The 72,089-nt window shown below is 36.5% G+C and overlaps 1 protein-coding gene and 1 long non-coding RNA gene across 10 annotated transcripts; both read right to left on the minus strand.

Annotated features, from left to right (window-relative positions):
- Window positions 1-18,057: 18,057 nt before the first annotated feature.
- On the minus strand, window positions 18,058-30,356 carry LOC132605816 (uncharacterized). 2 transcript variants are annotated; one of them, XR_009569470.1, is made up of 5 exons: window positions 29,495-30,356; window positions 28,561-28,745; window positions 27,752-27,824; window positions 18,989-19,268; window positions 18,058-18,659 (listed from the first exon to the last, which is right to left on the minus strand). It is a non-coding gene; the product is annotated as an uncharacterized LOC132605816 (long non-coding RNA). The 2 variants fall into 2 exon arrangements; XR_009569483.1 differs by lacking the exon at window positions 28,561-28,745.
- A 7,091-nt stretch (window positions 30,357-37,447) lies between these two features.
- LOC132638813 (uncharacterized) lies at window positions 37,448-47,026 on the minus strand. Of its 8 annotated transcripts, none has more exons than XM_060355588.1 (7): window positions 46,872-47,026; window positions 45,689-45,844; window positions 45,264-45,561; window positions 45,068-45,158; window positions 44,834-44,961; window positions 42,668-43,768; window positions 41,804-41,969 (listed from the first exon to the last, which is right to left on the minus strand). In XM_060355588.1, the coding sequence occupies exons 2-6, from the start codon at window positions 45,830-45,832 to the stop codon at window positions 43,743-43,745; spliced, it is 687 nt and encodes a 228-aa protein (XP_060211571.1). In that variant the 5' UTR covers window positions 45,833-45,844; window positions 46,872-47,026; the 3' UTR covers window positions 41,804-41,969; window positions 42,668-43,742. The 8 variants fall into 8 exon arrangements, with proteins under 8 accessions (XP_060211565.1, XP_060211561.1, XP_060211571.1 ...); XM_060355597.1 differs by lacking the exon at window positions 46,872-47,026 and adding an exon at window positions 45,938-46,838; XM_060355599.1 differs by lacking the exon at window positions 46,872-47,026 and having other exon boundaries at window positions 42,668-43,277; window positions 43,686-43,768; window positions 45,689-46,838.
- Window positions 47,027-72,089: the final 25,063 nt, after the last annotated feature.

Consider the following 72,089-nt stretch of genomic DNA (forward strand, 5'->3'; position numbering starts at 1 on the left):
TTCACAATGAGGAACCTGCGTGTAATGTATCAATGAACAATATGTACTTAAAATTCACTTATGATAAAAGAACATTAAAAGACAAGGAGAAGAAAGAGCAATGACTGTCAAAAAATCATTACAAGTTACGGTGGAGTGGTTAGTATGCTTTCAATCTTAACCATAAGTTTTACATTTAAACTTTTGGCATGAAATCACATTTAGCAAAAACCGCTTTAACTCTTAAAGTGAAACTTTTTTGCATGAATAAGAATTGAACGGGACTCAAAGTCGGTATCGAAGATCAAGTGAGAAAATCCAAAAAAAAAATGAGTGTCAAAATTGTTGGATCCGTGCTATCCACGAGCAAACCTCATATAGTGTGTGTATATTACTCTGTTTCAATTTATGTGAACCTATTTATTTTTAGTCGGTATAAAAAGGAATGACCTCTTCCTAAACTTGAAAACAATTGTTTTTTGAAATGATTTATAGTCACAGGCGGAGCCAGGATTTGAAGCTTATGAGTTCGAAGTTCTAATTCTTTAAAATTATTGGGTTCTAAATTAATAATTTTACATATTTGACAACAAATATAATACAAATATATGATTCGGACCAAACTACTGGGTTCGGCTGAACCCGCTCCCGAAGGGCTAACTCCGCCGCTATTTATAGTCACGTAAATATCTATAACATGTTTTTAACCACGAATTTCAATTTTTTTTCTTTTTTTTTATTTTTTAAACTTTGTGGCCAGACAAATAGGTTCACGTACACTTAAAACGGATGGAACATAAAGGTTCAAAACTTCAAATTAAAGGTTCAATTTCATAGAAGGTTCATGGAAAGTGCCAGAGACTTTGCTGATTATGAATATTTATTTATGGCCCACTCCGATCTCCGAAGACAAAAAACACGGAGTATATGTATAAATCAGGCTGCTGGAACTTGGACGTTTCTTATTACGAATGCATCCTCGGCCTCACAAGTGGGTTTCCCGGTTTTATTCACACAAGCAGATATCCTTTGTCAATTTTCTGTGCTAATCAATTTTGCCAACGGTGGTCCAACTTTAATTGGCAGTGGTAACTGTCATGATAGCAATGGGTGTTCCTGATTTGGTTAAACTGAAACCAATTGACTAAACGGAAAAGGCTCAAATATTTCATCGAATTATAAGAAATGACTTATTTATACCACTCATTAATAGTTTAGCTCATTTATGCCATCGAACTATCGGAAATGATTCATTTATGCCGCTCATCAACAGTTTGGCTCATTTATGTCATCACCCGTTACCAAAATGACTCATCCATGCCATTTTTCATTAACACCGGTTTTATAATACCATATATGACACGTGGCCTCCAATTAGAGGTCTACGTCGTTTAATTAAGCAACCCAATTTTAAATCCCAAATTAATAAAACATCCGACCCATACACTCCATCCACCCACAACCATAATCTAGTTGGAGGCCACGTGTCATATCTGGTATTGTAAAAAGCGGCGTTAATGAAAAATAGCGTGGATGAGTCATTTTGGTAACGGGCGATGGCATAAATGAGTCATTTTCTATAGTTCGATGGAATAAATGAGCCAAACTATTGACGAGTGGCATAAATAAGTCATTTCCGATAATTCGATGGCATGTTTGAACCTTTTCCATTGACTAAATGGAGTATGAATGGACATGGAGAGATGTTTTATATTCTCAAGGACCTTCCTGCAGATACAATAGGGTCATACATTACATATATGTATAAAGTGTTTCTAAGTTCATGGGAGCTTAAACTTCAGTTCTGTGTTTCTTTCTTTGTTAATGAAATAAAAGGTCCGCATTTCCTCAAGGTGTACAAAAATAATTTAATTTTAATTTTTTTAAAACTGATAATATTTGATTTCATTTTATTTTCACTTAAAAAAAAACAAAAAATAATCGAACCAAACTAATAGATTATATACACAATTTTATAATCTATATATATATATATATATATATATATATATATATATATATATATATATATATATATATAATGCTAAGAAGTGAGAATCAGTGATTGCTTTGATTTTTTTGAAGTAGATATGACTTATTTATGCCAGTGGCTGTTCCAATTTTCTTGAACCAGTGCAAAGTTGGCCCCGACTTATCTTTAGCTTTTTAAAGTAGATATATATAATGCTAAGAAGTGAGAATCAGTGATTGCTTTGATTTTCTTGAAGTAGATATGACTTATTTATGCCAGTGGCTGTTCCAATTTTCTTGAACCAGTGCAAAGTTTTGGGCCCCGACTTATCTTTAGCTTTTTAAAGTAGATCGAATTATTACTATGAAATTCACAAAGTGTTATATCTTTTTCTTCCACAAGGATTAGTCAAAAACTTTTTGTGCCATAAGAAATATAAGGTTTTAAGAATTTTTGGCTTTTGAGTTTTCTAAATAACAAAGAGAGTGTGTGTGTCTATATATATATATATATATATATATATATATATATATATATATATATATTAGAAGCCTTCAATTCTAATTAAGACAATATTTTTTTAAAAATGATTTTACATTTACCTAATAAAAGTTTTATTACTTAATTTATTTGTATAATTTCAAGAAATAATAGTATAAAAAAAAGGGAAAAGAATATATATCTATGTATGGTTAAAAATCGAATAATTAAATCAAACCGAACTAAAATCGATAACAACTAAATTGATAAATATAAAATATATTTAATTTGATTTCAATACTTAAAACCCAGATGAAATTAATTTGATTTTATTTTAATTAAAAATCGATCCAAACAAAACCGTCAACACCCCTAAGCGAGACATTGCCTTCTGTCCCCTACCAATGTTGTGAGGCCATGTACGAGAAACTTACTCCACGTGACACAGAACTGACAACTGGAGAAGAGCTTTAGATTCTGTTTTTAACGTTAATAGAGCAGAGCTGCTGGGTTTAAAGACATAAGGTGAGGAAGTGACGTGATGAAGATGGTTGGGGTTCTATTATAGTAAGGATATTTCAGGAATTACGAAATAATATTAGGGATAGAATAATAAAAGTCATAGTCAAACTAAAAAAGATAATAAGTTGTGGGGACAAACGTATGCCTTATGGCTTATTTTTTACTTATAAGCATTTTTATTTTTACCAAACACAAAAATAAGCCGACAAAATGCTTACGAGCTGATTTGACTACTTATAAGCTTAGGCAAACACTCTCATAGTTGTCCAAGTTTTACATTATTTTCTTTCTAAGGCCCCGTTTGTCCATAGAAACAAAAACAAAATCACTTTTTTTGAAATTTTGGAGTTGGAGTTGTGTTTGGCTATAATTTTTAAAATTGTAGTTTTTGGTGAAATGTTGTTGTAAAAAAGTGAAAAAAATGAATTCTTTTGAAAAATAAGTTTTTGAAATTTTGAAATATAACTTCAAGTTGTATTCAAAATTCTTATAGCCAAATGCTGAAAAGTGGAAAAAGTAAAAAACAATTCGAAATAAAGTGAAAAATTCTTATGGCCAAACGCCTACTAAGTTGGAAGATTTAACTAAAGGTGACCTTTTAGTTGTGAAATTAGTATAGGTGACTTGTGGGGACCACATCAAATCAAAACCCAATTAAATTTGGGATTAAAAAGATTGGCTCCAAAATGTATTTTTTTCAAACTTCTTAATCTTTTATAAAATATAAAATGATCCCAACTTAATCCAAAAAAAACCCACCAGTCTCCCTTCTCCTCCCTCCCACCCCTCCGCAGCCCCACCCTCGCCGCCCCCCTCCCCCCTCCCACCTAAATTTTTTTTTTTTAAAGAAAAGTTTTGATATTTTTTAATTGCTTTTTCACCAGCACCCCCTCCTCCTCCTCCACCCCCCACCCCCCCCCCCCCCCCACCACCCCGGCCCAATTTAAAAAAAAAATTTATTTTAATTTTTTTTTTAATTTCTTTATTTGTTTTTTCACCCCCCCCCCCCTCCTCCTCCCAACCCTCGCCCCGCGCAATCACCCCCCTCCCCCTCCCCACCCCCAATTTTTTTTTTACCAGTCCCCATTCTTCTTCCTTCCACCCCTCGCCCCCCCCCCCCCCCCCCTCCCCCCAAATATTTTTTTTAAAGTATTGATTTTCTTTATTTGTTTTTTCAGCCCCCCCCCCCCCACACCCACACCCCCACACCCAAAAAAATTTTGATTTTTTTACTGGTCTCCACTCCTCCTCCTCCCACCCCCACTCACCCCCCCCCCCCCCAAAAAACATTTTTTTGAAAAGTTTTTCTTTTTATTTTTTTGCACCCCTCACCCTTCCAAAAAAAAATTGTTTTAAAAAAAAAAAAAGAATTGAAATTGTTTTGTTTTTTTGCACCACCAACCGCCCCCCCCCCCCCAACCCCCCCAAAAAAATGTTTTTTCTTGAAAAGAAGTTTTGAATTATGTTTTTTGGTTTCTTACTTCCCCCACCCACAACAAAATGAAGTTTTGATTTTTTTTTATTTTTTTTTTGGTTTCTTACTTCCCCCACCCACCAAAAAAAAAATTAATTTCGTTTTAAAGAAAAGTATTGGAAAGTTTTTATTTTTGGTTTTTTGCCCCCCGCCTTCCCCCCCCCCCCCCCCCCCCCATCCTCCTCCAAAAAAATCTTGAAAGGAAGTTTTGAATTTTTTTTTTTTTTTGTTTTGGGTTTAGGAAAAGTTTGTAGTGAATAGATGGTTTTTCTGTTGTTGTCTGGTATGGTTCAGGGTTTAGGAAAATATATCCAACAGATAGTTTTTTTGTTCTTGTCCTGGTATTTATCTAATTCTATTTGTAGAAGATAACCAACAGATTTGTAGTTATTGCAACAAGTTCTACACCTTTTACAACAAGTAGACAATCTGTTGCAACGACTCACTAATCTGTTGGACATAGCTTCAGTTATTTGCTTCTGTTTGTAAAAGTTATCTACCAGATTTGTAGTTGTTGCAACAACTACAAATCTGTTGGACATAGCTTCAGTTATTATTTTTTTTTTTTTTTTTGTAGAAGATATCCTATAGATTTGTAGTTGTTGCAACAAGTTCTACACTTGTTGCAACAAGTAGACAATCTGTTGCAACAACTACAAATCTGTTGGACATAGTTTCAGTTATTTAGTTTTTTTGTAGAAGATATCCTACAGATTTGTAGTTGTTGCAACAAGCTCTACACTTGTTGCAACAAGTAGACAATCTGTTATAACAACTACAAATCTGTTGGACATAGCTTCAGTTATTTGGTTCTGTTGGTAGAAGATATCCAACAGATTTGTATTTATTGCAACAAGTTCTACACTTGTTGCAACAAGTAGACAATCTGTTGGACATAGCTTCAGTTATTTGGTTCTGTTTGTAGAAGATATCCAACAAATTTGTAGTTGTTGCAACAATTTCTACACGTGTTGCAACAAGTAGACAATTTATTTATGAATCAGCAAATGTTGAGCAAAGATATAGTCAAATTGAACAGCCAAACTGACAATCAATCCTTAGAAAAAGATGAAGAACAAAGCAAAGAAGCAGTAGATACAAATGAAGAAAGTAAAAAAGAACTAGAAGATGAAGAAACTGATGATAGAAATAAAGGAGATGGAGTAGATCAAGAAAATCTGCTACACCTTAGAAGGCAGTTGCCGAACAAATTATTACTTAAGTTGTGGTTTTTGGAGCCAATGTTGTTGTTGAACAATTTCTGTGTTTTTTTTTTTTTTTTTTTGTCCTTTATGTTATTTGTGAATGATGTTTATGAAATTATTTATTTTGATTAGTTGTGGTATTTGCAACCAAGGTGGCTATTGAACAATTTCTGTTTATGAACTTATTTATTTTGCTTACTAATTATTACAACAGATGCATGCAGTTGTTGAAGAAGTTGCAATAAGTTACTAATTTGTTTTGACAAGTTACTAATATTTTTAAACAAGTTAATTAGTTGTTGCAACAAATTATTCATCTTGTTGGAAAAAATCAAACAATGGCTTAAATTATTGCAAAAACTAAAAAATTTGTCGCAGCATATGAGTTAATTGTTGCAGCAAATCATACACTTGTTGAAGAAGTTGCAACAAGTTATTAATCTGTTTCAACAGATGGATCAGATGTTTAAGCAAGCTGCTTAGTTGTTGCAATAGATTTGAATTATTGCAACAACCTACTTATATGTTGCAGCAGGTATCTCATATGTTGCAACAATCTACTCATATGTTGCAGCATGTATCTCATATGTTGTAACAACTTACTTATATGTTGCAGCAGGTATCTCATATGTTGCAACAACTCCTCTATTGTTGCAACATATTCACGATATTGATCACATTGAACTTCTTTGTTTATACTGAATAACATTGAATTCATTTGTTTATCACTAAATATGGTTGAATTAAGTACTTCATATCAAAACACTCTAATGATCACTCGATTTAGAAAGAATACACTTAGAATTGCCCATCTAATCCATGAAATTACTATCTAATCCATTAAGGATATTAGTAGATATATATATATATATATATATATATATATATATATATATATATATATATATATATATATATATATATATATATATATATATTCATCACTAAATACCATTTATTTCCTTTGTTTAACACTAAATATGGGTGAATCAAGTAGTTTGCATCAAATTACTCTAATGATCACTCGATTTAGTGCATACTGACTTAGTAGATCATCTTTCCTGACTCAAAATACATCAAATTGATTAAGTATTATACGTTGATCACTAGATATCATTGATTTCCTTTGTTTATCACTAAATATGTGTGAATTAAGTAGTTCACATTAATTCACTCTAATGATAACTCGATTTAGTGCATACTAACTTAGTATATCATATTTCTTGACTCAAAATACATCAATTTGATTAAGTATATACACTGATCACTAAATATCGTTGATTTCCTTTGTTTATCATTAACTATGGGTGAATCAAGTAGTTCACAGTGCATACTGACTTAGTAGATCATCTTTCCTGACTCAAAATACCATCAAATTGATTAAGTATTATATATTAATCACTAAATATCATTGATTTTATTTGTTTATCACTAAATATGGGTGAGTCAAGTATTTGATATCAATTCACTCTAATGATCATTGGATTCGGTGCATACTGACTTAGTAGATCATCTTTCCTAACTCAAAATACCATCAAATTTATTAAGTATTATAAATTGATCACTACATATCGTTGATTTCCTTTGTTTATCACTAAATATCATTGATTTCCCTTTGTTGATCACTAAATATGGGTGAATCAAGTAGTATATGTTGCAACTACTGTAATATCTGTTGCAGCAAGTGTAGTATCTGTTGCAGCAAAGTGACATAGTTGTTGAACAAGTCCTTACTCTTGTTGGATAAACACAACAAGTTACCCAGTTTCTGCAACAAGTCACTCCACTTATTGGAAAAACCCCAAAATGCAACTTAGTTGCTGCAACAAGGCCTGTCAGTTGTTGCAACAAATTGCTTACTTGTTGAAAATCTTTTAGCAGTTGGATAAAACCCAACAAGATACTAGTTGTTGCAATAAGTCCTATTACTTGTTGGATAAAACACAACAAGTTACAGATCGGTTGCAACAGATTCATTAGTTGTTGGAAATTGTTCAGCAATTTATTAACAAGAATACACACATTTGTGATTGAACATGATCAACATATCATATAAATCAAGTTCACAAACACCAAGAACAGAAAATATCATTCTAAAAAAGAACAACATTAAAATGTCATAAAGTTCCAACAAATAACTATTATTACAACACAGTGCAATTAACAACTATGGAGCATTTCGGTTTGGACATGTTATTTTTTGTGCCAACTGTTTTGCATAAGGAGCATTTGTTTTTTCTCGTTCACAATGATTCCCAGATTCCACGCCTCCTCTTTGTCCACCTTTTTCTGGGTTTGCTAGGATCAACATATGGAGGAGGTATCTCTCTCTCTAATTCAAAACTTCTTTTCAAGATTTTGTTTTGGTGGGGTGGTGCAGAAAACAAAAAACAAAAAAATTTCAAAACTTTTTTTTAAAACAATTTTTTTTGGGGTGGGTGGGTGGAGTAAGAAACCAAAGAAAAAAAAATTCTTTTCAATTTTTTCCCGGGGGGGGGGGGGGGGGGGGGAGGGGGGGTGGGTGCAAAACTTTTCAATTTTTTTTTTTTAAAATAAACTTAATTTTTTTTGGGAGGTAGGGGGTGGGGGTGAGGGGGAGGGGGATGGTGCCAAAAACCAAAAATAAAAACTTTTCAAAACTTTTTTTTAAAAAAATAAAATTAATTTTTTTTGGGAGGGTGGGGGCATGGGTGGTGCAAAAAAAACAAAAAAAAAAAAACTTTTAAGAATATTTTTTTAATTTTTTTTTTTGATGGGGGTGGGGTGGTGCCAAAAAAAAAAGAAAAAAAATACTTTTAAAAATCTTTTTTAATTTTTTTTTGGTAGGGGTAGGGGTGGGGGCCATGGAGGGGGCGTGGTGGGGGGCTGAGGCAGGGGGCAGGGACCGGGGGGTGGGGATTGTGCAAAAAAAAAAAACTTTTAAAAATCCTTTTAAATTTTTTTTTTGGTGGGGCGTGGGGGTGGGGGTGGGGGGCAAGGGAGGGGGCGTGGTCGGGGCTGGGGGCAGGGGTGGGGGTGGTGCGAAAAAACAAAAAAAAAACTTTTAAAAATCTTTTTTAAAAAATCATTTTTTTGGTGGGGGTAGGGGGCAAGGGAGGGGGCATGGTCGGGGGCTAGGGGCAGGGTGGGGTTGGTGCAAAAAAACAAAAAAACAAAAAAAAACTTTTCAAAATCATTTTCGAAAAAACATTTTTTTGGTGGGGGTGGGGGCGAAGGGTAGGGGGTGGGGTAGGGGTGAGGGCAGGGAGGGGGTGGGGGCAGGGAGGGACAAAGTGTTAAAAACAAAATTTGAGGGCAAAGTATTAAAAATAAAGTTGAGGATCAAAGTGTCAAAAACAAAATTATTGGGCAAGCTCAAAATCCCTTAATCATTAATAAAATATTATCACCTCTACTCAATAATTAAAACTTGAATCACCTTCCCTCAATTTTAAAACTTAAAGGTCACTTATATTTAAATGCCCCTACTAAGTTTTATGTGCAATTTGAAAATTATACGCTTTCTCACTTTAGTAGCAAGAGTCCCACTTGTCCAATATTTTGCCAAGGGTCCCACTTTTGTTTGCTAGCAATAATTGGTCAAACTTACGTGTCCAATTAATTGCTAAGGGTCCACCTTCTTTTGACCAAATAAAAAAAAAAGATTTTGTCAAACTTACACATTTTATCCTTCTGTCGTTGCCAAATGTAAACCCGTCAACCCGTTCGATTAAAATCGATAATCGAACTAGTAAAATCGGAATCGGAACCGAAACCGGAACCGATTAACCATTTTCGGTTAATCGTTTAAAAGGTTACCGGTCCGATTTCGATATTTTTGAAACCGGTGAAATTAAAAAAGAAAAAATAGCCGTTGGGCGGTTGGGCCTGTCCGTTAATGGACCGTTAGCAACAGTCCATTTGCAAAATTGGCCGTTGCCAAACGGTCATAAAATGATTTTTTGGCCCCCCAACCCCCTAAACTTTTTTTTTAACACTTTAACCCATCCCCCACCCCTATATAAACTCTTCTTCATTTTCATTTTAATTCACACCAATTCACTCTTCTTCATCTTTCTCTCAAATCTCAAATTCTCAATCTCTCAATTATAGTACTTTGCAATAATTAGCCACATAGTTTTATTATAGTTTCAACTTTCAATTATTAATTTTGCAATTATAATATTATTGGTGGAGTTGGTGATTTTGCAACAATCCGAAGTAGCTTTGGTGGATTTGCAATTCTAGCCTCCTTCACTTTGTTGGAAATTAATCCGGCAATTTGGTATCTTTGTTCCAACTCTATCTTTATTTTTCGCAATTTAATTCTAGCAATTTAATTTACGCAATTTAATTCTAGCAATTTAATTTGTTAAAATTTATTTTCTTGTGATTTATTTGGTTGTGATTTAAATTAATTCTATTTAATAATGTCAAAGAGATTAAGACGTGGTGCCGGTAGTAGTAGTGGTATTGTTAGGGGTAGGCTTAATGAGGAAACATTTGTGGAAGAAACATCTAATTTAGGTATTGATGTTGGTGGAAATAATCCACTTTTAGGTCATGAGGCAATGCAACAACATTTTACCGACACTTTTAATGAAGACTTAGATGATGATGATGAAACACAACCCCCCGAAAATCCCATAGGAGATACATGTCCTGCACAATCACATACACAAGACAAACCGCCTAGAACTCGTAAGCCAACAACTAAAGTTTGGAAATTTATGACTAAGAATAAGGAAAATCAATCAGCTACATGTACCATATGTGGACAAGTATTTAGTTTTAAGCAAGGAACCGGTAAGGATGGTGGAACGGGTACACTAAATGCTCATATGAGAACCAAACATATGGATGTTTGGGGAGAGCAAACGGGTTCAAATGTGGGGGGGATTCAAATGACGATAGACCCACGAACCGGTAGAAATTTTAAGTATGACAAGAAAAAAGAGCGTGTAGAAATAGCTAAAATGGTAGCTTATGATTGTTTACCATTTTCCTTTCCCTCAGGTTTGGGGTTTGTTACTTACATTCAACGTTTTTATAATCCGTTATTTGAGGGTATTCCTAGAAGTACTTGTAGAGCCGATGTTATAGATTTGTTTAAAAAATATAAATTTTATTTGCGCCATGTATTTAATTCTTTAAATTGTAATATTTGTCTTACCGCTGATTTGGGTCTTAGTCTTAACAAGTTAGATTTTTTTGCTATTACATGTCATTGGGTTGATGACAACTGGGTTATGCAAAAAAGAATTATAGCTTTTTTATATGATGAAGGAAAAGGTCGTTACAATGGAAATTTTTTAGCCGATTCAATGTCTACTATTATGAGATTTTTTAACATTTATAGAAAAACACTTTGTATTGCTTTAGATAATTCTTCTAATAATACAAAGGCGATAGGTCTTATAAAAAGAGAACTAAACCCTCCGCTAAGAAATATTTTTCATGTAAGATGTAGTTGTCACATTTTAAACTTAATTGTTAAAGATGGTCTTGTGCATTTTGAAGATTCTGTTCAAAAAGTTAGAGATGCGGTTGCGTTTCTTTTTTGTAATGCTAATAGGGGAAGAATTAGAGATTTTAAGAATGCTTGTGTGGAAAATAACCTTAGACCTAAGAAAATTCAAGTAGAAATTGAGATTAGGTGGAACTACACTTACATTATGCTACAACAAGCATATGAGTATAGGATTCTCATACAACAAGTTCACAACAAATATAATATTAATAGTGAGGATTGGTTAACTTTTATGCATTGAGAAGATGTTAAAGAATGTGTTGACCTCTTAGAAAATTTTTATAATGCAACTCTTGCTTTTTCTAGACAATTCTATCCCACGGTAACCGGAATTTTAGCCTACTTAGCGGAAATAGCTAGAGTTTTACAAGAGTATAAATATAAACCCGGTTATCAAGTGGCTATTTTTGAAATGATAATCAAATTTAAGAAGTATTTTTTTCCCATCCCAACTTTATTTATATTGGGTTCTCTTTTAAATCCTTGTTTAAAAGTGTCTTATACTAAAAATTTGGTTAGTCAAATTTATACATTTTTAGAAATTGAAGAGGGAGTTCAACCATCTGTAGCTGAAGCCGAACTCGCTATTGATGATGAGTTTAGAAAAGTTTTTACTCATTATTCTAGTTTGGAAGAACGTGCTACACCCGTTGCTCCACGCCCTACTACTTCTCAGAGTAGCAAAAAGGGCTTGTCGGGTTTAAAAGTTTTACATTCACAGCCAACTTCTTCTTCTACTGCAAACTTTGATGAATATAACTTTTATTTGATGCAGTCAAATATGGATATCAAGGAACTGGATGACTTGGACGTCTTAGCATGGTGGAAGAAGTACAAGGCAAACTATCCGGTACTTTCAAGAATGACTCGAGATATCCTTACGGTTCAAGTATCAACCGTGGCTTCGGAGAGCGCATTTAGCCAAGGAAGACAGCAAATTGGAGACCATAGACATTCATTATCCGGCTTTAGCTTGCAAGTACTAGTGTGCATTCGCGATTGGATTAGATCGGAGCGACGCAACCAAAACTTAGAAGCGGAGGAAGGCGAAGAGGAAGAAATTGAAGATTTGATAGCTAGTGGACCGGACCAAATGGAAGACTTTGAAGATATTTCCATGACCGAATATGATGTGGGGGAAATTAACGAAATGGTTCAAAATTGGTGATTTTATTATTCTATTATTTTTGTACAACTCATGTATTATTTGCAAGTTAAAAAAAACTACAACTTGCAAATAAATGTTATCCAAGAATGAATAAAATATATGACTCATTGAGCTTTCTTCTATTTACTTTTGTTCATATTTTTACTTTTATTAAGTTAGGAATATACCTAAAATATACTAAGAATATACTTAAATTTAAAACTAAAAAGTTATATATTTGAAAAATAACTAAAATATACTAAGAATATACTTAAATTTAAAACTAAAAAGTTATATATTTAAAAAATAACTAAAATATACTAAGAATATACTTGTAATGTATAGTATACTATAAGTATAACTTAAACATATATACATTAATACACACACACACACACACACACACATATATATATATATATATATATATATATATATATATATATATATATATATATATATATATATATATATAAGTATATTCTTACTATATTTTAGGTATAAATATATATATGTATACGTATATTCTGTATTGCTGACTTGCTGTTAGCCTGTTAGTCGGTAAATATTTAAACTTTACTTATAAACTTGTATAACATATGTAAATATACCTACAATATACTAATAAATACTATAATATATATATATATATATATATATATATATATATATATATATATATATATATATATATATAATACAAAAAATAAAAAAAAAACATGTTTTGGACACTTTGAACCGGACCGGTTCCGATTTGAGGTTTCAAACCGGTTAAACGGTTCCGGTTAAACCGGTTGCCAGGTTTAGCCAAATGCCAACTTGATTTATTTCAAATAATAATTTCCATTGGATGTATGCACTTAATTATTTATCCCCAATAGTTTTAAAATCACCGATACATGTAAAAACGATGAAGAAAACAAATTTTGAGAAAAGAAAAAAATACAAACAAATAAGATTCTCTACTCCGTTTAAACTTCTATTTCGTTTTGAATGTACAATCCTTTATTAGTGTTGAATCTCTTAGCCTTATCTGACCTCTTTTTATGCTTTTTATTGAGTCGAGAGTTTTTCGGAAACAGCCGTCCTACCTTGGTAGGAATAAGGTCTGCGTACACTCTACCTTCTCCAGACCCCACGTTGTGAGATTTCACTGGATTGTTGTTGTTGTAATCTTTTATTAGTGTTATATATGCATATTTGTTTCAGTTATTTTCTACGGATCCAAGTATCATTCGATAAAATTGAATGGAGAATCTAATGATTAGATTCTTTATCTAATAATATACACTCCTTCCGTATTACTTTTACTGTAATTTGGCACACCCCTTTATGAATGTAATTAATAAAATGATAAATTTCCTATATCACCCTTTGAATATAATAGATTCAATGTTTTGAGAAATGATTATAGTAAATAACAAGGATAAATTAGGAACTAACAGATCAATTGTGTCTTAAATTTTCAAACTAAACAAGTGAAAAATGAACATCTATTTGTAGTATAGTGGACAAGTAAAAATGGACAAAGAAAGCAATAAATTGCATGCTAGTAGGATTATATTTGTGGATTTGTTCAGTAAAGTCCAGAACGATATGTGTTAAAATCAAGACAGGGGCGATGATGCTGCGATTTACCCAAAACCTTTTTAAACACATCGGCCAATTGCTCACCGGTTGACACATGACTGGGAAGTATTATACCGGATTCGAGTGCGTCCCTAACATAGTGACAGTCGACTTCCATGTGTTAAGTCCGTTCATGAAACACCGGATTTTGTGCAATATACAATGCCGCTTGACTATCACAGTACATTTTCACAGGAGATTTATGTTCAACGCCTAAATTATGCAAAATTCCCTTTAGCCATTTCAATTCACAGACTGTTATTGCCATTGATCAGTATTCTGCCTTCGCTGACGAGCGAGCGACAATGTGTTGCTTCTTGATTTTCCATGACACGGCTGAATTCCCGAGGGAGATAAACCAATCGGTAAGTGATTTTCGAGTCAACGGACACCCGGCTCAGTCCGATTCACACCAGCAGTACAATTGAAGATCAAAATCTTTTCTCATCACAATGCCTTGTCATGGGTTCTTCTTCAACTAGCGCACCACACGGAGAGCCGCATTCCAGTGTGTTTCCTTTTGTTGCTGCATGAATTGGGACAAAACATGTACAAAATACGACAACATAGGTCGCGTAAAACTGAGGTATATCAATCTACCGACCAGACGTCGGTATGGTTCTGGATCACCCAAATTGGCTTCTTTGGCTAACGCTAAGCCGTGATTCAGTTCCATGAGAGTATTGATTGGTTTAACTCCCAATAATACAGACTCAGAGATTATATCCAAGACATATTTTCGTTGACAGAGAAATAACCCAGTTGGTTCACGTGCAACTTCAACTGCCAAAAAGTACTTTAGAGGGCCCAAATCCTGCACGTGAAAACATGCTTGAAGATAGTCTTTAAATCATTCAATAGCACTATGGTCATTTCTGGAGATGATCAAGTCATGCACATAGACTAAGAAGTTAAGTTGCATACATCCTCGGTGCATAGTGAAGTCAGAATACCGAGTACGACTATTTGAACCCATATTTCATCAAAGCACTTGACAATTTTGCAAACCAGCATCGTGGGGCTTGTTTCAACTATACAAATATTTTCAAAGTCGATATACTTGGCTCGGACCAACACCACGAAATCCCGGTGGCAATTTCATATAAACTTCCTCCGTAAGGGCACTGTGTAAGAAGGCATTATGAACATCCATTTGATGCAACTTCTAATTTCGCCCAACCGCAACTACCAAGAAGGTTCGAACAGTTACTACCTTAGAAACAGAAGCAAACGTTTCATTCTAGTCAATTCCTTCTTTCTTTTTATTCCCGAAAATGACCAACCAAGCTTTATAACGCTCGATTGTGCTGACAGAATTGTACTTGATCTTGTACACCCATCAACATCCGAGCGCTTTGTTGTCCAGTGGTAATGTTTCTAATGTCATAATTCCATTATCCTCCAATGCTTGGATCTCTTACTGCATGGATTTTCTCCAATTTTCCTTTTTTGTTGCCTCCGAGAAAGTTTTGGCTCGGTTCCTATGGTGATTGCTGCAAAGAAGCTTTGGTGTTGCGAGAAAAAATTATCACAAGATATATAGTGAACTAAAGGGAAAGGCGCACCTGAGGGTTGCTAAGGATGGGGCGGACACGTTGATGGACTTTCTTTTCGGAATGTTTTAGTGACGTAGTTGCTCAACCGAATCGATTCATGCTTCTAACGTTTACCCTGACCCTATTGTTCTTCCGGTGGCACTTCGTTGGGGGTAATAACCCATTTGGTCATTATAGTCTTTTCAGTATTTTTGTCCATTCCCGAGCATTGATTAGCTCACTTTTGACCCGAGGGAACCATTGACACGCTTCCCGAGGTGTCTAGACCGAATTCGGGCAACTTTTGGGAAATATAGACTTAAAGTGAAAAATGTTTGACCCAAAGTTGACTTTGGGGTAAACAGACCCTTTTCAGAATTTTATCAATTCCGAGAGGTCCGGATGGTCGTTTAGTACTTGGGTGTGTATTTGGTTTGTTTCCCAATGCACTTGGATGCATTTCGAAACTTAGGTTGGGAAATGAATATTAAGCCATTGGGGGTTGACTCGGTCAACGAGACCTCCGTTGGGAATTTTGAGGCCACGGGGGCGTTCGTAGCACGTTTTTATGTATGTCTATGTGTATGGTATGTGAGTAGATAGCCTCAGCAACTAGTCAAAAAATCGGATCAAATTATAGAATTTAGGAAGTTTTCTGGTGTCTGGTGCCTGCTTTGGCGGCACCAGCACCGCGGCAAAAGTATCGTTGGGGCGGTAACCTTGCCGCTGAAGATGTCCAAGCATTTTAGGCTTGACCGCTGGGGCGGTCCCAGTACCGCTAAGGCGGGTGACAGGCAGTTAGTAACATTAATAAAGTGCTAAAAAGCCCTTAGACCGTCATTATGTCCCATTTCGTTATTTGAGCTTAAAGGAACTATTCTTAGGGATATTTGAAGGAGAATCTTGGAGGTAAATCTTGCTTATTTCTTCACTCTTCCTTTAACTATATTCATCTTAGATTTCCCTTTTCCCTTAATAAACCCATGGTGATGGTAGTTGAAAGAGGGTTTTGGAAGCACATTGTCCCTAGGCTTGCTAATGATAAATTGGTGATGTTTATGTTAGATATTGATTAATCTAAGCTTATTGATCATATATCTTCCACTTTTAGCGTTGAATTTCGGAATCAAAGACTTAAGGTTTATACCTAATTTGGGGTTTTTACTTGAAATTAGAAATTAGGCTAATCCTTGAGTTAAATCAACAATTAGTGGTTGGGTTATAATTACCTAGCACTTAATTTGGTATTTTGTTCTCGAATTTCCCGTTTTACCCTTGTAGGCCCGTTTCCCCAATTTATAGGGTTAGAAATTGACCTAATTGAAATAGTAGCAATATTAGTATCATTCTTCATGATTTTTAGATTTCGATTATGCTTAGACTATTTTGGTTCTGAGGTTCAGCGGAAAAGACAAGGTAAAGGAATGAGTTGTTGGTGTTGCAGTTCGGCCATCCAGGTAGGTTATGGCTTACCTTGGTTAGACTTCGTATAACGAAGCACATATTTAGATTATATTGTCGGAGACAGCATGTGAACCTTCGGATATGAAGTTGGGTTGGATATTGCCTTAGGTTGGGCCCTGTTGTGTGTTGGGACTAGTCACCCCGTTATGTGTGCTTTAATTATTCTATTGTGCTGATTTGATGCCATGAGTAGTTGGTAGATATTGGAATCTGTTTTATCGTCTTGACTGGGATAGAATTGACATACCCGTTGTTGGTATTTGTACTTGGATATGTTATGGTGTACCCATTGTTGGTACTTGTGATTCGGTTACATTATTGGCATACCCACTGTTGGTATTTGTGATTCGATTATATATTATTGGCATTCCCACTGTGGTATTTGTGGTTCGGATCCATTATTGGCATACCCACTGCTGGTATAGTGAGATGATACATTGTTGGCATACCCCATTGTTGGTACTTATGATATTAACCTTGATTATTGATGTTGATACACGCATTGCACGCTTCTCACTCATTCATGATGGATGGATGATACCCGATGATAATCCAGTATCGTTGATTGAGTGAAACTGATATTTGATAAACTCTTTTACTTGAGTGATTGTGAGGAGGCCGATGTCCGAAGATCAATTCCAGAATCGTTGATCGTATGAAATTAATATTTGATAAACTATTTTATTTGAGTGAATGCGAGATAGGCAATGTCCGATGATCCATTCCGGCATCGTTGTTGCATGACCGATTCCGATGATATTTCCGGAATCATTGTTAGTGCATAACATTGTTTTACACTACTGCAAAACAATGGATCAATCTTTATTCTTGTCATCTTTCATGTTTTCTTGGTTCATCACCTTTTAAACAGTAAAAATGTCATGAGGGTTTTTGCCAAATTCCTATAGAATTATGCATGATATCGTGTCTTTAACTTTTACTAGTGACTATAACATGATGTTATTTTTTGAAAAAAAAAAATACCGAAAATTAACCGAACCGTACCGATACCAAAGAGAAACCAAGATGATGGGACGATTTCGAAAAGTCTAATTTTGATTCTACAAAATGAAATAACCGAAAAATTGATATGGTATAAATTTTATAAAATAACCACCCAGACCGAACCCTTGACCCCGTACACCTAAGTAAGTTTGGATATGCCTCTTAACTTCGGCTTCTAAGATGTTGGAAAAGACGGGGCATATCAGTTCCTGGGGTACCAAATGTGAATAAACGAATGAATTGTTACAGGATAATTAAGCCATCAGAACTAAATTATGTCAACATCACTGCAATCCAAGGAACAATATTCTACCGCCATAAGAATCAATACTACTAAATTTATCTGTGGCCATTATATGCCCAACTACTTGGAGACACGTGTTTGCCTTGTCCATGTTACAATCACTTCATCACCCAGCAAGAAAATGTCTAAAATAACACATAATGGTGACCTAGTCAACCAATTCAAAGCTTAAGGAAATGTTTTTTTCTTGCAATGATTGCAATCCAGAGCTTTCCACTTTATCAAAGAAATAGAACTTTTGCTTGCCCCTCATCACTTTGATATGAGCCGACAGACAACATGACAATCTAACTCCATAACTCGAGCACTCCTGCAGCCAGCTCTGATAAAAATTCTTTTATAAAAACCTCAACTTGTTTCGCGACCACAACTACTCGCCTGGGTTGTAACCATTACTGCACTGCTTGAGGGAAGAATTCCAGCTAAAGACAACTCTAACCTTGCATGGAAAGTTGAAAAACTCAAATCTCCTTTCTTTAGCTTTCAAAATCTCCATACCATGCAAACAACTACTTAAAAGAACCAGGAAAGGTAGGGAAAATTAAAGTCTAGCAACGGGCTACAGATATTAAACAACAATAGAAATTATGAGCAAAACCGAAAACAAAGTTAGACTGAAAAAGACGTTCAACAACTAAAAATATTCTTTTTGATGACAAACAATTAATGCAATTAAAAATATTCTTATCAGCTTTGACCGATGGTATATGTGTGTATTGTATATCTATAAGGAATAACATTTAGTAACCACCATAAATTATACCTCTAGTATTGGTCCCAAATTTTCATGTTAACCATTTACCAAACTGAAGCATCCCAAGCAAGAACAACCCTTGTAGCAGCTATGCCTGAATTATCCAGACCAACTATCTCTAGCTGAACCCAATGATAGAGAAACTTTGCCAAGTTTCTCACTCTTTCTTTTACCAGTAAGAATAGCTATTACACTTACAATTTTGGATCCAACAATTAGTTCTTCCAATTTGTGGCGCAATTGAGAATTCTTCTATTTAATCTTATTTGGCTCCCAAGTTCCATAATGCCTGAGATGTGATAAAAACCATAAGAAGCTTGTTTCCCATTGTATAAAAGACATATCAGAAGACTGAGGTGAACAACTGTATTGGCAGAACAGGGAAACGTAAATTCAATCATTACAGGGAAAAAGAGAAGCTGCACCAAATGAAAAACATATAAAATTGTTCAAAGTGAAAGGAGCACATAATTCTATGATGTGAAAGTCGCAATGATATGAGAAGAGATACATCCCCACAGAAAGTTCTGACATAAACTTTGTGGAGACCTCTTTATTTCACTACTTTTTTTTCCCTTTTGTAAAATCTACTCAAAATTCAAATTAAAAGAAATAGAACAATGTTTATTAACAATGCCCAGATCTTAATAATCTTATTGGTTGATGTTGGATATTGGGCCCGGGTCGCTTCATGTGGGCTGACCCGACCCGGTTAGTAGAGATAAAGAATAAAAGAGGTTATTATATGAGAAGTTATATTTTAAATCAGATAACCCCACTTAGGTGAAACTGTATTACGTGGATAATATGGAACGGTTTCTTCTCCATAACCTCTGCCTCTCTTCTACAAAAGAGCAGAACAATGCATATGTGTAGAGATGCAAAAATTTCTTCTTCTCTCAATCTCCCTAAAAATACATATATAGAAAAGGCATTTACTTCGTGGAATACTAACTTCGTTTCCTGGAGAATCGAGGTTGGACTTGTGGCAATTCTTTGGTGGTAATTACAACGATTTCGGCTGCAACAAAAAGGTACGCAATCCGTTGTTCTTGCCCCGTTATTAATTTCTAACATTGGCATCAGAGCCGCTGTTGTATTTATTCTCTTTATGCGAATACATAGTTGAATCCTAATCTGTGTTGTTGGGGTAATTGTTAATTCACTGTCAAAAGAAAATAATGGAACGCCGAACGAAATTTAGAACCACAATTTATTTATTTTTGGTTTATAAAAAGAGACCGGTTCAGATAAATTTCTTTTACGACATATAGTTCAGTTACATGGCTTATCAAGTTTTATAAGGAATTAATAAAGCATCCCTTGTCAAACATGATAGTGGAATCTTATGTCATTTACAGTGTTTTTTTTTTGTTTTATTTCTAATGGCATTGATATCTATTTGTGATTGTGTGAATCACTTACTCATGTGGTTGTTGACCTGTCAAATGGATGAGATATCACGGAAACCCTTATATTTCTTTTAAGGAACTTGAATGATTTTGATTTGGCCCATGAACTTGCACAAAAATAAAACGCATAATTTTTTTTAAAGAGCCAAAATTTTATAATTACTGTTTCATGTGATGTCAGCAGTGCCTTCTTTTTTGAGTGAATTGGAATTATCAGAATCTACTCGTTACAAATTTTCCGTTGATTTATTACTCATTAAAAACGGATTTGAAACGAGTAAGGTATGATTTTTTGAAGTTATGTTGAAAATTATGACAGTTTTTATGAAAAACTGCTTCTGAAATTTAATTTCTGGAAATTACTTGTTATGAATTACAATGTGTGATATATATTTTCATAATCTACTCGTTACGAGCTTTCCGTTGATATATTACTCATTAAAAACGGATTTAAAACGAGTGAGTTATGATTTTTTGAAGATAAACCAAAATTGTGACTGTAATTTAATTTCTGGAAATTGCTTGTTAAGAACTACAATGTGTGGTATATATTTTCAATATCTACTCGTTACAAGCTTTCCGTTGATATATTACCCATTAAAAACGGATTTAAAACGAGTGAGTTATGAAGTGTTGAAGTTATGTTAAGTAAAATAAAATAATAATGTTTTTTTTTTTAACCTCCTAATAGCCATGCCATTATATTGGTATATGATCCTTGACGTATTTTTATCTTCTACGAGTAATGTGGCATGTGTTGTCATATTGAATGGTATGTCCATTCTTATTGTTTCGTTGTTCCCATTTCAGACATGGTTGGACAGGGACAAGCTTGAAGTACTCCAAGTGGGAGTTCCCGAAATCGAGCAAGGAGACAATGTAGAAGAGTACGTCGTCGTGGGACACATTTTCATGGACGTGAAGTCATAAGGAATAATGTTCCAAGGGCGACCCAAAATCTACTAAGGGATCAAAGGGCTATACGAAGGGAAGGAGAGAAGAAATTTAAAGAGTTTAAAGCTTTTAAGATGTCTCCTAATACTTCAGTGCCTGAACATATTGAACTTTTTCGGTTGCAACGAGAAGAACTGGCTAATTTTATTGAAATCTCAGATTGGGAAGCTTTAGCAATTTTAGTAGATTTCCTCCGAGAACCTTGGAGTGGTATTTTAGTTAATATTTATCACGATTTCTTTCTAAGTCAACCTTTTGAGGTGTATGTTCAAGAACTTGAATTCGAGTGGGAGATTATGAACTTGTAATTTAAATTGTGATTTTTTTTAATATATGGTTATGTTGTTTAACTTTCTTTTATATCCCGTTTATCTGTTTACTTTTTAAATGGGTTGAGACTTAATTGAAAGTTATTAAATAAAATTCACGCTAAGTTTTTTTTTCCATTTCTGATTAAACATTTAGACTGTAGATGATGATTGGAAACTTTATGACCTTTCGATTTTATACTAAATGTGAAGTCATTTATGGAAATTAATTGCTTGAGTGTGAATATCACATGCATAAATTTATTAAAGTAAGTATTGATGAATAAAAACTTGCTTAATTGTCTCAATCAACAGATATGGCATCTAAGAGTATCATTGCTGACTTAAACAAAGGTGAAAACTGAATGGCGAGAATTACGACATCTGGAGTCGTAAAATGTGGTATGTACTAGAAGAGCAAGATGCTCTAGAAGATATTAACCATGTTTTGGTTCGCCCAGAAGAGGGTAACACTGCTCAACACAGAAGAGATCCGGAAACTTACAATGCGTGGAAAAAGAAAGATTCTACTGCACGTGGAATTATTGTAAGTTCTGTCGTTGATGATCTCATTCACGAATGTGAAGAATACCATACTGCTCATGCTATGTGGGCACACTTACGAGAGACTTATGTGGGTACCACTGTGACCCGCCTAAGACAGCTGACTATCAAATTTGACACTTACAAGAAGCGTCATGATCACAATGTCAAGCAACACCTTAGGGTGATGTCTAACATGATTGCTCAACTAAAAGTGTTGGTCATGTTCTCTCTGATGAGCAGCAGGTTTAGGCAGTGATCCGGTCTCTTCCCAATAGTTGGGAACACTTGAAGGTTAACTTAACCCATAATGATAGCATCAAAACTTTTTCTGATGTTTCCCGTCATGTCGAGCTTGAAGACGAGCGTCTTGGTGCTACCAAAACTGTATCTAATGCCTATGTGGCAGAATCAAGTGGCACAAAGTCTTCTGGCTTCAAGCGCAAGACGGAAAGGGTAAGGAGACCGGAGAAGGACCTTCCAAGAAAAGGAACAAGCCAAATCCCAAGAAGGGAAAACGGTTTTTCAAAAAGCAAGACAAGAGTAAGATGAAATGCTACAACTGCCATGTTCCAGGACATTTTGCTCGTGAGTGTTCCGAGCCGAAAAAGGTAGCATTTCAAAACGCATCTCTAAGTGCTACATATGTTTCTAGCACAGTTTTACTAACTGAATCTTATCCTGTGTGGATTGTAGACTCAGGGGCCACCGACCATGTGAGTCGTGATCGAGAAGCGTTTGTGGAGTTTCGTCGAGTCTCACCTGGATCAAGGTGGATATATGTAGGAAATAATGCAAAGCTTGAAGTCAAAGGGATAGGCACTTGCAAAATGGACTTGCGTGGTGGTCGAACTTTGATGTTGCATGATGTCCTATATGCTCCAGAGATCCGACGTAACTTGGTATCTGTGTTTGTTCTTCTAGATCTAGGTTTCGATTTAAAGTTTAGTCGCAATGGTGTTAGAATTACTCAAGACAATGCTTTTTATGGTTTTGGACTTCGTTATGATGGTTTTATTGTTTTAGATTGTAATCCTTCAACTTATGACTATTATGTTGACCGTTGTGTAATGACATGTTATTCTAGTAACAGTGATGTTGATGTTATTACATGGCATGCAAGATTAGGTCACATAGGGCAAGACCGGGTGAATAGATTGGCAAAGGAAGGGCATTTAGGTCCTTTCTCCAAATTGAAATGCCAACTTGTGAAAATTGTCTTGCCGGAAAGATTACGCGTAAACCATTTGGGAAGGCTAAGAGAGCAGATTCCCCGTTGCAATTAATCCATTCTGATATCTGTGGTCCAATGAATGTGAGGGCAAGGTCTGGTGCTTTGTATTTCATTACATTTATTGATGATTTCACGCGCTTTGGTTATGTCTATTTGATTTCTCATAAATCTGAAGCACTTGAATGCTTTAGAAAATATATGAATGAAGTTGAGAATCAATTAGATAAAAGTATAAAGACTTTAAGAACCGATAGAGGCCGTGAATATTTATCAAAACAGTTTGAAGAATTATGTAATGAAAAAGGCATTATGAGACAGTTAACTACTCCTTACACACCTCAACAGAATGGTGTAGCAGAAAGGAGGAATAGAACATTATTGGACATGACAAGATCTATGATGGCGCAGGAAAATTTACCTATCTCCTTCTGGGGAGATGCATTATTGACTGCAGCCTACATACTAAATAAAGTCCCTTCTAAATCAGTTACTTCCACTCCCTATGAGCTATGGACTGGTCATAAACCGAACTTGAATGATCTACGACCTTGGGGTTGTGCTGCATATGTAAAGGATCGTTTTGGTAAGTTTGGAAAACTGAGTCCAAAAGGGAAGAAATGTATCTTCATAAGATACTCAGAACACTCCAAAGGGTATGTGTTCATTGGTGAATTAGATGATGGAAGTATAACTGAAATTGAATCACGAGATATCACTTTTTTAGAAAATGATTTTCCCACAAAAGGCGAAATAAAAGAAGGAGAGCCTCTTTACGAAATGTTAAATTCAGATGATCAAACAATGTCTTCGGACATGTTTAATAGTCAAATAGATCAAGGATCGGTTCCTGGTCCAAGTGGGAGTTTTGAATCCAAAAATCCTTTAGAGGAATCTGAATTTCAACAACGTAAGAGTACCAGAAAGAGTGTACCTAAACGATCTTATGAGATTGAAGATTACGTTTTCCTGGTGTCTCCCACAGAATTGGATGAGCCTAATTCTGTGACTGAAGCTTTGGCAAGTCCTGGAAAAGATGAATGGATGAAAGCAATGAAAGAAGAATTAGAGTCCATGAGAACCAACAAAGTCTGGGATCTGGTTGACCTTCCTTCTGGGCGTAGAGCCATTGGGAACAAATGGGTTCTCAAGGTTAAACGTAAAGCGGACGGGTCAATAGAAAGATACAAGGCACGATTGGTCGCAAAAGGTTTTACCCAACAAGCTGGAATAGATTATGAGAAAACCTTTTCACCAGTTGTGAAGTTTACCTCAATTCGGTTACTTTTGGATATTGTTGCACGTTTGGATCTAGAGTTACACCAAATGGACGTGAAGACAGCTTTTCTTAATAGAGAATTAAACGAGGAAATCTACATGGAACAACCTATAGGTTTCATCGTTAAAGGCCAAGAAAAGAAAGTTTGCAAATTAAAAAGATCTATTTATGGCCTGAAGCAGTCTTCAAGGCAGTGGTATTTGAGATTTCACAAAGAGGTGATTTCATATGATTTCACCATGATCGATGAAGACCATTGCATCTATGTGAAGAAGTCCAATGGAATGTTTGTAATTCTTTCCCTTTACGTGAATGATATTTTATTAGCCGGAAATAATTTGGAGTATGTGAAAACTATCAAGTCATGGCTTTCAAAGTCATTCGATATGAAAGACATGGGTGAAGCAGACTATACATTGGGTGTTAAGATCCAAAGAGATCGTTCCAAGAAGGTTTTGAGTCTATCTCAAGAAACTTATATAAGGAAAATTTTGGAACGCTTCCGAATGAATAGTTGCAAACCCATGGATACTCCAATAGCAAGACGTGAAACTTTAAGCCTTGAAATGTGTCCAGAGACTGAAAAAGAAAAGGAAGACATGTCTCGAGTTCCATATTCTAGTGCTTTCGGGAGCTTGATGTACGCTATGATGTGTACTCGTCCGGACATTTGTTATGCCGTAGGTCTGGTTAGCAGGTATCAGTCCAATCCTAAAAGAGATCATTGGAAAGCTGTGAAGAGGATCTTCCGATACTTGAAAGGAACTGTTGATTATTCACTATGTTATAGTGGAAATGATTTACACTTGAGAGGATACACAGATGCTGATTGGGGTGGTGACCGGAACGATAGAAAATCGACATCCGATTATGCTTTCTTACTTAATGATGGTGCTATTTCATGGAAAAGTAAGAAACAAACTTGCACGGCTCTTTCAACTATGGAAGCTGAGTTTGTGGCTTGTGCATCTGCAGTACAAGAAGTTGTTTGGTTAAAGAGATTCTTTGAGCATTTGGACGTAGCAAAGAATTCTCAAGGATTAATGATTTTACATTGTGATAGTCAAGCGGCTATTGCATACACAAAGGATCCTAAGTATCACAGCAAAACCAAACACATTGACATCAAGTATAACTTTGTAAGAGACACAGTAGCAAGTGGAGAAGTAACTTCACAATACATACCTACGCGAGAAATGATAGCTGATCCTTTTACAAAGGCGATATCTAGAGACCTGTTTGAGAAACATGTTATGGCTCTAGGTTTGCGTAGGATATGATTATATTTCTGTATTGTAATATGACTTGGTTGTTATAATATTTTCATCAATATTCTACTCTTGAATTTGTGTTCATATCTTATATGCATGTGATGATGTAATTTTATTGATAAAGTGTGTCGAACAAGTCGTGAGATTGGCTCTCTCACACGAGCAATCGCCTCTTACGTTGAGTAACATGAAGAGATAAGTTCCACCACCATGTTATGACTTGTTTTGTAAGCTAGATATGAGTTTCTCTAAGAAGATGGATTTGAGGATCATTGAAGAAAGAAACTCGGGTTAGACATTTTGGAGATATCTAGATCAAGATTTGTACGGTGTTGAATGAGTAAAAGAATGAGACACACGCGCCAATATAAGGTGAGAACACCATAGCACGTGTTTCATACCACGTGTGCTAAGCGACCAATGGGTTAATGGAGAATGGATCCTTGCTTCTTCATTGTGTGAGACCCGAAAAGTTACATTAACTTTTCAATGGAATACCCTTTGACCTTTGACTGTTTCTTGAAGTTTCAATCAGTGTTGCTACTTTAGCATGTTACTAATAGCCATGAGTGATTCGGCAATGCAGTGCATGTCTAGAAAAGCAGTTGATTTGAAACAAATAGATTCGAGTAGAAAGGGAAGACAATTAAAATTATTAATTTAACTTCTATTCATAGGCCGGCCATTACACTTACCATAAGGGTATCAAGTGTAATTGTGGATATAAAGTTAAACATGAAGTCGAGTTCACCTCTTTAGAGGACGAGGGATCAGATAAATAGCTACTGGCATAGCGGATGATGTCTGGGGTATTGCGAGTAATATGATCCGTATATTTGTAGTGGATTCTTTCCGCACGTGATTGAATTCCTATGTAGAGCTTTCGTAGATCTTGATGCTCGCAGGTCGCACGAACTATTTGCCGGTATGAATTGTGTGTAATGCTTACATGGTGCTTGCTTGGGTCTAGCCCATCATGAGCGAAGTGGGAAATGTTGGATATTGGGCCCGGGTCGCTCCATGTGGGCTGACCCGACCTGGTTAGTAGAGATAAAGAATAAAAGAGGTTATTATATGAGAAGTTATATTTTAAATCAGATACCCCACTTAGGTGAAACTGTATTACGTGGATAATATGGAACGGTTTCTTCTCCATAACCTCTGCCTCTCTTCTACAAAAGAGCAGAACAACGCACATGTGTAGAGATGCAAAAATTTCTTCTTCTCTCAATCTCCCTTAAAATACACATATAGAAAAGGCATTTACTTCGTGGAATACTAACTTCGTTTCCTGGAGAATCGAGGTTGGACTTGTGACAATTCTTTGGTGGTAATTACAACGATTTCCGCTGCAACAAAAAGGTACGCAATCCATTGTTCTTGCCCCGTTATTAATTTCTAACAGTTGTTTATGGAAGCATGTCATTTCACATGTAAAACATCTTCTTTTGGTTTTCTCAATTGTTATGATAACTATGACCTGGTAAGTATGCACGACAAAAGTCAGTGCATTTGATTCTTCGTAGGCTCTACTTCTTGTTGAATCAAAGCTCAGACAATAATGAAATGAGAAACTGAGCAAGGGATATCTTGAACTACTATATTACCCATTTAGAACCGTGTGAGGTAATATTTGTCATCCCGCAGGTTGGTGAGAAAGAACCTTAAATTTCAAACTACAATGCCCGATGTAAGTATCTTGTACCACGTTATAAATGCCACAGAAATACATACATTGAGCTATTGAATTTAGCTTCAAAGTCTTTGTTTGTACCTGAAGTTGTCATCAAAAAATAATCCAGTTTGCCACTTTGTTGTAGTCTGTAGGAGAGTTGCAGCTTTAAGTTCTGAAAACACCAGTTCATATAATGAATTGCTGAGATGATATTAGATTGGAAAGAGCTCAAAATTCTTCGAATATGAAATATCATTGCCTTCCAGGACTTATTTGATTTGTTATTCCTGTAAGTTATTTATATGTGACAAAGGAACAATGAACATGTAATTAAACAAAGTTGATTATATACATAGAACACTAATCAAATAACCTCTTCATCGTGCCAAAAAATTCTGAAATCTTATTTTTTGTCATGACTAACTCAGTCTCAACTGTTGTCCATAACTTGAATTTTGCATGTCCTATCAGGCGTAGCTAGTCTTATTTGATTGATGAGTCATTTACTGTTACGCCATTAATTGTAAACCTTTATTCAAAAACAAAGGAGGTGTGCATTACGCATCTCAAATTCATAAGAAATTTATAACGGGATCAAATCAACAATTATTTACAAAAAAATAAATTCTCTAATTTCAAGTATAATGTCAATGAAGTCTTATTTAAATGTCAAGATCTTCATATTCTTTGATTGACGAAAATGAAGAAAAGGGATGAAAATCCATATTGCCGAAAAGAAAGGAGAAAGAAAAATTCTAAATTAACTCAAAAGATGCTACCTTTTTAGCAACAGATAATGTAATTCACATATTTGAAATGATAGGAAAATAAATGAATAGAATGTAAAGAAGTTTCATCTTAGCAGCTTAATTAGAAAAATATAGCACAAACATAGAATTTTGCATTACCTCCACCAAGCTTGCACCTAGGTATCCAGAAATATGCATGAGCAAACCAGAAAATTATTGACATAGGTACAATTGACGATGGCCATGGTAAAAAAATTCAGATTTACAGTGACAGACAGATCATCAAACACCTTCTGTGCATAGTCTACTTCAAAATTTAAGTCATTTTCAATACCTCAGTTTTCCTGTTTAATTTGCACTAATTAGTTTGTAACAAAGACAAAATTTATCAAAAAGGCATAATATTTGTGCGATTTCCGGCACAATCACTAACATGCATGTAAAATTCTGGAAAGACATTATTAAAACAAATAGAAAATTAACAACTTTACACGAAATTATGATAACACAAAAAGTGCAATACACAAAGAAAAATTGCGCAAAATAACTCTAAAACACAGAGGCCATACCAGATACAGATCGAGCAAGAATTGACAACCTTTGCAAGAGTTAAGACCCAAAAAAAAAAAAAAAAAAAACTTAGGACTACACTACACTCGCACGGCTAAGAGCCCGTTTGGATTGACTTATAAGTTGCTTATAAGCTGTTTTCAGATTTTTTGAGTGTTTGACTGGATAGTTTAAAGTCATTTTACGCATAAAATAAGCCTAAAAAAATTATTGGCTCGTTTGGCTTAGCTTATCTAAATCAGCTTATAAGCTATTTTTCGCTTATGAACCAAAAAAATAAGTTAGCCTATTTCAATTTTTTTTTTTTTTTTTTTTGCTTATAAACTCGAAACAACTGTTTATTTTAAGCCCATCCAAACAGGTTCTAAGCACATACAGGACAACAACCATTCGATAGCCCAATTTTTTAGCATCCTCAGAGTTGTCACGCTATTACCCACCATTACAGACCAATCAACACAAAATTTCATACTTTGAAAAAGAGTAAAAAATAAAGACAAGCGTTGAAAGTTCAGAAACTCACCATGAAACTTTGAAAGGGTAGAAGAGAGAGCAGAGTCCAGTTATTTGAACGCAATAGAACGTAAGAGGAGAGAATGACTATGAATCTGGGAAGATTTAACTTATGGTGACAAAAAAGTCTTATAATTAGAAATGGTGTCATGGTCAAACTTGTCTTAAAAATATGATTAACTTAAATTGGGATTGAATTATAATTTTTAAAACTTATAATCTTTTACAAAATACACAAAAGTCCATACACATTATACAAAAACTTCTTCCAACCCACACACATTATACAAAAATTCCTTCCAACCCACTTCCGCCACGACCCCAACTACTTCATTTTTTTTTTTTTTAAAAAAGAGCAGTTCTTCAGTTCATCTCTGTCTCTCTCTCTCCGTTGCTGCTGTAAAAAATCGGCGACCGGTGACCACCATTGTTGTTGCTCGTTCCTCTCTCTCCATTGCTGCTGCTGCTCATTTCTCTCTCTCTCCACTGCTGTTGCTTGTCTATTCATTCTCAGGTAAACTTTTTTTTTCACTTGGTTCAAAAGTTAGGGTTTTGAAATCAGAGTGTGAAAATGAAGATTTTGGTTAGAGAAGATGAAGAAGAGCATGAGTTTTTCTTGAATGTTGTTTGTTTTGTTGTAGTTTCATGTATTTGTTGCACTTGTTGGGGTTTGTGAGTTTGTAAATAGTGGTTGTGGTTGTGAAATTATGATTTTTGGTGCTGTTTTTGTTCTTCTTCTCCTTGTTGTTTCGAAAAAAAAGGCTTGCAATTTTGTTGATGTTTTCCAACAACTGAGGTTACCTGTTACAACAATTTTGTGATGGTTGTGTGTTTGTAGTGAAATATAGATGTTTTATAGTTAAATTTAGATGTTTTTACTGTTGTTGTTGCTGTCATGCTATGGTTTAGGAAAAGTTTTGATTTTATCCAACAACTGCTAGATAAAATCAAAACAATTATTGAGGTTTTTGTAGCAACTGAAGCAGTTGTTGTAGCATATTAACAAGCTGTTGTAAAAAACCAAAACAGATGCTAAGTTGTTGCAACTGTTTTTCTATTTCCAACAGATTAAGATTCTGCTGCAACAAGTAATAAGTTGTTGCAACAGCTTCGTATTTTGTTGCAACATATTATTAATCTGTTGTAACAACTCATTACTTGTTGCAACATATTCCTTTTCCCTTTTTACTTTGAATGTTGCTCTAACCAATTAAAACTGTTTTTCTATCTCCTGTGTGTAGATAAAATGGCTCCAGTTAAAAGAAAAGGAGAGAAACCAACTGAGGGAGAAAGTAGTAAAAGAGCTAAGGTGCAAACACCATTAGATAAACTTGTGACTGCTATTTGTCAATCAACAAATGAGGAAAGAGTTAGTGAAACTGGGGCTTCAGAAAGAGAGGAAACCCACGAAACCTCTGTTGGGCATGAAGAATAAAGTGATAAAAATGAACAAAGTGAAGAAACTAGAGAAGAAAGTGAAAAAGATAATGAAAAATCTGCTGAAGGAGATGAAGAAAATGAAGAAAATGCTGAAGGAGATGAAGAAGAAGGAGATGAAGAAGAAGTAAGTGAAGAAGAAGGAGATGAAGAAGAAGGAGATGAAGGGGATGAAGGAGCTGAAGAGGATGAAGGAGGTGAAGAAGATGCAGAAACTGAAAATGGTAATGAAGAAGAAGAAGAATCAACAGATCAAATCTTGGCTGAGTTAAGAAGAAAAAGAAAACATAATGCGGATGCCAATCTTGTTGAGTCTTCTAGTATTGCCACAGATCCCAATAGACCTTCGATTGAGGAGGTCGTCAAGAGTTTCAGCATTGAAAAGTACGGCGTGACGATGCCGCTGAATGGAAATAAGGATTTGTCTGGTGATTTTGTGGTTAGATCAACCATGGGCAAGGGCTTTGACACCTTCAGGGGCATTCTCCGGCAGCAGGGGTTGGAGAATTTCTTTTGGGCTAGCTGCTTTGGGCTCTATTTAGATTTGCCTGAAGATACCAGTGCCCGATTTCAAATGACAATGGTTTCTGAGCTTTTGAAGCGTAAGATTATTTGTGATAGAAAGGATGAGATTTGGATCAATTACTGTGGCATGCCGGTTTGCTTTGGCATGAAGGAGTTTGCCATAGTTACCGGATTGAGATGTTATCCTTATGAGCCTCTTCCTACTGTTGTATTAACTAAGCCAGCCCGGACGCCCAAGGCAGACAAGAAAGCAAAGGGTTCCAAAGCTAAGAATGATGTCTCTTTGGTAAACTTAGTGGGAAAGAGCTACACTCAAAAGAAATTATTTCAAGACTTGGAGTCCAACACTTTCTCGAAAAAGCACAAGGAGGCACAATTCTTAGTTTGGTTTGTGCATAGTGTTCTTTGGGCAAGAGACGTAAACTACAACATACCGCTTGGATTGATTAAACTTACTGAGGACTATGATGCCTTCAACAACTATGCCTAGGGTTTTCAAAGCTTTAGCTTGACTGTTGAATATTTGATGAAGGATTTGAAGCCAACGGGGAAAACACAAAACCTATATGGCTTCCCTTGGGCTTTCATGGTAAATTTTCTTTAATGTTTTACCTTTTTTTTTTTTTTTAATTTCAATCACTACTTTGATTTTTGATGGCATCTTTTTTTTCTAGGCTTGGGCATTTGAAGCCATTTCTCACCTCAGGCATCAAGTCAAGGAATACTCCAAAGAAGTTACCTATCCAAGAATTCTTAGATGGCTCACTGCCAGAAACAACACAAAATTGAGTGTTGACCTTATCAACCCCCCTAAGGAAGCTGTAAACATTAGAACACAACAGATGACTAGGTGTTGCAACAGCTTTTATAATCTAATGCAACAACACATTCATCTGTTGCAACAAGTTATGCATCTGTTGGACAATGTCCAACAGATAATTAACCTGTTGCAACAAGTTACCCAACAGATGAATCTGTTTTAACATGCAACTAGTTTTTTACAACAGATGAGTAACCTGCTGAAACAAGTTACCCATCTGTTGGAAAATGTCCAACAGATGATAAACCTGCTGCAACAAGTTGACAATCTGTTGGACAATTTCCAACAAGTACCACAGCTGTTGCAACATATCACTTTATTTACTAATTTGATAACTTCTGAATCTGTTACAGTAAGTTTTTACAACAAGTACAATAATTTGTTGTACAATATCCAACAGATGAGCAACCTGCTGCAACAAGTTACTCATCTGTTGGAAATTTTCCAACAGATGAGATACCTGCTGCAACAAGTTACCTATCTGTTGGACATTGCCCAACAGATGTGTAACCTTTTGCGACAACCTGTTAACTTGTTTTAAATAGGTTTTGCTTTTTATGATTTAGCATCATTATGATATATCTACTTTTTTGTTGTAGGTTGTGAACCCATGGCTTGTCCCAACAATAAGAGAGTTGGAGATGCCATGCCTTGTCACCTTTGTGCCCATAGAATCTGTGCCTGACAGACTGATTGATAGGTTCAAAGGAGAATTGGCTGGAGTGACAGCCATCACTAGGGTTGATGATGTTGTAGTTGGTCGTGGTGGTCATGTTGCTGGTGGTCATGTTGTTGTTGGTGCTGGTGGTGATGTTGCTGGTGATGTTGTTGGTGGTGCTGATGCTGTTGGTGGTGTTGTTCAGCCTATTGATGTTGTTAGTGGTGGTGGTGGTGATGATGTACCAGCAAGTATTGCTGGGGAAAAATTAAGAGATGATGATGCTAATATTGGTGGATTTACTCCAGTTCCTGGATTGAGTGATTTTTCTGGATTTGGTGGTAATTTTAGTAGTGGTGAATTGAGTGGTAGAAGATTTGTTGATGTTGGTGCCGGTACATCTAAGGTGCCCTCATGTGCTTGTGAGTGCACCACTTGCAAGGACAAAATGGATAATTTGATTAGAAAGGTGAAGGAATAGGTGCAGGCCCAAGAAGCCACAAACACTTCTATGCAGAGGTTGATATCCAAGAGGGGTATCAAACCATCAAAGAATCTTTCCTCACCTTATACTCCTGTTCATGCTCGGAGGAGGGGCAAAGCAATTGCCAAGGCACTTGCATTAGTTAGATCAAGAAGATCTGTTGCTACTCCTAGTAAGTCAATTGAGACTCCTCTTCTTGATGTTGGGCCAAAAGTGCTAAAGAAGGTGGACATTTTCAAGCCTGTACATGCCCAAAGAAAGAAAAAGGTTGAGACTGCAATCAAGTCCAAAAAGAGTGGGAGAACCATGTACTCAATGCATGAATTTGGAGCAGCAGACTTCAAGGCTCTGACAAGCATGGAAATTTGGTGGGAGGATTGGGTAAGTTTCAACACTTGTATATATCTATCTAATTCAGTATGTTGTTGCAACAAGTAGATAATCTGTTGCAACAAGTTAACTAGCTGTTGCAACAGTTCCTTTATTTTGTTGAATTTGTTGCACCAAGTTAACTAGCTGTTGCAACAAGTAGATAATCTGTTGAATCTGTTGCACCAAGTAACTAACTGTTTTACTACTTTTACTTTAGTATGTAGATGAAGTCCTGCTTCTAATGCGTATGAGGTAAATCAATTTCCCCGAGTATTATGATTCCACTGACATAATCCTGGACCTCAACTTTTACAACAACATGTCCAAGAGGTACGCAGAATTGACAAAAGAGAGTACAGTTCCAAATGCCGTGTCTCTGAAGGTTAGACTTGCTGAATTCAAGTGGGATGATGATATGATCGATTATTTTAGGGGTGTCAGACCTTACCCGGGAGGCTGCTCGTGGGCTGGTGCAAAGAGGGTTTTAACAGTGATGAATATTAATGCCACACATTTTGTCACTCTCGAGTTCATGATTGAAGAGGGAGTGGTAAATGTGTATGATTGCAACGTTCCTGTCTATGAAGAATCTAATTTCTTTTGTTTCATGGAGCCGGAAATGGAATTGTGGCCCAAGTTATTGCAACAGAGTGGAATGTTCACACACTTGCCTGAAAAGTTACTTAATGAATCATGGGAATTCAATAGGCTACAGAATCTCCCCCGCAATGTCACTGGTACGGCATGTGGTTCATGGTCAATTGCTTTTATGGAGGCTTTGCTTACTGGCACAACTGTGACAAAATCCGAAAGTCTAATCAGCGACAACTCTGTAGGGAGGATGCAATGGAGATGGGCATTAGGTGTCATTGAAAAGGTGTTGGAGCCCTAAGATGGGTTGATAAACAGTTCATTGATTTTGCATTTGTTGGAGCCAAAATGTGGCCTGTTGAACAATTTAAGTATATATTAGGAGTTTTTTATGACATTATGTAATTTAAGTATATATTAGGTGTTCAGTACCTTTCTAAGACATTTTGTTAAGTATATATTAGGTGTTCATTATTTAAGTTGTGTTCAATACAATATGTTCAGTGGTTTCAGTAGTTTTAAACAAGTCACAAAATCTAACAGCTGTTGAAGAAGTTGCAATAACTGACCCATCTGTTGCAACAAGTTTTTAATATGTTGCAACAGATGAGTAAGTTGTTGCAACAAGTTTGAAATTTGTTGCAACTGATGGTTCAGTTGTTGCAACATATGGGTCAGTTGTTGCGACAAATCTAACTGATGTTGAAGAAGTTGCAACGACTAACCCATCTGTTGCAACAAGTTTGTAATCTGTTGCAACGGATGAGTAAGTTGTTGCAATAAGTTTGTAATTTGTTGCAACAGATGGTTCAGTTGTTGCAACATATGGGTCAGTTATTGCGACAAATCTAACTGATGTTGAAGAAGTTGCAACAAGTTGATAATCTGTTGCAACAAGTTTGTGATCTGTTGCAACAAATGCGTCAATTGTTGCAACAAGATGTAAATTTGTTGCAACAGATGGTTCAGTTGTTGCAACATATGAGTCAGTTGTTGCAACAAATCTAACTGATGTTGAAGAAGTTGCAACAAGTTGATAATCTGTTGCAACAAGTTTGTGATCTGTTGCAACAGATGCGTCAGTTGTTGCAACAAGATGTAAATTTGTTGCAACAGATGATTCAGTTGTTGCAACATATGGGTTAGTTGTTGCGATAAATGTAATTGCTGTTTTAGAAGTTGCAACAAGTTGATAATCTGTTGCAACAAGTTTGTGATCTGTTGCAACAGATGAGTCAGTTGTTGCAACAAATCTTTCAATTGTTGAAGAAATTGCAACAACTAACCCATCTGTTGCAACAAGTTTGTAATCTGTTGCAACAGATGGGTTAGTTGTTGCAACAAGTTACCAATATGTTGTAACAAGTGCATTATCTGTTGTAACGGATGAGTAACCTGTTTAAAAGCTTCACATTTAGTAAACAATAAGTATCATTCGTTTTCGTTGTTTACACCTAAATATGAGTGAATCAAGTAGTTCTCATCAAATTACACCAACGATCGCTCAATTTGAGAAGTATACGCTTAGTTGATCATATGTCTTGACTCAGAATACCATCAAATTGGTTAGGAACATTTAATAAACAATAAATATCATTGGATTTTCGTTGTTTACACCTAAATATGGGTGAATCAAGTAGTTCTCATCAAATTACACCAACGATCGCTCGATTTGGGAAGTATACGCTTAGTTGATCATATGTCCTGACTCAGAATACCATCAAATTAGTTAGGAACATTTAGTAAACAATAAATATCATTAGTTTTCGTTGTTTACACCTAAATATGGGTGAATCAAGTAGTTCTCATCAAATTACACCAACGATCGCTCGATTTGGGAAGTATACGCTTAGTTGATCATATGTCCTGACTCAGAATACCATCAAATTGGTTAGGAACATTTAGTAAACAATAAATATCATTGGTTTTCGTTGTTTACACCTAAATATGGGTGAATCAAGTAGTTCTCATCAAATTACACCAACGATCGCTCGATTTGGGAAGTATACGCTTAGTTGATCATATGTCCTGACTCAGAATACCATCAAATTGGTTAGGAACATTTAGTAAACAATAAATATCATTGGTTTTCGTTGTTTACACCTAAATATGGGTGAATCAAGTAGTTCTCATCAAATTACACCAACGATCGCTCGATTTGGGAAGTATACGCTTAGTTGATCATATGTCCTGACTCAGAATACCATCAAATTGGTTAGGAACATTTAGTAAACAATAAATATCATTGGTTTTCGTTGTTTACACCTAAATATGGGTGAATCAAGTAGTTCTCATCAAATTACACCAACGATCGCTCGATTTTGGGAAGTATACGCTTAGAATTTCCCATCAAATCAATGAAATTACCGTCTAATCCATTAAGGATGTTGGTAGATAAATATATTGATCACTAAATATCATTGAATCCCTTTGTTTAACACTAAATATCATCGGTTCCCTCTGTTAATAACTAAACATATGTGACTTATATCCTAGATGTTGCAGCAATTTCATGATCTGTTGCAGCAATTACATAATCTGCTGCAGCAATTTCATGATCTGTTGCAGCAATTACATAATCTGCTGCAGCAATTGCATAATCTGTTGCAGCAATTACATAATCTGCTGTAACAGTTGCATAACCTGTTGCAACAAGTACATAATCTGTTGCAGCATTTGTTTAACCTGTTGCAACAAGTACATAATCTGTTGCAGCAGTTGTTTAACCTGCTGCAACAAGTACATAATCTGTTGCAGCAGGTAACATAGCTGTTGAACAAGTCATATCACTTGTTAGATGAAACAACTCATTCCATTTGTTGGATGAAACAAGTTAAGGACTTTCTGCAACAACTCATTCCATTTGTTTAAAAAACTCAAAACACTATAGGAACTTACTGTAACAAGTCATGTCACTTGTTGGAAAACCAAGTTAAGTTAGTTGCTGCAACAAGAGCATAATCTGGTTGGCAAAATCCCAACAAGTTACACAGTTGTTGCAACAGAATTTTTACTTGGTGAAAACAATTCAGAAATTACAAAACCACAGAACATACATTGGTGATTTGAGCAAGATCAACATATCATTTAAACCAATTTTACTAACAGAAACAACATAAAAATGTCATAAAGTCCAATTTCACAAACACAAACAATAGTAATTATTATTACAAGACATTGCAAATTTAACAACTAGGGAACAATTCGGTTTGGGCATGTAGTTTTTTTATGGCCAGCTGTTTTGCATATGGAGCATTTGTTTTTCCTCGTTGCAAGTGATTCCCCGATTCCACGCCTCCTCTTTGTTTGTCTTCTTCCCAGTTTGCTCAGATCAACATGTGGAGGAGGTATTTCTCTCTCTAAAATCTCCATAGGAACTTCCCAAGATTCAGGATTCATTTCCTCACAGTATGCAATTATGTAATTCTCCACCCTGTAATATGGAGATGAGTAGTCATAAATCTGTCTTCCAAAGTCTTCACCGTATTGGACTCGAAGCGCTGCCATAGCATGTGAGCAAGGTATTTTGTCCAGGTCAAAAACTCTACAAGTACAAGATCTTCTTTGCAGATCGACTGTTGCAACTGAACCGTGACCGATGACGCTGAACTTGTAGTTGGCAATTTGATGGGCCAATAACTTATTACCCAAGTTGACAAATTTTGATTTTTTTTTTCCATTAAGGGAACAAAGATGGTTGGTGAGTCGATGAACTCCATACGCCTCTCATGAAATTTTTCAGTAAACCTCCTGTTTATGGAATCAAATAGAGCAGTAATGGGAAATTTTCTTTCAACATTGAACATTGAGTTCACCGACTCAGCAGCGTTTGTCGTCATAAAATCATACCTGACAAAACAAACATATTAGTGTTGGAACATGTGGCTGAGGCTCAACTGTGTCAAAAATCACAACAAGTACAATATCTGCCGCAACAAGTTACCTATTAGTTGCAGCAGATACGTTACTTGTTGGAAACAGAAATGTGAAAATACCTATTTCCGGGGTAGAATGCCCTGCTCCATCTGTGGAATCCAGCACGTTTAAGATGTTCGGCGGCCCCAGGAACCAAATCTCTAATTTGATTGAAATGGTCATTGAAGACATCAATATTGTACGCTTTTGCTGCTTTATAAAATTGAGATACGACCGCCCCATTGTGAAAGGTGGTTCTCAGATTTTCCCCTAGGTGCCTCATGCAAAAACCATAATGACATATAGGGAAGACAATTGAAACCGTCTTTTTGATACTTGGATGTCTATCAGAAATTATGCACAACTTAGGGGTATCCTCTATATAGCTTCTCATTTGTTCAAAAAAATATTTGTACGAAGCATCACACTCCTTGTCCACTACACAAAATGCCACTGGAAAAATATGACTCTCCGCATCTTGTGCAACTGCTGACAACAACACTCCTTCATACTTGCTCCTCAAGAATGTCCCATCGACAGCTCTGACTTTTTTCATTTGCGCAAAACCAAGCATCCAAGCCTTATAGGCTACAAAAAAGTACTTGAACTTCCCATTTTCATCAACCTTCAATGCTGTCTTACTTCCTGGATTTGCAGAACGAAGCATATAACGGTACGTATCAAGCACCGCATACCCGTGCTCATGTGTCCCCCTTGTCAAAGCCTTTGCAATCTCCATGCCCTTCCAGACCTTCCAATAACTTACCTTACAACCCAAATCTGTACGGATTGATTGACTCATATCTTTTGTAGATGGGCCTTTACCGTAAGGAAACTTATCTTTGAAGTATTCACCAATGACTTTCGCAGTAGCGTGTGGATTATGGCTCGTAATGTACTCAGAACCACATGTGTGATGCTTTATGTAAGTTCTGATACAAAATCTGTCAGAACTTAAAAGCTTCACAACCCTAAGCCACCACTTGCACTCCGGATGTACACATCTGAAGCAATACACAGTACGCGAATTAATCACCTTCTTGATTCTAAAATCTTTCTTCAAGCAAGCAAGTTTCAACCAAGTGACTAGTTCTTCCTTGTTCTTGAATGACATTCATTTATAAAAACCTGTTTCATCATCTTGAACATGGCTAGATTGTATTGATTGTGTAGTGCCCAATGTATTGCTCGCAACTTCGGGTATAGGAATCGGGTCAGCCCCATTTCCATTATCTGGGATATCCACATCCACCCCATCTAATTCATCATTTAACACATCTTGTTGGTCTTGAGATAAATTGTGGTTCTCTACCGGGCTTCTAACAACGTATATCCTTAAAATGGGCCTAGCTACATCATTCAAATAAGCACACAAACGAACCTGATCATTTATCTTAAATGGAAAGACCCTCTGATTTTCAAAAAAGCTGTGCATATAAGTGATGGCAAGATCTTTTGGTTCACAAGTTAATTCGCAGTAGGTGATGATTAGGTTCACAAAATCATCGAACATAACATCTCTTTGGACAATCATCGCTATCGTCTCTAATGTGTCACTACCCTTTCATCGCCAAATATATCGACTGTTCTTCTCGATCCATTCACCATGGCAATCAACCTCTATTGTTATTGAGTCCCCCATTAGTGGTGTTCGAGGTACCTGAAGATATTTTGTTTAACAAAAAATTGGTCATGAGAGTACATACAAATCTATAACAAAATGAAAAGGCTGCAGCAGTTGTTCCAACAGATTATTGACTTGTTGGAACAAGTGGACTACTTGTTGCAACAAGTAATAAAATTGTTGCAACAAGTCACTAATCTGTCGGAGTCAGCTTTAGTTTTTTGGGTTCTGTTTCAGACAAAAACGGAAGCTGACTCCAACAGATAGTTGAGTTGTTGCAACAAGTGGAACACCTGTTGCAACAACTATACAACTTGTTGCAGCAAGTCAATAATCTGTTGGAAGCAGCTTCAGTTTTTTGGGTTCTGTTTCAGACAAAAACTAAAGCTGACTCAAACAGATAGTTGTGTTGTTGCAACAAGTGGAACACCTGTTGCAACAACTATACAACTTGTTGCAGCAAGTCAATAATCTGTTGGAAGCAGCTTCAGTTTTTTGGGTTCTATTTCAGACAAAAACTGAAGCTGACTCCAACAGATAGTTGAGTTGTTGCAACAAGTGGAACACATGTTGCAACAACTATACAACTTGTTGCAGCAAGTCAATAATCTGTTGGAAGTAGCTTCAGTTTTTTAGGTTACGTTTCAGACAAAATTGAAGCTGACTCCAACAGATAGTTGAGTTGTTGCAACAAGTGGAACACCTGTTGCAACAACTATACAACTTGTTGCAGCAAGTCAAAATTCTGTTGGAAGCGGCTTCAGTTTTTTGGGTTCTATTTCAAACAAAAACTGAAGCTGACTCCAATAGATCGTTGAGTTGTTGCAACAAGTGGAATACCTATTGCAACAACTCACTCAGTTGTTGCAGGTTATTTATTTAACAATTACAACAACTTCATAATCTGTTGTAGAAGTTGCAACAACCACATTATATGTTGCAACAACTACACCAGCTACTGTAAGTTGTTGGAAAATCAGTAGATTTATACCCAGGTGAAAAATTGAAATAAAACAACATTGTTGTACTTACCAAATGAGCGGAAAACACTTATGAAGTAATTGCCAGTGCTACACCAACAAAATCCAGTCAAAAAATTACAAAATCGAGTGGTCACAGTTTTTTCTTTCTTGAGCAACAATGGCGGACGAAGAAGAAGAAGAAGAAGAAGAAGAAGAAGAAGAAGAAAGCAGAACAATGGAATGCGTTATGAAGTAATTCCCAGTGCTACACGAATGAAATCCAATCAAAAAATTGCAAAATCAGGTGGTCTTGTTTTTTTCTTTCTTGAGCAAAATCCAATCAAGAAGAAGAAACGAGCAGCAGAATAAGAAGAAGAAGCAGCAAGAAGAAGAAGAAACGAAGCAAAAAAGAAGAGCCAAAAATGGTGAAAACGGCGCAGACAAACAGAAAATTTAGCGCATTTTTTTTTGGCTCTGTAGGGTTTATATGGGTTGGGTCAAAGTGTTAAAAATAAAACTTGAGGGCAAAGTGTAAAAAATAAAGCTTGGGGTCAAAGTGTTAAAAATATAACTTTGGGGTGAGTCAAAACTCTCTAATCACTAATCCAAAGTTTATCATTTTTACTCAATTAAAAAAACTAGAGTTATCCCAACTCAATTTTAAAACCCATTTGTCACCTATAATTAAAAGGCCCATGAATCTGTGGGTCTAACCAAGTACACGTGTTTGCTAGCATAAAGTGCACGCGTCCATGAAAAGGTTTGAGGAGCAATATAAAATTATCAATTTATCCTTAAATAAATGTGTAAACCTCCATAGTACCCCTTCGTCCACCCAACTCCCATTTCTATAAATACTAGATAGCCCGTGCCCGTGCAAGGCACGGGCATTTTGCGTTACACTAATGAGATGAAAATAAAGAAAACATGATTAAACTAAAAAGACAGAAATAGTGAATTATAGGTGAACCAACATATGTATGAGATATGTTACAGTGGCATGAAATTTCAATTTTGGTAGTTGTAATTGATAACAAATTTAGCAGCTGTGGTTGATAACAAAAGTAAGTTGTTGCCGGATGAAACTCTTTCATGACCTGAAAAGAAATATTGAAGAGGATTAGTCCATAAAGGGAATGATTTAGTTACAAAAAATTTGACAATATTTGAAGGCTCTTTGATTCAATTGATATCTTTGGAATACATATTACTACTACTAAAGTTTCAATACTTTATACTACCAATTAAAAGAGATTAGCATATTTTATATTGTCTAAACAAAAAAATATATTATAAAACCTAAATAAGTTGTATCAAACACTTCAATCTAACCAATAAAAAATCTAAGCGTAACAGTATAATCTCGTTTCCACTCTAGCAAAACTTAAGGGACTAAAGATGTTGACGGTTCTATTTGAAGGACCAAAATAGATCTACTTCCACAAAAAGGGACAATTTTAGCTAAAAACTAACACAAATATCTATGGCTTGTTTTAGACCACAAATTTCGAAAGTCTTCCTTTCATTCTTAAACTTTGTGGCCAGTCAAATATCATCACATAAATCGGGACGGAGGAAGTACCAAAATGATATGAATAAAAATTGGACAAAGGATATGCAGAGCCAAACTATCAAATTCCTGGAATATAACACTGGACAACCACTGAATTATACCAAAGCAAACTCTAAGCTAAGGTTAACTAAGCCTAAAAGATTACACAAAACAGAAAATGAATCACACAAAACAATCTAAGGCACAGAATAAATAAAAATTCACTAAAGGAAAGGGGATTACCTTTTTTGAGCGCAGCCTATGTCGAGTTTGAACCTTTGGAGACCCTTTTTGCTCCTTAGCCTCACAAGTCAGTCACACAAGCAAAGAACAAAATGAAATCAAAACTGGATAAAACCAACAAAAAGTGTGACAAATTAATCCCTCTCAATTCTTATTATCTTGTTATTTACAGTTTCACTTGTGGATCTACTGACTGTAAGAGGACAACATAAAAAGGGTTGATAATGAAGCTAGAAGTTACTTATTTTGCAAGATTTTAACTTCATAAAAGAAGGCTATAATCATAATCAAAGAGCCAAAAGAAAAAATAGAGGCATATCGAGAAAACATGTACAAGCAACGAAGTAAGAAGAAAACTGACAAATGAGCTGATTTGTGCGCTTCGTGGGTCAGTTTTGGACGGAGCTCTTTCCACTCTTGGGTTAGGAGTTGCACTTCTCCACGACTTTCCACCCGACCGGGTAAATGCCATACTTCAGTCTTACTTGAGACACTTTGTGAGTGAAAACCAACAGCATTGGTTCGTTCCTTGTAGCTTCTTCAGCCATGCCATTTGGTCAGTGCCACAGACCCTCTGTATTGAGTTGTTGTATTCCTCTTTAATCTCATTCTATTGTAAGAAATGGATGCCATTATAACTTATTGTTTCTCTAATAATTTTATATGCACATAAAATTTTGGTTCAAACATTTCACCTGTTATTTTCTCAAAACTTTGCAAGTTGCAAAGCTAATTTTTTTACACTTAAATTGACCACCATACAATTTGATCGGTCTCGTTACCATTCTTTTATCTTTTCCAGAATTAATATGACACCACTTGTGACCCTCTTCACTGTGAAACATGAGCAGAAAAATAACATTCCATCTCAAAAATCACTATTACCACCACAATAAACTTCAAACAACATATCGAAATAAATCAAACACATTCTGTGTATATGTAAATTAGACTTACTTAGGCAAAACACAAACAGACCCTCATATTCTCAATGTACACAGCTGAAGAACAGTATTACCTCGTATGCATACAGTAATCTCCGTCAAAGGCAGGGAATCTGCTGGCGCTTCCACTGTCAAAGCTCCATTTTATCATAGAAACCTGTTACACACTCATTATAAAATTACACATAAAAAGTTGCACATACTACTCAAACTTCAGCGTGTCAAACAATTAACTTCTCTTTTTTTTTTCCTGTTAAGCAAATAAATTTAAGAGGCACCCCGACAAAACCAATAATTTGATAAAAATAACCCCTTAGGCAGATATAATTGGAAACAAATTATACACTATAAAATAGCTATCTACATTAGTAGTTTTTACTTCTTCCTTTTAGTTCCAGATGCTACCTCTCTTTGTCTTCTTCTCCCTCTAAAGAGTTCTCTTTCACCAAAGGATTAACTTAAGAGCAACATATGAATTGGCTATGCTTTTACCAAGTACTCTTCACGTGATAGCGAGAGAATATGCTAATTTAACTCCCGAGAAACAACTGAGACAAAATAAAATAACTGGAATATGAAAAATATAGTTTTGAGGTTGTGGAATTCAAATATGTTATGAATTGCTTTCTTTGTTATGTCCAAAGAGCAATTTTCTAGACAAATGTCATCTACCATTATCACTAATTTGCAGTGAGTTATAAACAAAGAAAAGAACAAAATTATAACATGTCATAGGTACCATACACACTCCCCAGGAATGATGCTAAATCATCCTTGTTTTGTTTGTCCTAATCTTAGTGGATAAACTCACAAAAGAGAAAATACCTCATCGTATATAGCATAGTGTGTTATAGAGTTATTGCGTTGTAAATCAGAAAAAAGACTAAATAGCTAAGCATAATATAATTTTAAGAAGTGCTTAAATTCAGAAGTTTAAATATAAATGCTATTCTATATAAAATCACCAAATCTATGTAGCTAAATAGAAATTGCAGTAACTCACAAAATGACCACCTATGCATACTCCAATAAACTTGAGGGAAGATGAATGAGAGAGATACATTCGATTAACCAAAAGTTGAAGGTTATATGTAATGAATAGATATGGAAAATTTTAAAAAGTGAGGAAAAATAATTGCTAAAAATTCATATTAAATCAAGAATCAACTATTGGCAGTTGAAATATTAAAAAGTATAGGGAATGTTGTTTATTATAGCTCACCTTCAAATTTGGATGCCCCAATACGTCTTGCAAGAATTATAGGATATTCTTGGAATTGCCTCAGGAGTTTGCTACCTTCATTTTCTATAAGTGGTTCTTCCCATATTGTGAACTTGAAACTTTGGTTACTGCTCATGGCAAAATGGGCAGTATTTGTAGTGTCTCTTTTGTAGTGTAAAATAGTAAGAATAAAAGAAACTATGAAAAAGCCTAAAGTTAGATGAAAACACTTACAGGGTATCAATAACAATGAGCTCTTGCAATCTTTTCTCGACACTCGCAACATATCTTGGTGGGGAACAGTTGACAACAATTGCTAGTATGTCTGTTGACAAGAGGTTTTAAAGTCAGTAAATGAAGATTTGAAGTGATAAATTGGTAGTTTATATTAGAGTAAAATTCAGTGAGTAATAGAATAAAATAGTCGTACTGAATTCTTTTTTAGTCAGAGTATTATTGATATCTTGGAAGGCCTGATCCTTAATATCTAAGAAGGAGGTAACATTAAGCTTTGTAGGAGGTGGTAACGCATCTTCAGCATTCTTTTTAATTGGATCAATGATGGTCTTTTTATCGAGAACCCATTCAAATGCATGCAATGGACTTTCATATTTCAGATTTGGTAGTTGTATGCGTGCACCCGTTATCCAGTAGGTATGATAAAGTTTCATCATACTCTGATAAATGGGGATGTCATCTCCATAAACAATTGCTTTTATTTGATCTTCCTGTAAAAATTTATGCAAGACATATGTGTTCAAAGTGTAAGTATATAGTTGAAAGATGTAAGATAGAATATATTCATTAGTTGGTACAGTAAGAAAATGTAAATCATTTGGAAAAGTAAAGATGTACCTGCTCATCTTGAACAATCATGTTCAGATATTTTATCTTTTTTACATTACTTTCACCTGGTCCACATATATCTACAACTTGTATCTTACAAGTCCAGTCAGCTGTGTCTGGAGTTATTACATGTATACCCAGTTTTTGTGCCATTTTTTGCTGAAGCTGAAAAATAATGAAGGAACAGTGTTTCAGTAAGTTAGCAGGACAAATGCAGGAATACTAAATAGAAAACATAAAATCAGACTGATAACTTACAGATTCTTAAGTTGTTATTACATATATAGTCAATCAAACAGTCTAAGAGAAAGCCAAAGTGGTAGATAATGAGTTTTCTAGAACAAACATTCTACTGAAACCAAACCATTAGAAACTCCGATAATTGTCAGTACCACCGGAAAATAGAAGTGCAATAAAAGGAAAACAACGTCAAATGCTTAAAATCCACAACCAAACAGAGCAGCAAGAATAAAATAAAAACCAAAGAAATCATACAGAAATAAACAAAATGACACCCCAAAACAGCAAAAACAAAAAAGAAAAAAATGAAAGAACAAATAGACCGACCTCTCAGCAAAGTTAAGATTTTCTCTATACCTTGTGTTGAATTTTGGTCCTGAAAGTAACTTCCTATTTATGGTTTCATCAACAAAACAAAACTATCCACAGAACACTCTTAAAAGCAGCGAAACCATCAATCCTCGGTATAATCGTTAACCATATATATATTTAGGCCTGTTTCTACCCTTTTGGGTAGAAGTTGGTTTTCCTACTGTAACCTTTTTTTTTCTAACAAAATTCCAAAAAAAAATTAAATTAGCAAACAGGAGAATAAAAACTAAATTAGCAAGTTCCAAATGCTGCAAATTAAGTCCCACTGTTTATCTCAAGCCATAGCGAACACATGCAGCAGAAAGAACAACTTAATGAAAATCAAAGTAGATTAAGCCCGTAAGTTTTGCTCTGAAACACATATATGATTAAAAAAAATGAAAAAGACGCAAAGAAATATCCATTCTCCCTCCCTTTTTGCAGCTAGGACACCCAAAATCAGCTGTGAAAACCACCAAAAACGTAGCAAAAAGGAAAGAGGAAAAAGAAATAAAACACAGGAGAGATAAACGAAGAAAGAAGAATAAGAATCTAAGCAAACAAAAGGAACAAAAGATTATGTATGAAAGAAGAAGGTCACCTTTTTCTTGTCTCAGAGAAGGAGCACTTTTTCGGAAAAGAACAGTCCAGAAGAAGTGTAAAATATAATAGACGCAGATGGGTTTACAATTTTTTTTTTTTTTTTTAAATATGGATTGTTCCAGACTGTTGGAGTGTGTTATAGAATATCGAAAATACCCTTGAGGACCAAAGCCACATTTACTGAATTACCCTTGGTCGTCCAAGGGACTCATGCTTATTAGATAGTTAAATAAATATATATAATAAAGTAATATGTATCATGATGACTGAAATCTCATAACTTTAAAGTCATAAACAGTTGGCTCATTAGCCTCAAGATAAAGACCCTAATAAACATAATACATGAAATGTAGTGAGCACTACCTTGGACTTTTTTACATCACCTACAATTTACATGGAAACTTCTAATGACATAAGGTGTAAATGTTTACGGAATACAACCAGACATTAATGCATAAAACTAAGCGGGATATAAAGTGCTAATACTGCTAATAATATAATTAATTCATGTAAAAGGGCATTTCAGTCTTGTACTTAACTGTAATTACGAGTTAGTTAGGTTAGTTATTAGTCCCTAAGTTTCGTAGTTAGGACTAATCTTGTCAATAGGCTATTCCAATATAACCTGTATTATGTACGCTTTCTCATTCAAGGTTTTGAGTTCAATGAATAAACCTTCTCCTCCTCCTCCTCCTCCTCCTCCTCCTTCTTCTTTTCTTTTTCGTCTTCTTTCTCGATATTCATCTTCTTCTTCTCCTTTAAAGATTTATCTTCTTGATCTTCTCCTTCTTCATTGCATGTTATGATCTAGTTATCATTTGATTACATAATTAAAGGCACCAACTGGTATAATAGTTAACTGTGTTTGTTATTGCACCTGTACCTGCATAGAGAAAATAACAGTATTCCCCAATAAGACTCAGTACATTCACTTCGTACTCGATAAATATCATCCGCTCCGATCCATACACACAATGATTTAGACGAGATTTTAGAATACTATGCTAACTAAACATGTAACTGTACTGGAATACTTTGAGTAGTAACGCATAAGATGTATGCTCGAACCTTTAAAAAAGTACCATGTGTGCGCATTTCACATTGTAGTGTAGCCAGCCCCTTTAACTTGCCAGAATATTTTTAGATACTCAAACTTAGCCCTGTTCCAATTGAACACCTCAACTCCTAGTAAAGTTTTTCAATTAGGCACTTTTGATTCAAATTTTGGAAATTTGTTAACGTGTGTTTTCATTCATCTATTAGTCAGTTAAGTTAACTACATAACATATGTCATCTCCTTTAATTATACGCATCAACCTCAAGTAGAAAATGTTCCAGGTTTTACAACTTATTGAGGTGAATACATATAATTAAAGGAGATGACATATTTTATGTTGTTAACTTAACTGCCTAATAGACGAACGAAAACACAAACAATTTTTTTTTCCAAATTTTTAACTGAAAGTGTCTAACTGGAACACTTTATTAGAAGTTGCGGTGTTTAATTGGATTAGGCTTAGCTCACGAGTATCTAAATGGAATATCTTGGCAAGCTTAAGGGGCGAACTATGTATTAAGCCATATATATAAGATATACATATGGCATCCAATGATATACGTGTGAAATCAAGGGATATAATGCAACACCAATAACTATGCCTCTGTCCTAAAAAAGTTGGGGGTCGTACATACATGAATCCTCATTTCTTCATTTAAGCTCAAATCATAGCATCATCATAATATAAATAAAATAAAAGTGAAATATACATGTCATATAATACTACTACTGGTCTACTACTACTACTTACTAATAATAATGCTATTACTACGAAACGAAAAATGTTGTTAAATTGAATAATTATATGAACGTGCTTATAAATCGTCATGTGATTGTAAAGTTCTCAAGCTTTTATCCCCGTGGCCCAACTTCTAGGCCCACTAACAATTAAACCCCGACCGGCAAGCTTTCGGGTGACGGGTCGACCTTCTCCGGTAGGGAACTGGTGTTTCTATTGGAATACTAGATGATGAAAGCCCGTGCTAGCACGAGCCCAACAGAAAAAATAGTAACACATTTTTCTTTTTAGTCTGTCTTAAAAAGAATATTATATGTTTATGTTTAGAAATCATTTAACTTGAAACTTCCTCTTTTACCTTTAATGAAATAATTTAAATCCACACAAATATCTATGACTTATTTTAGATCACAAGTTTCAAAGATCTTTCCTTTCTTTTTTAAACTTCGTGCCTAGTCAAACTATTTCACATAAATTAGGACAGAGAGAGTACCTTTTACTAATATAATTATGGAATTTTTATAATAGAAAATATTATAATTCAATTAATTAAAAATATCAATAAATTATTTTACTTAATCTTTTTTTTTAAATTGTTTTTATTACATAGGGGTAGGGGAAGGAGAAATGGGGAAGGGGATTACAATGTGGGGATTCGAACCCTCACCAACAAGGTGAGAGTTCATGTAGCCAACCAACTGAGCTATTAGATCCCTACATTATTTTACTTAATCCTCTTCTCTCATATATGACTTTTCTGGTTTGGTTCTCTAATTGAAAGATTTGAAATACACCTTCTCCTACCGAGTTTCATGTCATGATCTCTTTCTACTCAACATCACTGAAAAGCGCTTTCATGTAGCTCAGTTGTTGTAGTCTTAAATTTTTAAATATAAACCAACTTCATCATTTTAAGAAAATATGTGTATACGTGTCTTAGCTTGACCGTTTATATTTCATCTTCTTGATGTTAGTCCTCATTATTTGTGTGAGACATATGTGTCTAAAATTATACCCAAAGATATAAGTTTTTAATCTTTTGATTTTATGACTTTTTTAGCGGTTTTTGTGTTCAATTTAAACCGTTATTTATTTTTTCATGAATTTCTCTTCTTTAAATTTACTCTAAGCGTACCTTTACCATTTTCTGAAATTATTATCATTATTTAAAAGTCTTTTTTTTCCGCAATTGTCTCCTACTTCTTCAAGTGGACCCCACCTTTTTTTGCAATTGTCTTCTACTTATTCACGTGAACCCCACCTTAATTTTTTTTTAAACTGTATTAGAAGAGTGGGTGGACGATGATCCAACCCACTCTTCTAATATGGTATATATATATATATATATATATATATATATATATATATATATATATATATATATATTATTTTCAATTTTCCAATTTACTCAAAGAAAATGGAATTAACTCAAAGTGAGTTAAATATTTAATATTAAAAATATTATACAAAATAAATAAAGAGTAAGAGATTGCGTGTCTAGAACAGAAACTCAGATCTCTTAGTAGGAGTTACTGAGTTAGGCCATAAAACCAAATATTTTTTACTTTATTTGGAATTTTCGAAGATGGAGCCGTGTTTGGTTATAAATTTTGTAATAAAATATTTTGTTGTTTGAATGTACTGAAAGTTAAAAAAGTGAAAACAAGGTTTTAGTTGATTTTCAAATAAAGTGCAAAAACAATTCCGGAAAAGTGAATAATTCTGATGGCCAAACGGGCCCTTAATATCACTTCATACATGACCTGTTGTATGTTTTTTATCATTACAGGAGCTTGAGATGCAAATTACCACCATTGGGAAAACAAATCCACCGTAGACCTTCAATTGCCTCCAGTTTTATGAATGTATAGAAAACTTGAGCTTTTCAATTAAAAAACGTGAAATTTCAAGATAACTATTGCAAGTGAAACTCCTGTGTTCTAGAGTTATACAAATAAATATTGGAGTTCCAAATTTATGCAATTGGACCTCCAAATTGGTGAGTTCGAAACTTATATATATAAATGAACTCTAGATTTTTTTTTTTTTCATTTGTTGAGAAGTTCATCGTTTTCCAACTTACAAGTTCAACATTTGTTCAAAATGGAGTTCTCTAAAGGCTAATAGTACTATATTGCTCTCACAGGAACAAGTCAAAAACATCCAATGGAAAAGCCAGCATAATAAATCAGTCTTGCTGAGTTTATGGGGATAAATATGGAAGACAATAAGCAATGAAACAGGGAATTAATCTTAAATATTATTTAGAGAATTTACATATAGACTAAATTGGTACTAGGTATTATAGGTTTCTTGTTATCAATCTGTATTACGAAACAGTAACTTAGCAATATTTTCAGAAATCAGTAACTTTACAAAATCAGAAAGTATAAACCAATGTAAAACATAATCTGGAAAAATAATCAGAAAGAGTATTCGAAAATATTTTTAAGGAACAGAAATCCAGCCCACTGAATGCACGGTGTGTCCTTAAGGAAATTATCCCCCTCAAGTACCCGAGGTTGAATGTGGAATATTTCCTCCCAGGATAGAAGGATTTCACTCACCGATGTGTTGGTACCAAAAACTCTGATGTCAGGCGAATCACTTAACGACAGTATATCACACAGAAGTAAACTTTTAAGAGAGTAGAAGAATAGAAAAATATCAGAAAATTCGTAAGTAATAATCTGAATATTAATTGGAATTTATAGCCATTAATGCACTGGTTGGGAAGAGGTTTGCAGCTTTTCAGCAAGGTTTGCAACCTTTCAGAAAATATTCGTTTTAAAAAATAAAACGGAGGGAAATTTAAATTAATCCGGGAAAGAAACGGGTTGCGGGTCAGACACACGGGTCAGGATCTGGAAATAATTAATTAATTAAATTAAAATTAAAGGAATTTTGGTCCAAAAAGATTATCAATCAGACCGAAGCCGAAGCCAAGCGACGACGACGGCGCGAGGGGAGACCCTCTTCTTGACTCTTTTAGCAACAAGAAGGAGTGCTTCTACTTTTAAATAGGAGAACTTTTCTTTCCACCACCTATGAAGGACAAAAGCTTATTTCATAAAGCAAAAGGGGACAACTCATTTTCCCTCCACTTCTTTTCCCTCCATTTCCCATTCAACCTATCTATTAAACCCAACAATCCCCCACATGAATGGGGAATGGCTATTAGATAAAGGAATGCACGGACAAGTGTGTGATATACAAGCAAAGATTAATTGCATTTGAATAAGTAGGTTTCCCTTTGAACTTTCCGTAGTGAACTTATATCGGATATACTCGATCAATCGGCAGATGTGATATCTTTGAACCGTCGAACTTTGTTGTATAACTAGACAACATAAGTCACACAATTAACCATCAACCATCTATGGTTCTCACGGTTGTGTTCGTTTCAGCCATGAACACTGCCTGGTTTCGTGAATTCATAGAGAATGGGCCTTTACCATCATTCCCCTTGAAGCGGCTTATACTTCACACTCACATAAGTGATTTCTAAACGTGTAGTCCTATAGACACACTATCTGGTCATGTTCTACCAGACTTAGATAATCATTAAAAAACTTTAATGCTTTATTAACTCATTAAAAGCCTTAAGGTTTTATCCTTGTTTCTGAACATTGTCATCATCACGAGAATGGGTTGAGTTATTTGACAATGTTGAACAGTCATTCATAACTTTGTTTGATCTCTTTAACCTAGTTCTTGGGATCTCCAGTCTACTAGGTAGAGTTACCGCCATGATGACTTGTCCTAGGCCTTAACCCCATTCCCCTCAATGATCTTTCAACAACCTGTCTAGATAGGCCTTTTGTTAGCGGATCCGATACGTTATCTCTTGACTTTACGTAGTCAATAGTGATAACACCACTAGAGAGTAGTTGTCTAACGGTATTGTGTCGCCGTCGAATGTGACGCGATTTTCTGTTATACATAACGCTCCCTGCCCTACCTATTTCTGCTTGGCTATCACAATGTATACATATAGGTGCCAAAGGTTTGGGCCAAAATGGAATATCTTCCAAGAAATTTCGGAGCCATTCAGCTTCTTCACCGGCCTTGTCTAAAGCTATAAATTCAAATTCCATTGTAAAGCGGGCGATGCATGTCTGTTTTGATAATTTCCAAGACACTGCTCCTCCACCAACGGTAAAAACATATCCACCCGTGGATTTAACTTCAGATGATCCGGTGATCCAGTTTGCATCACTATATCCCTCAATTACTGCGGGATATTTATTATAATGCAAAGCATAGTTTTGGGTGTGTTTCAAATACCCAAAGACTGGTTTCATTGCCATCCAATGAGTTTGATTAGGATTACTCGTGAATCGACTCAGCTTGCTAATAGCACATGCTATATCTGGTCATGTACAATTCATAATATACATCAAACTTCCCAAAACTCGTGCATAGTCCAATTGTGAGTCACTTTCACCTTCATTCTTTTGAAGTGCAAAACTTATATCAATTGGAGTCTTTGCAACATTGAAATTTAAATACTTGAACTTGTCAAGTACCTTTTCAATATAATGTGACTGTGATAATGCTAGACTTTGTGGAGTTTTATGGATCCTAATTCCTAAGATCAAATCAGCAACCCCTAAGTCCTTCATGTCAAATTTGCTAGCGAGCATACACTTCGTAGCATTTACATCGGCAATATCTCTACTCATTATCAACATGTCATCAACATATAAACAAACAATGACTTCATGATTTGGAGTATTTTTAATGTAAACACATTTGTCACATTCATTAATCTTAAATCCATTTGCCAACATTGTTTGGTCAAATTTCGCATGCCATTGTTTGGGTGCTTGTTTAAGTCCATAAAGTGACTTAACAAGTTTGCACACTTTCCTTTCTTTACCAGGAACCACAAAACCCTCAGGTTGTTCCATGTAAATTTCTTCCTCTAATTCCCCATTTAAGAAAGCTGTCTTGACATCCATTTGATGGATTTCAAGACCATATACGGCCGCCAGTGCCACTAACACCCGAATAGATGTTATTCTTGTTACAGGCGAGTATGTGTCAAAGTAATCAAGACCTTCTTTTTGTTTATAACTTTTGACCACAAGTCTTGCCTTATATTTGTCAATAGTGCCATCAGCTTTCATTTTCCTTTTAAAAATCCATTTTGATCCTAAAGGTTTATTTCCAGGAGGAAGATCAACCAATTCCCATGTATGGTTGTTCAAAATTGATTCAATCTCACTATTGACTGCCTCTTTCCAAAATGCTTAATCAGAAGATGACATCACTGCTTTAAATGTTTGAGGCTTATTTTCAAGCAAGAATGTCACAAAATCTGGTCCAAAGGAAGTAGATGTCCTTTGACGTTTGCTACGCCTTGGATCCTCTTCACTTGGTGTACTTTCCTTTGGTTCTTCCCGCGGTGTTTAGATCTTTCACTTGACGACTCACATTCAGTTTTATACGGATAAATGTTTTCAAAGAATTCAGCATTATCTGATTCAATTACCGTATTAACATGAATTTCGGGATTGTCCGATTTGTGAACCAAAAACCGACAAGCTTTGTTGTTTGTAGCATAGCCAATAAAAACACAATCCACAGTTTTTGGTCCGATTTTTACCTTTTTGGGCAAAGGAACTTGGACCTTTGCTAAACACCCCCACACTTTGAAATATTCCAAGTTGGGTTTTCTCCCTTTCCATAGTTCATATGGAATAGATTGTGTTTTGCTGTGAGGCACCCTGTTGAGTATTCGATTAGCTGTAAGGATAGCTTCCCTCCACAAGCTCTGCGGTAAACCGAAACTTATTAATAAAGCATTCATCATCTCCTTTAATGTTCGGTTTTTCCTTTCCGCAATTCCATTTGATTGTGGTGTGTAGGGGGCAGTAGTTTGATGAATAATCCCATATTCTAAACATATCTCTGCAAAAGGAGATTCGTATTCTCCACCCCTATCACTTCTAATCATTTTTATCTTTTTATTCAATTGGTTTTCCACTTCGTTTTTGTATTGCTTAAATGCATCAATTGTTTCATCCTTACTATTAAGCAAATACACATAACAATATCGAGTGCAATCGTCAATAAAAGTTATAAAATACTTTTTCCCACCGCGAGATGGTATTGACTTCATATCACATATATCTGTGTGGATTAAGTCTAAAGGATTTGAGCTCCTATCAATAGACTTATATGGATGTTTAACAAACTTAGATTCAACACAGATTTCACATTTTGATTTATTACACTCGAATTTAGGCAATACTTCTAAATTAATCAATTTTCGCAAGGTTTTGTAGTTGACATGTCCTAAACGAACATGCCATAAATCATTTGACTCCAATAAGTAAGACGAAGCTGAATTCTTATTAATACTGTCAAGTGTCAACAACCATTACATTGAATTTGAAAAGGCCTTTGGTGAGGTATCCCTTTCCTATGAACATGTCATTCTTACTTATTACAATTTTCTCACTAACCAGCACGCACTTAAACCCGTTTTTGACGAGTAGTCCATCTGAAACTAAATTCTTCCTAATTGTTGGAACGTGCAGAACATTGTTGAGAGTCAGCACCTTGCCGGAAGTCATCTTCAGAAGTATCTTCCCATATCCTTCAACCTTGGCTGTTGCAGTATTTCCCATAAACAGTTCCTCTTCGAGTCCAACGGGAGCATAGGTTGCAAATGCTTCTTTTACAGCGCAAACATGTCGAGTGGCACCAGAATCAAGCCACCACTCCTTTGGGTTTCCAACCAAATTGCACTCCGATAGCATTGCACACAGATCATCCATGTCATCATTCTTCTCCACCGTATTGACTTGTCCCTTTCCCTTGTCCTTTTTCGGGAGTCGACAATTTGGGGCTTTGTCGCCAGCTTTCCCAAAACTATAGCAATTGCCCTTGAATTTTTTCTTGTTCTGCTCCTTACTCTTTCCAAAAGGTTTCTTCCTTTTCTTATTCTTTGGAGCAGCTTCTTCAACGATGTTCGCTCTCATAATCGTTGAATTTCCACGCGACTTCTTTTTAGCAACTTTATTATGTTCCTCAATCTTCAAGCGAATCACAAGATCTTCCAGCGACATTTCCTTATGCTTGTGTTTCAAATAGTTCTTGAAGTCTCTCCATGAAGGAGGCAACTTCTCAATCACAGCAGCCACTTGAAATGCCTCGTTGATCACCATACCTTCAGCAATAAGGTCATGGATAAGGACCTGGAGTTCTTGAACTTGGGTTCCAACAGTTTTACTGTCTGTCATCTTGTAGTCAAGAAACTTAGCAACCACGAATTTTTTCAAGCATGCATCTTCAGTTTTATACTTCTTTTCGAGTGCAAGCCATAATTCTTTTGAAGTTTTGGCAGAACTGTAGACATTAGACAGATCATCATCTACTGCACTAAGGATATATCCTTTGCACAAAAAATCTGCATGATTCCAAGCCTCAGTAATCATAAAGCGCTGGTTTTCAGGCATTCCTTCTTCAATAGCAGGGGGATTTTCATTTGTGAACTTCTGCATGCCTAGAGTAGTCAGCCAGAAGAACATTCTTTGCTGCCATCCTTTGAAGTTGATACCAGAAAACTTCCCTGGTTTCTCTGATGGTGCCATCGCGTGTGCAGCAGTTGGACGGCTTGACGATGCAACATTTGTCGGCCCAACAGTCACGCCAACAGTGGTACCAGCAGTCGCACCAACAGTTGCAGTTCCATTAGGAGCATTAACATCACTTTCTGTTTCCATTCTTCACTGTCAATAATTGACAAACTGGTTAATAAATGCCAAATGAAACAGAACAGTAAACAGAGAAGATATATTTTTTTTCCGTTTTTCTAGAATCTCTCTCACGATGAAGTTTTTATGTTCTTCAAATCGCGTCACTGTAATGAACTTTAATAATCCAACGAAGTTTTTATGTTCTTCAAGTTGGACTAGAAAAATTCCAATGGTGTAGAAAACCAGAAGGTTTTTAGTCTCCAAAACAGAAAACAGATTAAAATATATAAACACTTTAATTTCCTTAAGATTGTTATCAATCTGTATTACGAAACAGTAACTTAGCAATATTTCCAGAAATCAGTAACTTTACAAAATCAGAAAGTATAAACCAATGTAAAACAAAATCTGGAAAAATAATCAGAAAGAGTATTCGAAAATATTTTTAAGGAACAGAAATCCAGCCCACTGAATGCACAGTGTGTCCTTAAGGAAATTATTCCCCTCAGGTACCCGAGGTTGAATGTGGAATATTTCCTCCCAGGATAGACGGATTTCACTCACCGGTGTGTTGGTACCAAAAAATCCGATGTCAGGCGAACCACTTAACGACAGTATATCACACAGAAGTAAACTTTTAAGAGAGTAGAAGAATAGAAAAATATCATAAAATTCGTAAGTAATAATATGAATATTAACTGGAATTTATAGCCATTAATGCACTGGTTGGGAAGAGGTTTGCAGCTTTTCAGCAAGGTTTGCAACCTTTCAGAAAATATTCGTTTTAAAAAATAAAACGGAGGGAAATTTAAATTAATCCGGGAAAGAAACGGGTTGCGGGTCAGACACGCGGATCCGGGTCACTAACGGGTCAGGATCTGGAAATAATTAATTAATTAAATTAAAATTAAAGGAATTTTGGTCCAAAAAGATTATCAATCAGACCGAAGCCGAAGCCGAGCGACGACGACGGCGCGAGAGGAGACCCTCTTCTTGACCCTTTTAGCAACAAGAAGGAGTGCTTCTACTTTTAAGTAAGAGAACTTTTCTTTCCACCACCTATGAGGGACAAAAGCTTATTTCATAAAGCAAAAGGGGACAACTCATTTTCCCTCCACTTCTTTTCCCTCCATTTCCCATTCAACCTATCTATTAAACCCAACATTTCTCTCCTCAAAATTTTCAACTACAGTGTTATGTATGGAAGTCGGTGTAGGAGCATGTGAGCATGAATTTGGTGAGCGAAAGTAGATAAATAATATATCAAGTTATGCAATTATTTTTGAGAGTTCCATGGTATCCCTGCCCCCCCCCCCCCCCCCAAACCCAAAACCCACATCTCTTGCCTCTCATGTGTACAGTATGTCCTTCTATTCTGTACATTATCTGTGGTTGACTGTGTAATGTGTTACACGCAGAAATGGATTTATATGGGTGCGGGAGGGGGATGAAATGTTTAAGAATCAAAGAGCGCTAATGAGTTGAAATTTAGCTTTTATAGTGATGACTATGTATAACAAGCTGTACTTTGAAAAGTTTTCTTATTAAGTGTAAAAACTTTTTTATGCTTGCATTCCCGATCCTGAATATGTAAATAGTAAAAGTGAACATTTTATGTGAAGTGAGCTAGAATTTGAGGCAGAGAAATTAGTTTTTGTAATTCAGGAGTTGCGAGTGTTCAAAGTAAGGACGTGTGTCCGCGAACTATTGTATATGTAAGGTAAAAACAACAATCTCAAATGTGGAAAGCTAGTAATGTAGACGTTTGGCCGGAACATTTCATCTACAGATTGATGGAAAATTTTAGAATCACATATGAGCATATTTATGCTCGGCTCTTATTACTGTGTTAGTTCATCTTGGAGGCAGTGCATGTTAGTTGGTGTTACCTCAATATTGTTTGACTAAAAGTATCTTGGTAGAATGATACTTCAAGATTGTTGGGCAGGATCTCCATATAGTGTTATTGTATTTTTTCAAACTTTCTATATATTAAACTTAGAAAGAGTTTAGGACTTCTTCGTCTAAGTAAAGAAAGCCAGATGATTTTTTCCCGTCTTAAGAACCTGACTCAAAGAAAAAAGAAGACCGGACCAAAAGAGAAACGCTTCTAGAATTGACAATGTAACACCCCGTACCTTTAACTTGAACTTTGATCATGATCCTAGACTTAGAAAATCAGATAAAGAATGTGAGAGTTAGAATTTCTCTGTTCAGTTGTAAGATGGTGGTTTACGCCCATGAACAGTGGCTGTATTTCAGTTTACGCCCATGAACAGTGATCGTAAACTGAAACCAAGAATTTCTGAACATTCTGGAATTTGGCATTTTGATGTCACATGGTTAAATACGGACCGTATTTCGATTTACGGCCCGTATTTCAAAACTTATTTGGAATTTGGGAAAACTTCCTTGATGAAAGTTGTAGAGCTTTGAAATACCTTTCCAACGGTATATTATGGGGGTCAAACAGACATCTGTGCAAAGAGTTATGACCATTTTACTGAAGAGACGTAGTGCAGTCCGTATTGCAAAATACGGACCGTATTTCAGTTTACGACCCGTAAACTGAAATACGGCCAGCACTGTGCTGGACGTAAACTGCAATTTCATAGGACAGTATATATTCGTAAATACCAGTTCAAGTCATTATTTTTCATTCCTTCAAGCCCTAGAACGACTTCCTACCCTCTTCCATCATCAAGAACACCAAGGTAAGCCTACCCTAATTATTCCAACTCAATTCTAATACCTACCCTTGTAATCTAAACAAGAAATTATCATTCTAAAATTAGGGTTTTCAAGAAAACCCATCTCAAGGTTCAAGAATTCAAGATTTTGGAAATCTTCTTCAAAGCTCAAGTCTTTAATTCAAGTTTTGGAGCAATTAAGGTATGTAGAACTTCCATCCACATGTGGGAATCTCTACGTTCTTCCCCATGCTCCGTTTCTTGATATCCATGAAGTTCAAACCCTAGGGCATTAAACCCAACATATTGGTAGCCCGTATTTAAGTACATGAATTTTGTATCTATATTCGTTATTGTATTCCTAATCTTCCATTACGGTTATTAGGAACCCTAGCTTAATCCATGAATCATGAATTCTTCCTCATGTGTTCTCATTATGTTTATATGAAACTTTATGATTTTAAGTAGCAAGTTACAAGCATGTTTTCAAGTCAATTATATATATATAATTATGAACTATTGTTATTACGCATAAATCAAGAACATGTTTGCAAGACTATGACAAGTTATCTCATGAAACCATATTACAAGATATTTCATGAAACCATGTTACAAGTTATTTCGTGAAATCATGATTACAAGTTATTTACAAGTTATTTCACGAAAATCATGGGCTTCTTAGCCAACTATATTATGTTCATGTTTTGGGAATTGCTTAGTTAACCGAGAAGGCTCAGATAGCCTGAAACTACGTAGCCACCGTAGGATAAGGGTTGTTAGCAAGGAGGAAACACCTTCATTATGCAGTTCGGATCCTTACATGCTTAATATTACTTAAATCTCATATCCCTGGCAAGGTTGTGAGTGTTCTGCTGGTAGGACGCAAGTACCAGACCATGTTGTCGGTTATACTATAGCATTCTCCACGTTACAAGTAGTTTTACATACAAGTATTTCTATTGATGACTGTTTTAAGACTTCACTCACATTTCATGTTCATGTTCAAGTTACATTCAGTTTCAGTTCATATCCTATATCTATGTTGTGCCATGTTCTTCATTTCAGCAGGTTTTACATACTAGTACTATTCACCATGTACTAACGTCCCTTTTGCCCGGGGCCTGCACTTTACGGTGTAGATACCGATTTTCAGGAGCATACATCTGCGCAGTAGGATCACTTCAGATATCAACTTATTGGTGAGCCCCACTTCTCTCGAGGTTCAACATGGAGTCTGCATTAGTATTCAGTTTATGGTAGTCCAGGGCCATATCCTGGTAGTTAGTATTCAGACATGTTTTAGAGGTTTCATAGACATATGTTAGTTCACAGAGTCAGTTATGCTTTTATGTTTTGCAAACTATTGTGTTTCCATGATATTTCATGCTATGAGATAATTTCAAGACTTTATTCCGCAAATTACATTTTCACGATTTATTTAAATTGCATCATATATATTATATTGTTTTGATGCCCATGTTGACAAGCAAGCCATGAGGTTCGCTCGGACACATGCAAGCAAGGCCCGAGTGTCGTGTTACGCCCAGGCTATGGTTTAGGGCGTGACAAAGCTTGGTATAAGAGCCTAGGTTCAAGTGTCTTTAGGGAGTCTATGAAACCGTGTCCAGTGGGGTCACTTTTATATGTGTGAGGGCCCCACACATATAAACAGTTGACCACCAAGACATTCAGGATTGTCTCAATTCTTTCATATTCTAGATCGTGCAGTTAGAGCAGTACTTTTAGTATATCTTTCTAATTCGTTCGTGTACGTATTTTCAGAAAATGCCTGCGAAAAGGAAGTACACCAAAAAGGCTACAGCCACCAGCCAAGGGGCTACTGCGGAAGCAACTCGCGAAGAGACCGTTCCGACTCAGACAACAGCCCCAACCGCTCCTACAGTTACACCTCCTAGTGATTCGGATGGGGATGTTAGGAATGCTATCAATATGCTCACACAATTGGTAGCAGCTCAGGCTCAACGTCAGGAGTCTGGGTCAAGCTCAAGAGGTAATGGAGAGTCTTCTAAGACTAAGGACTTTCTCAGGATGAATCCCCAGTCTTTACGGGGACAAAGAAAGACGAGGACCCTCAGGACTACATCGATGCTCTTCAGAAAATCTTCAGGATTATGACAGTTACGGAAACCGAAGCAGCTACTTTTGGAGCTCATCAGCTGCAGAGCATTGCTAACACCTGGTATGAATCTTGGGAATTATCCCGAGGTGAGGATGCACCTGATGCTACATAGGATTAATTCACAAGTGCCTTCCTGGACCACTTCGTGCCAATAGAAGTCAGAGAAGCTAAGGCTGAGCAATTCCTGAAGCTTAAACAGAATGTCAGTTCAGGACTACTACTTAGAATTTATCAGTATGGCTAAGCATGCTTCATATATGGTACCGAATATGAGGGCAAGAGTGAGGAGGTTTGTTGGAGGTCTTGATCCCTATTTGTTCGATGGGGCCAATATTGCCGCACAGAATGGGAGAATGACTATCTCCAAGATGGTTGCTTTCGTACAGGGGAATGAGGCAAGGCTGAAGGAGGAGGAAGCCTTGCAGAAAGAGAAAGACAAGGAGTTCAGCAAGAGGGCCAAGTCTACCGGACAGTTCAGCGGTAATGAAAACAGAAAGTTCTTTAAGAACAGGTCAGCCGGACCTACTCCGTCCACGGCAAGTGCTCCAGTTTCCAAGTTCAGGAAAGATAACCGTCAATAGAATTTCAGGTGGTTAGGCTCCCAGTCTCAGGCCAGTGTGACTCAGAGTAACTTCACCAATCCGATTTGTGCTAAGTGTGGGAAGAGGCATCCTGGGGAGTGCCGCTCTGGATCAAATATTTGCTATGGGTGTGGCCAGCCGGGCCATGTTCAGCGAAATTGCCCTTCAGTCAGACAGGGCACAAGAGGTAATCGGACTCAGTCAGTAAATTCATCAGTTCCTCATAATAACCAGACTCAGGCAGGACGTGTACCAGCTAGATCCGACAACACAAGTGGTGGCCCAAACCGTTTGTATACTTTGACCGAGCGCCAGGATATCGATAACCGTACTGATGTTGACACAGGTATACTCACCGTTTTCAGTTTCGATGTTTATACTCTCATAGACCCTGGATCCACCCTATCCTATGTCACCCCTTATGTTGCTAGGAAATTTGGTATTGAACCTGAAAAGCTAAAAGAACCTTTTGAAGTGTCAACTCCAGTTGGTGAGTCAGTCATAGCCCGACGTGTCTATAAGGGCTGTCCAATCAGAGTCTATCACCATGTTGTTCCAGCTAACCTATGTGAGTTAGAAATGGTAGATTTTGATGTAATCATGGGCATGGACTGGTTATATTCATGTTATGTGTCAGTTGATTGTAGAACCAAAACTGTGAATTTCAAGTTTCCTAATGAGCCAGTCTTAGAGTGGAAGGGTGATTCAGTGAGTCCTAAGGGTAGGTTTATTTCTTACCTCAAGGCAAGAAAGATGGTGTCTAAAGGTTATATCTATCATCTCGTTCGGGTTAGGGATTCATCTTCCCAGACCCCAACTCTTCAGTCAGTCTCTGTTGTTAATGAGTTCTCAGAAGTCTTTCCCGAAGATCTTCCCGGAATCCCTCCTGATAGGGAAATTGATTTCGCAATTGACCTACTCCCAGGTACGAAACCTATATCTATTCCACCTTATAGGATGGCTCCAACTGAATTACGCGAGCTTAAGGCTCAACTTAAAGATCTTTTAGACAAGGGTTTTATCCGACCCAGAGTCTCTCCATGGGGTGCCCCAGTCCTTTTCGTTCGCAACAAAGATGGTTCTTTGCGCATGTGCATTGACTATCGCCAGCTCAATAAAGTCACGATCAAGAACAAATACCCTCTTCCAGGAATAGATGACTTATTTGATCAGCTTCAGGGTGCCCAATGTTACTCCAAAATAGATCTCCGATCAGGTTACCATCAGCTTAAGGTTAGGGGACAAGATATTCCTAAAACAGCCTTTAGAACCAGATATGGTCATTTCGAATTCTGTGTCATGTCCTTCGGTTTGACTAATGCCCCAGCAACATTTATGGACCTTATGAACAGATTCTTCAAGCCATACCTCGACCTCTTTGTCATTGTCTTCATAAATGATATCCTTATTTACTCCCGTAGTGAGGCCGAGCACGCACAACACCTTCGTATAGTTCTTCAGATTCTTAAGGACCGCAAGTTGTATGCAAAATTCTCTAAGTGTGAATTTTGGCTCAAGTCAGTGGCCTTCTTAGGTCATGTGATTTCTGGTGAGGGTGTTCAGGTTGACTCTCAGAAGATTGAGGCCGTTAAGAATTGGCCCAGACCCGCATCAGTTTCAGATATCCGCAGTTTCTTGGGTCTAGCAGGCTATTACCGACGTTTCGTAGAGGGGTTTTCGTCTATTTCAGCACCATTGACCAAGCTGATGAAGAAGGACGTTAAATTTCAGTGGTCAGATGCCTGTGAGCGTAGTTTCGAGGAATTAAAAACGAGACTGACTTCTGTGCCAGTTTTGACTCTACCAGAGGGAACCGAAGGGTTCGTGGTTTATTGTGATGCTTCGGGAGTTGGTCTCGGATGTGTCTTAATGCAGCATGGTAAGGTTGTAGCTTATGCATCTCGTCAGCTCAAGGTTCACGAAAAGAATTATCTGACTCATGACCTAGAGTTGGCAGCTGTAGTTTTTGCACTCAAGATATGGCGGCACTACTTGTATGGAGTACATGATATTTTCACCGATCATAAAAGCCTGCAGTATATCTTCAAGCAAAGGGAGCTAAATCTTAGGCAAAAGAGATGTCTTGAATTGCTTAAGGATTATGATGTGGATATTCTCTATCATCCGGGGAAAGTGAATGTTGTAGTCGATGCCCTTAGTCGGCGCTCCATGGGAAATTTATCCCATGTTGATGCAGATAAGAGAAATATGACCAAGGAAGTTCACTGTTTGGCTAGTCTTGGAGTTCGACTTTTAGACTCCGAGGATGGCGGCGTAGTTGTTCAGAATAGAGCCCTTTCCTCCTTAGTGGTTGAAGTCAAAGAAAAACAGTTTAGTGATCCCTACTTGTTGTAGCTGAGAGAGGGGATTCACAAGTATAAGACAATGACTTTCGAACAAGGGGAAGATTATGGTACCTTGAGGTACCGAGGTAGATTGTGTGTTCCAGATGTAGATGGGCTCAGGGAGCGAATCATGTCAGAAGCTCACAATTCTAGGTATTCCATTCACTCAGGTTCCACTAAGATGTATCATGATCTTAAGGAGATTTACTGGTGGAACGATATGAAGACGAATGTGGCAAATTTTGTAGCTAAATGTCCGAATTGTCAGCAAGTGAAAGCCGAACACCAGAGGCCTGGTGGCTTGGCTCAGAATATTGATATTCCTGTCTGTAAATGGGAAATGATCAATATGGATTTTGTATCAGGTCTACCTCGCTCAGCCAGGAGACATGACTCTATTTGGGTGATCGTTGACAGGCATACTAAGTCGGCGCGCTTTTTGACAGTCAAGACCACAGATTCAGCAGAAGATTATGCCAAGCTGTATGTTAATGAGATTGTCAGATTGCATGGGACACCTGTGTCCATTATTTCAGATCGTGGTGCTCGGTTTACAACAAACTTCTGGAAATCTTTTCAGAAAGGATTGGGTACCAAGGTGAACCTTAGCACAACTTTTCATCCGCAGACAGATGGCCAGGCAGAGCGTACTATTCATACTCTGGAGGACATGTTGAGAGCATGCATCTTGGACTTCAAAGGTAATTGGGATGATCACTTGCCTCTTATCGAGTTTTCCTATAATAACAGTTATCATGCTAGCATTGGGATGGCACCGTTTGAAGCTCTGTATGGGCGAAGGTGTAGATCGCCAATTGGTTGGTTCGAAGTTGGTGAAGCAGAGTTGTTAGGACCAGATTTGGTTTATCAGGCTATGGAGAAAGTCAAGTTAATACGGGAGTGTTTGAAAACGGCTCAGAGTCGCCAAAAGTCTTATACAGATGTGAGGCGAAGGGACTTAGAATTTTCAGTTGATGATTGGGTGTTCCTCAAAGTCTCACCCATGAAGGGTGTTATGAGATTTGGCAAGAAAGGGAAGCTAAGTCCCAGATATATTGGACCTTACAGAATTCTACGAAAGGTCAGTCTAGTAGCTTATGAACTTGAGTTTCCACAAGATTTGGCTACTGTACATCCCGTGTTTCATGTGTCCATGTTGAGGAAGTGTGTTGGAGACCCGTCGTTGGTTGTTCCGGCTGATACTATAACAGTTAAGGATGGGTTGACTTATGAGGAGATCCCCGTAGCCATTCTTGACCGTCAAGTTCGCAAGTTGAGAACTAAGGAAGTAGCCTCAGTGAAAGTCTTGTGGAGGAGCCAGAAGGTTGAGGAAGCTACATGGGAAGCCGAGGAGGATATGAAATCCAAGTACCCATTTTTGTTTGAACAGCAAGCAGAGAACTTTCAAGGTAACATTCCGTAGTCCATGTCATGTTATGTCCCATGTTTCACGCTCCTGTCATGTATCCAGCGCTCATGTTTCATGTCTCATGCTTCAGTATTGATGTGGCGTAATTTTACGCCACTATCGATGCTTTTTAACTATAAGTTTTACTTGTTTTTAAGCAAGTCTATGTCATTTTACGAAGTTTTTGTCATGTTTCAGGTAATACGAGGTCCTTAGAGCCTAAGTACGGAAAACAAGCAAAAAAGTTGCAAAAACTGGAAATAACTGGAGGTTCTGGAAATTATTGGCGAAATATTGCTCTGCGCGATCGCGCAGTAAGTTCACGCGTTCGCGGTCACGCGCGTCCGTGACTCTGCGCGAACGCGCAGTAAGTTCACGCGTTCGCGGTCACGCGCGTTCATGACTCTGCGCGATCGCGATACTTCTTCCCGCGTTCGCGATACATAAATGAAGCAATTGCACGCGATCGCGCAGTGACGTGGCGCGATCGCACTGAAGGTTTTTCGGGAATTTTCAACCAGAACCTGGGATTTGACGATTTCTTCCATTCCAGTTCATATAAATAGAAAATTAGGGCAAAACATGAGATATCTTTGGAAGCTCCCACAAGTTGGAAGCTAGGGTTCCTACAAAAATTGTTTTTTTTTTTTTTTAATCCTTGTTGATGGAAATCTCTTGGTGACAATTAAGATTGACACTCTTGTTGTGCTTATTTATTCATTTGCATTGTTCTTAATCAAGTAAGTTTTTGCTATTTTAATTATTCTTGTTCTTGAATGTTTTCAAGGGATTAGCTAACCTTTGAACTTGCCCATTTACTTTGTTTGAAACTCGGAAGAGGAAAAACGGAGTTGGGATAGGATAATTAACATGAATTTGGGGCGTTAACCCTCATCTAATGGAAATTGACCTAGGAATAGGCAATACCAATTGTAGCCATATTCGGGTGTTCTTAATGCTCCTAATTGCTTGAGGGATCTTCAATTGGGTAATCTAGTTAATCTTCGGAAGAAGTTAATTTAGAGTCATTATCCGAGGCTAAATAACATAAACTTGCTATTATGTACAATTCGTGAAATAGATTGGATCGTTACTTGAGAAGTAGTTTCCCTCCTATTCTTGTTGCCATTGATCAATTTACTTGCTTTCTAGATTAGAATTTATATTTTCATATTTTATAAAAACCTTATCAAAAATCACCATTGATGCGTTCGGGCATAGCTATTGTTAGTGATAATTCCTAATCTGCTTAAATCACCTACATATTGTTCTCTGTGGGATTCGACCCCGACTCATAGTTGGGTAAATTATATTTGCATACGACCGTGCCCATTCTAATTAATAGGGTGGATTTGGACGTTATCAAAAATGGCGCCGTTGCCGGGGAACAATTGGTGTATTTTGGCTAATCTAGGAAATAAGCTAACTTGCTTTGATCCGAACCTGTGATTACTTGTGTAGTTGTTATCTGTGTTTTTAATTTTCTTTAAAAAAAAAAAATAATAATAAAAAAATGGCATCTTGGAATGAAAATGGGTTTGATGGTTGTAATCCATATTTTGATGACCCATGTCCATATTGTGGAGGATCCCACTTTTGGCAAGATTGTGAATATGCTCCCGGGAGAGAGATGTGTGCACCGTCTCAATCCTATGATGAGAGTATTTGTAATATATGTGGTGGTCAAGGTGGACATTGGGGTGATTGTTCCAATTATTTCACTTCCCCTCCCCCTAGTTGTTCTAACGAAAATGCTAGGTATGCTTTTGAGTTTAACAAGGACAACAACATGACAAATGAAGGACAAAGTGCCGGATATGAAGGCATCATGGCAATGCTCCAAACATACTTAGTTCGAGAAGCTAAGATGGAGGAAAAACGAAAGCTCCTCCAACAATCCGTTTTAGAAAATGGAGAAGCCATAAAAGGACTGAATGACTCATTTGAGGATGCAAATTCCTCAATTGTCATGGAAGTGTTGACTCCTCAAAATGAAATGGTTGAAGAAGAGATTTCAAGTTTACAAGATGAACCCGAAAATTTTTGTGACCATGACGAGAGTTGTGAAATTGAAGAAACGGTTCAACTTGAAGAAAATGAGCTAAGTCATGAAGAATAAATCTCCAATTCTCGAAAAGAGGAAATTGAGGAAATGTTGAATGGCATTATGGCGAGAAATGAAGAATATGGGAAGATTGTGGCCAATTGGTGGGAAGTAGTTCAACATGGAGATGATGAAACTATCCAAAACATGGATTTCACCATGTTAGGATTTTTACAAGCTTTGGACGATTCTCACCATGAAGAAAAACTTGACAAAGAGGAAATTTTGAGCCAAGATTGGCTAATGAATCAAGCTCAACAACTTGAAGCCTATGGAAATCACCGTGAAGGCTTTTCACGGATGATGGAAGAATATCTAAAAATGCATGTTGAGCAAAGTCAAGAAATGGAGTTACTTGAAATTGCTATCCAAAAATTGGAGGCCGAATTGAATGCAAAGATTGAGGAATGTAACACTCAATATCAAAAGGCCATGGATAGTAGTTTTGAGTTGATTTCCAATGAAGAAGTGGTCACTATTGATTTTCAAGAGCTAATCATAAATTACCAACCAACAAATCCTAGAATAGTGAATGATGCTGAGATTGAAGAAATGATACTAGAGTTGCATAAAAAAGTTCATGAAATCGTTTTTGAAGACTCTAGTTCATATATGGGTAAGAATGTCAAAATTCATGCAAACTTGAAATTTGAGCGCGTTGGACCACATTCGAACCATTTTTCAACATCGTGCTTGGTTGATGATATGGAAGTTGAACCAAACAAGCCAATGGAGAATTTTGGATACGAAGAAGAAAGCGTTTTTATTTTGAAGTTTGCTATGCCAAGAAGGCAAAATGACATTCCTCACTCAAAGGCCAAAAAGTGCAAAATGCGACATCCGAGAGTTGACCTCTTTATTTTTTCTCCACCGCCTTATGAGCATCACCGGAATCTTGATTCAAAGTTGGGGCGCAAATTCATAAGCTCCAAATGGCGAGAAAAGCGGTAAAGTTGGTATCCGTCGTGCCGCGACGTTAACTTAAGCGCTTGGTGGGAGGCAACCCATCGTTTTTAAATTTTTTAATCATTTTTGAAATTTGATTTTTTTTAGCATTGTTTAGTTTATGATTTGTGACTAATCTGCAAAATTTCACAATTTTTGGAATTGTTTTGAATAGGTTGAGTTTTCAGAACAACCACAAATCAGTAGCTGCTGGTTTCTGCTTATTTTTGGAATCTGGAAAAACAGGGCCGAAATTATCTCTACGCGATCGCGCAACATACCTACACGATCGCGTACAAAAAAAAAAAGAGTAAATTACTCTACGCGATCGCGCCACATCACCACGCGATCGCGCAGAGGCGCGTTTTTAAAGAACTAAACAGACCTGGGGGTTAAAATCCCCCATTTTCCTCCCATATTCCTCCCATTTCCCTATTTCTCTCTCAAACACAATTTTAATTTTTTTGGAAAAATTCTTCAACTTGCAACCACAAGGTATGTGATTCCTTCATTGTCTTGTTCTAGGGTTGTTTTTATCATCATTCCATGTTAGAAATTGTGAAAGAATTTTTTTTTCTTTTACTTGTTTACGCATGAATATATGATGAAATTGTTGAATTTGTTGTTATATAAATTTTTGTTTGTTGTTGAGTGTTGTGAGTTGAGTGTTGGGTGCTGATATAAGAAAAAAATTGGGCAAAACACAAGCTTAAAATCGTTGAATTGAAGCCCCAAAATTGATGCCCATAACCTGTTTGTGAAAATGCTTGGGAGAATCTGAAACGATTCAGCGCGATCGCGCCAATACAAGCCGCGAACGCGCTGAATAATGGACAAAAATGGCGCGATCGCATACTGTTGAACCGCGATCGCGGTTAAGGAAATCAGAAGAATTACGCGATCGCGCCAGTTCCTTGCGCGATCGCGCTGAAGGAATACATCAAAATGGCGCGATCGCGACTCCTTGTCACGCGATCGCGCTGAAGGAAAAATCCCAGTTCCCAAACAGAATGCTCGCACAGAGCTGTTCAAAACTTGGGTGCCCAATGTCCTTAACCCAACTCCTCATTATACATCACTGTAGGTGTTCATATGCATTGTGTTTGTTGTGTAGGTACTTAAACTCAAAAAATTGGCTTCATCATCCAGTGCTGCCCAAGTACCCTTGATTGAATATTATGACACCACCACCTTCCAGTCAGCAAAATGTTCGAAGCTATATGATAGACTGCTGGGAAAGAGCTTCATTGAAGAGAGGGGCTTTGTAACAGAAAGTTTGGAAGAAAAGATGCCCGAGTTCTATGGAAGGTTGGTAACAAGCGGCTGGATACGCTTTGCAGATGAACCAATCAGGGCAAATCATACCCTGGTGCGGGAATTCTACGCAAATGCTGCAGAGGCAGACATTACACATAGGGCAATTGTCAAAGTCAGAGGTGTGGATGTCCTGTGCAATGCCTCAAGAATCAATGCCTATTATAATCTGCAGGATGGTGACAACAGCGAGATGGCACAGATGTACGAAAACCTACGGCAACAATGGTTTGTGACCCACCTTCACGGTGGGGAACAACCAAAGTGGCTAAACACAATGCAGAAAAGGATTAACTCTGCAGAGTTCACCGCTGAAGCCAAAACTTGGCTTGATATTGTCACATCCAGGGTGCTGCCTTCAAAACATGATTCAGAGGTGCCGCTTGAGAGGGATAAAGTAATTTGTGCTGTGATGGAAAGATTGCCTGTTGACGTGGGGAGGCTCATTATGCAGGAAATCCGGGAGGTGGTGCTTGAACGGACCAAGAGCTTATTCTTCCCATCATTGATCACTTACTTGTGCTCCACTGATGGAGTGCCCACAAGACCAGGCGACAGAGAAAAAGGGCCTGCTGGACCGATTTATCCGTTGAAAAAGAGAGGGTCTGGTAATGTACAGAAGAAAATGAAGATTGATATAGCAACATCATCATTTGAGCAGTTCACATCTACTGCATCAGATTCGATTGGTGGGGCATCTGCCCCCCCCCCCCCCCCCCCCCATGGCTATACCAATCTTGCCACCACTGCAAGAAGCCGCCAGGCCTTTCCAATATATCTCCACCCAGGTCCATGGGGTGGACAATCGTCTTCAGTAGCTAGTGGCTAGTCTCCCTGTGGGCCCACATGGAGAAGGCACATCTACAGCTCCCTTTGTTCCTATTGGTCCAACATTAGCAGGTGTGGTGGAGGACATGAAGCATATCCAAGAAAAACAGGGAAAAATAGAGAGGAGGCAGAAAAAGGCAAGGGAGCATGCCAAGAAGCAAAGCAAATTTCTGAACAAAATGATGAGCATTCTGAGGAGTGTATGCGGAGCACAGCACGAAGAGGAGGAAAATGAGGACGATTTTGTCCTGCCAGAGCCCAGCAGCTCTAGTTCAGAGGGTGAGCAGAGATGACCATAGCACGCAGTGCTAGGAGGTATAAAAAAAAAAGGTTTTTCTGTGTTGATGTACTGCAGTGAGGACACTGCAAGTTTTTTAGTTAGGGGTAGGAACCTCCTCGGCTTTTCTTTGCCAGAGTTCTTTTCCTGAGGGGGGTTTTATTTTATTGAAACTTGCATGTTTAGGATATTACTTAGGTTGAATAGAGTAATTTTGTTTTATTTGGTACTACTTGGCAACTAATGGCATGTATTGTGTTTTGTTGAAATTTTTGGACCCCTCGAAATTTTGAAAAATGCATACTTAGAACAGTTATTGTCTGACATGATTGATTCTTTATATGACATTGTGATTATTGGGGTGTTGTGTGTGATGAATTACTACTTAGGAGGTCACAAGTGTAAAAATTGTTGTCCTTATGCCGATGTGTGTGTGAAGTGTTAGTTTGATTCTGTTTATGCATGTATAATCTAGAACTTGCCCGGTTGGTCTTGTTTGAAATGCGAAAGTTATTTTGGTTGTGAAATGATCTTAGGCTTTCTTTGTGTAAATAAGTCACTATGCCTAAATAAGCTTCTCCAAAAGCTGAAAATACCCCTAGTTTCCCCTTTTGAGCCTTTTTGACCTTTTTCTTGGCTAGCCAATTATGAAACCTTACCCTTTGTGAAATTAATCCATCTTCACACCCGTTCCCTCCTTGATGCTATTAATTAGATGAGGCAAAATGCCAAAGTTGGGGGTGAATTAAATGTGGAGTATATGTTCAAAACATAAGTTGGGGGTGGTGGAGTTTGCTAGTGAAGATTCGATGTGGTAGCTGCGTATATATATATACAAAAAAAAAAAAATCAGAAAATTATAACGCAAAAAGAATTGTAAGTTGGTTAGAAGTAAAACCACATCGAGGTCGAAAACTGAAAGAAAATAAAGGGGTGGAAAGAAAAGAGGCGAATTAAGGTGACAAGATGTTGTAGTGTTCAAGGAGGGTGAGTCACTAATATCCAAAAAGTATCCGACCCGTCCCTAAACCTACATTACAAGCCGAAACAAGTCCTAATGAGATCACAACCGAACGATC

The sequence above is a fragment of the Lycium barbarum genome, chromosome 1 (assembly GCF_019175385.1).
Source record: "Lycium barbarum isolate Lr01 chromosome 1, ASM1917538v2, whole genome shotgun sequence".
Taxonomy (NCBI): Eukaryota; Viridiplantae; Streptophyta; class Magnoliopsida; order Solanales; family Solanaceae; genus Lycium; species Lycium barbarum.

Bases quoted from the DNA above. Each gene is read 5' to 3' on its own strand.
- LOC132638813 (XM_060355582.1), bottom strand. From the start codon at position 39,400: ATGTCATTCAAGAACAAGGAAGAACTAGTCACTTGGTTGAAACTTGCT. The intron at 38,221-38,366 runs GTATTTTCACAT...TTGTTTTGTCAG, and splicing joins GCATTCTACCCCGGAAATAG to GTATGATTTTATGACGACAA.